Genomic DNA, 70,558 nt, shown 5'->3' on the forward strand with positions numbered 1-70,558 from the left:
GAGTCGAGGCTTCTTAACCGACCGAGCAAGGGAAGCTCGCCCCAAATTGGGAAGGGCCGTATCAGATCGCCCGGGTGCAACGACCAGGGGCCTATAAATTAAAGTCCCTAGAGGGGACCCTAATCCCGCGAAGCTGGAACTCCGAGAATCTACGAATGTACTACCAGTAAAACCCCTAGGGGTTCATGACAATCAGGACAATGGACTCAGCTTCCTTTTTGCAAATAATTCTCCCATCTTGATGGCTGTAACTCTCTTCTAACGTTGGGTCGTCTGTGATCCTCAGATTCTCCGGCCAAAATCGGGACGCCTCGAGGCTCGACCGTAGAGTCCCAAACTCCCTCGACCTCGAGAAGTATCGCAGGACGATGAAACATCGGCTTGGCGCAAGAATCCCTCGACTAAGGTCGGGATGCTCCGAGGGTCGACCGTAGAGAACCAGACTCCCTCGACCTCGGAAAGAAGCCGTAAGGGGTGGAAAGGGTGGCTCCACCCGGGGCGCCACAAAGTGGACCCCCGGGAGCGGTCGACGATCCCCGATCCCCGAAGCGAGCTTTCCCCCGACTAAGGTCGGGATGCCCCGAGGGTCGACCGTAGAGAATCAGACTCCCTCGACCTCGGGAAGCGCCGCAGGTCGGTAGGGCGTACCCAGACCCGCCGACCTGACGAAAGATCCCCCGACTAAGGTCGGGATGCCCCGAGGGTCGACCGTAGAGAACCAGACTCCCTCGACCTCGGGAAGAAGCCGCGAGGGGTGGAAAGGGTGGCTCCACCCGGGGCGCCACAAAGTGGACCCCCGGAAGCGGTCGACGATCCCCGATCCCCGAAGCGAGCTTTCCCCCGACTAAGGTCGGGATGCCCCGAGGGTCGACCGTAGAGAACCAGACTCCCTCGACCTCGGGAAGCGTCGCAGGTCGGTAGAGCGTACCCAGACCCACCGACCTGACGAAAGATCCCCCGACTAAGATCGGGATGCCCCGAGGGTCGACCGTAGAGAACCAGACTCCCTCGACCTCGGGAAGAAGCCGCGAGGGGTGGAAAGGGTGGCTCCACCCGGGGCGCCACAAAGTGGACCCCCGGGAGCGGTCGACGATCCCCGATCCCCGAAGCGAGCTATCCCCCGACTAAGGTCGGGATGCCCCGAGGGTCGACCGTAGAGAACCAGACTCCCTCGACCTCGGGAAGAAGCCGCGAGGGGTGGAAAGGGTGGCTCTACCCGGGGCGCCACAAAGTGGACCCCCGGGAGCGGTCGACGATCCCCGATCCTCGAAGCGAGCTTTCCCCCGACTAAGGTCGGGATGCCCCGAGGGTCGACCGTAGAGAACCAGACTCCCTCGACCTCGGGAAGCGTCGCAGGTCGGTAGAGCGTACCCTGACCCGCCGACCTGACGAAAGATCCCTCGACTAAGGTCGGGATGCCCCGAGGGTCAACTGTAGAGAACCAGACTCCCTCGACCTCGGGAGGCACCACAGGTGTGCAAAGCGTCCACGGACTCGCCGACCTGACACAAGATCCCTCGACCAAGGTTGGGGCGCCCCGAGGTCCGACCATAGGGTCTCAAGCTCCCTTGACCTCGCAAAGAGCTACAAATCAATAAAGCCTCCCCAAATCCTCTCAACCTCGGCGGGCGTCGTTGGGTCCGTGAGAAGCCCGAGCCCCCTTTAAGTCAAGAATGACTCCGGAGGTCGACGAGGAAGGGAGGCAACCTACTCCACCATGCAAAGCATAACTCTAAGAATGCAAGAGGTACACCTAACTAGACGCCCTCCTTGTCAAATTTTATCTACATACTGCTGAGCGGAATCTCATCCAACGTTGGAGTCTTATCTCGCCCCGAAGCCGGGCTTCTCCAATAGGTCGGCTTAAGACCGACCCCCTAACTACATTATGCATGCTCCGTTCGTCAAGTCTCCGTAATTTGTACAAAGGCTTCATAAATTAGGGCCCAACTCGGCTCTTCTACGTAAACTCCGACGTCCGACTGAGAAAGTGGTCCCGGCCACGAGTGTACCAGCCAAACACGGGTACCAAGGCAATCTTTGGAAATCCCAGCCTTGCTCACCGAAATCTCGGCAGAATCCGAGAACGATAACTACGAAAACCCTCGGCAATAACTTGTTTATTAGCTCGCGCTCCCTACGAGGGGTTCGGAGTTGAGTTCGTAAACCCAACTAAACTCCCCGAATAGCAGCACGCACAGACTTAGTCCGGTCTTACTTGAAGGGCTAAGGCCCGACCTCGATGCCTTGGGATTTTCCTAAAGGCTAAACGTGATGACTTCAACGACTCTCAGATCCGAGTTATAGGACTTAGAGAAATTTTCTAAAAAACCTAAGACTCGGAGCTCCCTTTGGTCGGAATGACTGGAATCCGAGAAGGCTAAGACGTAGCCCGGAAAAAGGGGCAACTTCGTTAAGCAGCCCGAAAATTAAAATACAAAGTTAGAGGTCGTCAAGGCGGTTAGCTAAGGCTCTAGCTTCATCCACGACAACAGAGGGAAAGATGAACACAGAATGACAAAAATATTTTTTCATTGACAAAGGGCCGGAGGGCCAATTACAAAATTGGAAGTCGGCCACTCAAGGACCGACCTCGGATACAATGAAAAAAGAGAAAGAAAAAATATACGCTAAGTCCTAAGCGGCGGGAGCAATATTCGGGGGGTCGTCCGGCACATTGATGATCTCGGGATCTTCAGCCGGCACAGGCTCGGGGTCGGGGGCAGGGGCCTCAGGTACCGCCTCCGGGACGGCGTCCGTCTCGGCCGCCGGAGCCGCCTCCATGGTGCCGACCGCCTCGGCCACCCCCGTCGAAGGCTCGGCGGGGTCTTGTTCGTATATTCCCGCCTCGGATGTCAAAATGGCGGGGAGGCCTTCCGCGTCGGACCCCCAGCCCAGGTCCTCCCTCGGACGGACTGTCGAGAGGTCGTACTGAGGGCAGTACCGGCGCATCTGCAGCCGGAAGTTCTCGAAGCCCCGGAGGAACCCGTCCACCGTCTCCTCCTCCAACATGTCGCGGAACTCTTGCGACTCCTTGAAGAGTTCCACGGCGTGATCAGCCCGCTCAAGTGCCCTCCGCTCTCGGGCCTCGAGTTGCTCGATTCGGAGGCGGGAAACCCCGTCCTCATACTTGAGGGCCGCGACCTCGGCCTGGACCTCCCCCAAGCGCGCCTCCGTACCGCGCATGGCCGACCTGGTCAGGGCGTGAGCAGCCCTTTCCTCTTCAAGCGCCCCCGCCATAGCAAGGCGCTCGGCCTCGGTGGTCGCCCTCCGAGCTTCGGCCTCGGCCAACGCCGCCTCCAGCTCGGCGACTCTCTTCTTGGCCGGCTCCAATTGTCGGCCGAGCCGCCAGGCCTCCTCTTGACAGCCTTGGGCGATAAACACCAAGGCGTCGAGCTCGTGGACATGCTGAAAAGAAAGAAACGAAGATATCATGAGTTGAAAAACACACAAGTTCGCTAGTAGCTTAAGGAAATTAAGAAGGAAGCTTACCCGGGCGGTGTTGCAGTAAGCACCGTTGACGACCTCCTCCAGCGGAATGTTCCGGAACTCAGCCCGGTCCGCTAGAAGCATCGCACGCCGCAACACGGAACGTGCGACCTCGGCATCATGAAAGGCCGAACTCCCCTCGGGAATAGAGAAGTCCGGCTCGACTGAATCTTCTCGGAAAGCCCGGGAAGAGCTCGGCACGATCGAGCCCGAGATCCCGGAGCCGCTCGCTTCGGGGCCTCGAGTAAGCCCGGGTTCTGGCCGCCGCGGCCGGGCCATGGATGACTCCCCCCGCTGGGCAAGGGGGGCAGGGCAAGGAGGGGCCGATGCACCCGCCTCAATGGCGACCCGCGCCCGCCTCGGGTCAGCTGTGGAGGCCCCCGCCTCGGGGCCACTCGTCCCGGCCGACGTAGAAGCGCCGTCCGTCCTCGCCCTCTTCCGAGGCTGGGGTATGGCTCCCCCGGCCTCGGCCTCTCGCCTTCTCAGGCGGAAAAAAAGTGATGTGTTGCTGGTCGGCATATGGGGAATATCTGAAATCAAAAAATTTCGTTAAGTGTTAGACCAGTGGCAGTAAAACCAAAGAACGAGAAAAGAAAGTAACGTAACCACCCTTACCCTCGAGGCGCGCCGAGCTCAGACCCACGCTCGCCAGGGCGTCCTCCCGCAGGAGCTCGGTCAGGTCGTTGCCCCTCCCGAGGGCTCGCAGAGTCCAGGGTCCTCAGCTCCCTCCTCGAGGGCTCAGAGAGCTTATTGAGGGCCTTCAACCGAGGGTTCCCCCACCTCGGGTCGAACCCCCAAGGCGCCTCGGACGCCAGGAAGAAAAATTTCCCCTTCCACTCATGAATCGAGGAAGGGGCACCCTGGAAGAGTGACATACTGCCCCGAAAGGCGAAGTATAGCCACCCTGCGTCCGCCGGGTTCTTCTTTAACAGAAAACACCGGCGAAAGAGGCCTACCGAGATCGGGACCCCGTGCCCGAGGCACAGGGACAAGAACCCGATTATGGTCCTCCACGAGTTCGGAGCCAACTGCGCCGGGACAAGCTGGTACTCGGCCAGCAGGTTGCTCACGAACTCGTGGGCGGAAAAACGCAGGCCAGCCCAAAGTGTCTCGCGGTAGACCGCGATCCGACCTGGGGGCGGCTGCGTCACCCTGTCCCCCGGCCCCGCAGTTTCAAGACGAAACCCGGGCTGGAAGAAGAACCGGGAGCGGATCAGCTCCAACTCCTCCCCCGACAGGCTCGACCCCACTTCCTCAGGACCCAAACCCATTCCCACAGAAGAACGAAATAAAAATTAAAAACAGCGAATGGAAGCTGGGGAGGAGAAGAAAAGAGGAACTCTAGCAATCACGGGGTAGGAACCTACTGGACATCGCCGGAAATCGCTCCGGGCACCAACGGCAAGGTTCGGTTGAGGGAGGAAACAAGGGAGAAAGACAACGAAAATAAGAAGCAGCCGAACAAGACCTTTAGGGCAACCTCGAGGGGTTTATATAGACCCCCCTGACGGCCCAGATCAACGGGGTCGGTTCCCATCCCCCGATCGGGTTGCGCCACGTGTCGACCTCGGAAGCCGAGGCACCGTATTCACTCCGGATTAATAAATCGGGTACGAAATCGAAGCGTTGTCCCATCGGATCTCGGGGCCTCATCATGGGTCCGCAAAATCAAATCGTCTTGAGGAACGAGCGGACGCCGCCCCCGTTCCCCTCATTTAATAAGATCTGGGACACGTGGAGCCCCGATGTGGCCTCCACCTCCCCGGAATTATGATCCAGTAACACGAAAGCGAAAGCGTCCGACCTTAGGTCATGCCGCGTGTCCGCTTTAGACCCCGCAACGGCACACTCATTGATGAGTAAGGGGTCTCGACTACGGGATCGAGACACCGCCTCGACGAGTTCGAGGACCCCCATCCTTAATCCGCCGCAAAGCAACCTCGGCAATTCAAGAGACGCCACCCCCGCTTCAAGAAGCGTAATGATACGAGCTTCATCATAAGCTCGCTGAATAAAGCAGCCTCGGGACGCCAAAGGGCGCAGGTTTCACCATGAAAACTCCGAGAAGCGTAAGGACGCGGACGAGATTCGCCCCCCCCCCCCCCAACTTTAATGATAGACTTTACTTCCCACGTCCGAGCCCACAAGCCGCTCGAACTCGGAAGTCGGAGGGTAGTGTTGGGGGGAACAAGATTTTTCCCCAAATGACGCAAATGTCCCTAAGGAGCCGCACGACCTCCGACCCTGGACGGCCGAAGTCGGCGTCTGACCTCGGGACGCCCGACCTCAAGACGACCGACCTCGAGACCTCCGATTTGAGAAAAGCCCCGATGTTCGAGGTCTACTCTTGTCAGCCACCTACTACGGCCGTGCACCTCTGAGGTCCGGCCGAAGACCATACCCTGACGCCCCTCTGGCATTTATTGCGCATGGTCGCTGTAACCCTCCGGCTCACTCAACAATTAATGCGGATCTCCGGCTCACTCAACAATTAATGCGGATCTCCGGCTTACTCCACAATTAATGCGGATCTCCGGCTTACTCCACAATAAATGCGGATCTCCGGCTTACTCCACAATTAATGTGCATGGCTCCTGTCACCTACGGACTCTCAGCTCTCCACGGCAAATTAGCCCAGCAGAGTCTAGTTGACTATGATAAGTCTCTGATCTCGGCCATATCTCCGATACCAATGCAATAATTCGCCTGGTAGCGTGCTAACTCGGGTTGTACGACGCCCTCACCGCCGACATCGGTGCAATGATTCGCCTGACCGTGCGCCGACCTGAACAACATGCCTAGCCGTACTACGGCCTCGCCCTGTTACATCGCAGGTAAACTGACCCCCGCCTATAAAAAGGAGCCTTGGCCTCTCAGGAGGGGATTGGAAGATTGATGCACTCTACAGACACTATTTATCTCCCCTTTTACACTATTCGCCCCCTCCCTGACTTGAGCGTCGGAGGGCCGGCGCCGGAAAACCCGGCCACCGGTTCGTGTGCAGGCACCCAGACGGAGGACGCCGCCAGCTGACGGATCGCCGCCTCGCCACGAGGACCAGCTGCTCCTTCTCCCCGATCACACCAGACAGAGGACGCCGCTCGCCGACAGACCGCCGCCCCGCCGTGAAGAACTCGCCGCTTCCTCTCCTCAACCGAAGATTGCCCCCGGATCCAATTTCCAGCAACAATAACCATGCTCACTGGAAGTAGAATTAGAAAGTATATTCCTAATACAATTATTGTGAGAAAAAAACTATTTATTTCAAATAAATTAGATAATTTTGAAATTTATATGCTTTACATTATTAAATGAGAAATACGCTTTTTCCTTAGACTAGACACCTTAATTATAGAATAACATTTCATGATACATGTGGCAAGGATTTCATTTTCCATATGCTTTTGTTTTGGTACATGACTTCCATAATTGAGTTCTAAATTAGGATTCTCTGGCCAATCTGATGGGAACAGACAATAATACAGCTCAAGCAAGTAACACTAGGCTTTATTGTAACATCATACTACTTTTCTACTGTTTACTAAAGAAACCTCTGCAATCGCCAACATAATCAGACCATTCCGTCTTCCTGAAACGATCAATCTGGATGTTTTCCACCTCCAGCTTCTTAAAGTTGCTTCTTTTTTTCTCACTAGTGTAAACAAGAACCGCCCCAGTCGTACTTCCCATCTACAAGCTCACCATCATATAGTGCGCTGGATTGAAGCAGAAAGGAATGCAGAACCTCTCCCTCACTGAGTTCACTGACACCCTGTGCACCGTGCTCTTATCATTGCTCCAGACCTTCCATCACCAATGTTCAATAATTTATCAGAGAAACAGTATAGATATCAACAAGTCATGTAAGTTGGAATATTGAAGTCTGATCACCTGCATCATGTTGCCGATGTTGATAATATAAGAGATGGAAATGCTTAATTCTTACCTACTCGCCATCAGACTCTCTTGATGTCAAGCTCACCAACATCATCTTGAGCAAGGATGTTGATTGCTCCGGAATCCTATGTGCAGAGAGACACCAAGGGCGGGGCCTGGGAGGGGCATGGAGGATAGTAGTTGAGGCAGAAGAAGCTTGAATTGATCTCTAAAGAACCTGTTCAACTAGGCCTGCAAGCCCAAAGAATGCAACAAGCTCCAATAGACCAAAAATTTAGCTCTCTCACAGCTTAGGCGTACTTCTCACAGGCCTCCCTATACAAAAGAGAAAGGCATGGAATGGTTTCAGAACCTTTATCTCAATGAAAGACACAAGAAGATGATTTTCCAGTCAAAGCCACACAAGTCTAAATTGAGAAGATGCCATTGAATAAATTGAGTAGATATCATGATGGTTGCAAATTTAACATCGCCCTATAAACTTGAAAAATTCTGCTACCACTGCTCAGTTGATTTTCCAGTCAAAGCCATACAAGTCTAAATTGAGAAGATGCCATTGAATAAATTGAGTAGATATCATGATGGTTGCAAATTTAACATCGCCCTATAAACTTGAAAAATTCTGCTACCACTGCTCAGTTGATTTTCCAGTCAAAGCCATACAAGTCTAAATTGAGAAGATGCCATTGAATAAATTGAGTAGATATCATGATGGTTGCAAATTTGATATCGCCCTATAAACTTGAAAAATTCTGCTACCACTGCTCAGTTCTCAGGTCTTAGGCCGGTGATTGGCTAAATTGTACCAGAACCTAGGTCTTAGGCCAGTGATTGGCTAAATTGTACCAGAACCTCAACTATCCCACCCCCCTCCACTTGGACTTCTTCTTCTTCTTCTTCTTCTTGTTGAAGGTCAACCACCTTCAAAATCAATCCCAACTCTTCATTAAGTGACAAGAGGTCGTACCATCTGAAACAAGATTTACTGGTGCTGTTTTGCTTCTCACTCTAAAGTTATTTTGGCCAATTTAATGGGAACCTATTCGAGTTGCTTCTTCATGCAAATAAATGTCATGGAGGTATCCAGCTAACTTCAAAAAGCCAATTGTAAACTCAATGATAGCACCCTTATGAATTATATTCTATTGATCTAGTTCTTAGAATTATAAATTCTTTTCTAGAGTACAGAGTGCAATTCTCCATCCCATCATTATCCAGTCTAAATTTTTAGAAATGAATTAATCAAACACAGAATCTTTGGTAGTTAAGCAAGAGAATTATGATATGATATATCCAATTTGTATCCATATCATTTAGAACAAAAATGGATATGCTTAATATCCAAATCTTATCCGTATCCATTTAGAATAAATATGGATACCAGTTTTATATCCGTTTAGAATATCACTATCTGTGTATATATATGTTGAAAAATATGGATACAAATTTTGGATATAGCAGTACATAATCCGTATCCGATCTGTTTCCAGCCCTACCCGCTAGATCTAGGTCTCACCACTTCCTCTTGCCTCCCACCAGATCTCGCTGCTGCCTAGCCTCACTTCCTACTAGGTCTCGCTGCCTCAGCAACCTTGGCTCCCCCAAGATCGTGTCCCCTCAACTCACCTCCCCATGATCATGTCCTCTCACCTCAGCTATCACAAGATTTTATCACATCAACTATGCTACCATACGATCTCGTCACATCACCTCAGCTTCAACTAGATCTGACTGTGATACATCAAATATCATCATACCTATCCAGACCACTCTGGTACATGCCAGATATGATTGCAAAGCTTCGTTCCCACCATGAGATCTACTCAAGCCCCTTCACTCTCCCTGGATCTGGCCATCAATCAAGCAGCCATATCCGCCACCTAAACAACCTTGCTCGAATTTTTTTCTTCTTATTTTAGTCGACCTAGACAGGCCAGATCTGGTTCAGCTAGACTTTTTAAATAGTTGAACTGTTTGAGTCATAGGATCAAACAGTTTTTACATATTTTCGGGTTTCATCAAAACCGACCAGCAAAAGCTGATAGGTGACAGATCAAACGGGCAGGTCAACCATTTTCTAAACACTGATATTTTGTCCACAAAAAGGAGGCACACGTGATGATGCCCTTATGCCAGAAATAGTATGCTTCAGCTCTCCCTTGAAATAGTTATGCTTGTAATAAGCAAGTTTGACCGGCGTTGCTTATTCCTTGCTTATGATTGTTTCTCAAAAGATGTTTGGCAGGCATAGCACTGATTCCAAGCCTTATGCCTGCTGATGTGCCGGAACCAAGTGCTGCCTATGACTTAGGTCCATGAATCTGTTAAAGAGTAGCATTGAGCAGATCATTTTAATCACTTTGGTCCTTAGTTAAATAAAATACATTAGAGATAGATGATACTCTATAGAGCAGGCGTCAAAAAGCTCACCTTATAGAACATATTCAGGAAATTCATGCATTGTTTCTTATATTATATAGAAACCTTTTACAAAAAAGCCAATGAGATCATATGTTTTTCAGCTGCCAGATGTATATATTTTATGAAATTCTATATGAAAGAATAAGTGAATACACAGCTCAAGTAAAATAAAGCATAATTAAATGATTGGAGTTGGCAAACCTATCACTGAGTTAATGCAGCAGATGATCAATGCATTCAGCTTCATAAGAATCTCACTTTATTTCCTTCATTTTTCTGTCAGTCTCCCATCTCTGACAGCTAAATCATCCATCCAACTAGCCCTTCTCAGACTCAGGATCCGAAGAACTTCAAATTCCATAATATTTGTATAGGTAAGGCCCCAGTCAAATCCTTGGATATGCCAGAAGACAAATACATTATGCGTGATATCTGCAGTATGGTTTCTATTGTTTGCAAAGCTCCTCAAATCTAGTGAAGCTGCATAAATTAGAGTAATTAAGCACAGGTATTACAGTAAGTTAACACTTTTGATGTAATCAGCCAATGAGAACTCTATCCAGCTTCAAATTTGCCAACAGAACCACATACAATATATGCAAGAGTCTATAATTAAGGTTTACTTATTCCCAAAACACGAGTCTAGGATATGTATAACTCAGTGTTTAGTTTGGCAAGCTTGGGCAAAGCAAATGTTTTATTGATTTATGCTGGTTTTCAATACTCGATGTGCAGCCAGTCAGGTGTCAGAGTCTAGATAGATGAACTTTTCTTTTTGATAAGAAGAATTACATTATAGCTGTTGTGAGAACATACAAGCAGACCTATCCATTGGGATTACATCAGCCAGGCCAATAGGCGCACCGTGATCCCAAACCCACAGCAAAAGCAGCAAAATAGTTGAGCAGATTAATTTTATTAAATATATAAATATTTTAGTTGAGAATATTCACTCTCTCCCTCCCTCTCTCTCTCTCACACACACACACAGTTATATGAACAAGACATATACAGCTGAAGTATAACATCGTTTTTTTTAATTTTAGAATTACCTTGTGGAGTGTCAACCTCCTGATTTAAACTAGGGATCTCTCCTAACAAAAGAGGGGTGCTAACCAGCAGAGATGAGTCCCACTGGCTACAAAATTAAGCAGAGATGAGCATGTACTCTGTATGTAGGGGAGAATACAGATACCACTTGGGAACAATGGTAGAACATCCTTCAATTGTATAGGACCAATAACATGTTGAAGGACTAAAGCATGAAATCATTAAGTGAGAGAATGCAATCCATGGTACGTCCAGCAGAAAAAACCCTGTCATCTAAGGGGACTGGACCAGATTTCAATCCCCAAAAGGGCGGGACTCTCAGAAATGCAAAAGGTCTAAATGACAGCTTGAAGCAAAAAATATAAATAAAATGATATAAAAGATTGAATGGTCTAAACATTTTTTATATATGGACCATCCTTCTTATAGAGGCTCTGTGTAAGGCATTTCAAAGTCAACAAAAAAAAAATTAAAACACTCAGTCTTCACTATTATCAAAGTAACTACCTGTTTGAATAGAGATTTATCCTCATTTAAGTTTAATGAGCAAGAAATATCACAAGTTATCTCCATCTACATTAACCTGGAACTGAAATTGTAAAAATTTGACTGAAAGAACAAAAAACTTGATTAAGCCTAAGAACATTATGAGAAAAATTTCACTAAAAATTTCCACATCAATTAAATGTAAATAGTAAGAACATCCTTATGAAGTAAAACATGGCAAGCATTTATTGCCCTTGTGGTAAACAGAGACATGTCAAACATTCAATTAATTATTGGATTTTATTTAGAAGTATAAATGCACATTCACTAAGCAGAAATCTGATAAGATGGTCCCTGTTATATGTTCTTTTTACTCCAAAAGCATGAACTTATCATGCAATCCATGCACTCTTATACAAGCACACGGAAAGACATGCGCACACTCATATCTGACATCCTAGATAGGCAGGAGAATCAGTAGCAATGAGTTAATGCAAATAAAATGAATGCAATCAAGGAAGAGAAAATTTACCTCATCCAGTTGACAAAATTTCACCACAATATGTTTGACCACAATTCATCTAGACATCAGTCTTGTAATGGATACCAGTTGCATTACTTAAAAAATATGTGGAGTAAATATGCTTGTGTTCTTATAAAAAATATAGGATGCTAGAGAGAAGTTGCCAGCTGTAAGTCAAAAATAAGCCACTTTGTAAATAACAACTGGGTGATATCTAGTGATCAAAAAGTTGCAAACTGAACTCATTTTTCACCTAAACATATTCCAGTCAATGACTGAAGAATAATAAACAACCTGAAGATTGATAGAAATCTTAATGGGCCAGAACCTGAGAGCCATTAGGCCTGACCTGCTTCTGGACAAGCTTGGATAATACGAACTCATAAACAGGAAGGATTTGGACCTGACTAATGCATCAGTCTCCTGTAAATTGACTCCAGCCACATCCCTTACCAATTAAAAAAACATTTCACATAGGCCCAAGGCATGCTTCATCTTCAGTTATTTCAATAATTTATGATTTCGTCCAGCTCTAACTTATTTCAGAAATTGTATTCACTCTCTCTCTCTCTCTCTCTCTCTCTCTCTCTCTTGCCTGCTACCAGCTCCCTATTTACATCACATCCATTCAAAAGAAAAGGAAGAAGATTTTTCAAATGCCACTCTGAAGCATGTTTCCACACCTTCTAATCATGCGAGCATACCACACATAACAAACATTACAATTGGGACATCTATAAATATGGAAAGTTACTCTGGAAAAAAAGTTAAGCATTACAAGAGAGAATTGGCAAACCTTCTAAGTAGGGGCTTTGGGTTGTATGGAAACAAATTCTTCTGATGAAGATCTTCCACCATTTTCTTTAGAGAAAGCAAACAATTTGCAGCATTTTCAAAAGTCTGCAGATTGATGCACTTAGCTTTGCTGCCAACTTTGTGTCTTCTTGCATGAGATCCCCTGGTCATCATAAATGATGAGGATGAAGGCCCTGACTTTGAATTACAGCCCTCCTTATACGTAGAGATCTTTCTTCTCTTGTGGAATGGCTGACTAATTTCATTTTTGCATACTGAAAATTCCACAAAAATATGCCAAGATGTGCAAATTTTACGCAATGACCTGAAAGGCCACATGTGAAGGATTCATCACAAACTTTTATTGCATTGGATAAAAAAGATAAGTGATGATATGCATAAAACTACATAACGGTGAAAGTATTACAAATATGTTGATGGAAATAAACTAGAGAATGGCAATAATTGTCATGGCATTTGGCTAGTTAAAAATCATTGTAGCATACCCCCGAAAAAACTTGCACGCTAAATATTGAATCAAGGTTCGCCGTCTCAGCACCGGACCCTGTATCAGTGCCACATTAGCACAATATCGGTACAGTACAGTATAGAATTTTTGGCATATCGAGTATCGGTATGCGACATGTACCAGACACCTATAACGAAGCGGTACCGTACGGTGCGCCTCGTACCGCCCGGTTCGGGCTGGTACGGCGTACCATGTGTTGAATCCATCAAGCGGTTAATGATACATTTGATGTAATCTAGAAAAACCTTAAAAGCTAAGTTATCATAAACTTTAGTGGTTTAAAAAAATTCTAATGGTTTGTTAACAGATATTATTACATGTTTATGCAAAGCAGCTGCAGGTACCATCCAAATTGTTTGTTTGATCAAACTATTAATGAAACATCTATTTGAGCTTGCATACAACTATTAGACTAATAAATGGGCTCCTTGTAGACTTATAAGTGAAGGATTAGAGTCATTAGACTAATAAATGAAGCCTATAATGGGAAAGATATTAAGACCCGGAAATCCTCCAGTCGGCTACAACTAATTGAAAAATGCTTTTCTAGTTCAGAAATCTGGCAAGTGCACCTAATGTAGCTCTTATTAGCAGCTTGCGGACACCTCCAAAAATTTTTCCATTTTAAAACTCTGCACAACATTCAGTAATTTGCCTCGCTCATCCTCTCACCCCCGCCCCCAAAAGCAGGATCTAGTCTGAACAATTCTTGGTGTGTCAAAAGCTTGCTTAAAAGCTATGCAAAGGTCCTAGTATGGGCTTCAGAGTTCAAATTCAACATGAATTATATTTGGTCAAATGTTATACAATATACACACTCTTACAGTCTTACTAGCAAACTGCACTTTCATTCAACATGTGATCTTTGCACTTGGACCATGACTTCTGCAAATCAATCTACATGAATGATTTACCAAAGGAGATGATATTACTTCTATGAGTCAACAACATATTTTTTCTTCTCCTATGTCCCATGCATCAAAGCTTCTAAAACAGTGTTTCCTTCCACTTATTAATCAATTAAAGTTTCGACCCTTGCTCAATAAACATCCTCCCATTTCTTCGACATATAGTACAAACACTACAAATTTGAGTGTGGAACCACTTAGATATCTAGTCAACTAAACAAGCACTGAGCCATCAAGTTACACCCATTAATCAACCAGATACTCCTAAGTGGCTAAAATGAACTTTTCAACACCATTAACACAGAGAAGGACCTTTAAACAGAAGTAAATATAAATTCAACCTAAACTTGCTAGAAGTTTATGGAATTAATAGCCTTCACAAAGTAATCTCAGAGTGTGATTGCTCCAGAAGGTAATGAATACTCAAACCAGGGCATGCCAAAGATCAATAAAACTATGCATTGTGATCAACGGATTTCTAGCACATGATTGAGAATCAGATCACTTGATTTTATAACCTAAGTTCACAACAAACTCTAAATACATTACTTTAACCTTTACTTCTCACGGTAATTTAGTGTGTTCTCTTTCAACAATAACCTCAGGATGCTATTGACAAAAATATAACTATTGAGGTATTGAATGAAAACAGCATGTAGTGTCTGATGAGAGATTCTGTATTTGTTATTAGAAAGACTGTGAAAGCATGTGGACTTTTGGGTTTTATTATTTCAATTCATCAACCTTCTTAAATAACAGCCATCAACATTTTCTATAACATTTATTGTTTCCATAAGCACCATAGAATGTTATAGTAACATAGCATGCTTATCTGAACAAAATTAGCACATTCCAATGGATGAGCTCCTAAGAAGTTCTTTTGGTGCTATGTGCATGTATCTCCCACATACAATAGGGAATGAAAGCATAAAAATAAGTACTAGGATATGTACCTCAAAAGATATTGCACACAATGAATTCCTGTGTCTTTTGATATAAGATAATCAACAAGAACCAAGTGATCATAGTGTAACTGCAAAAAAAAAAAGTAAAAATAACAATGCTTACCAAAGTTACACATTACTTTAACTGCTTTTACGAAAGAAAGAAAAGGTAAGAATAGAAGAGACAAGCTTTCTCAAGGTCAATTCCGCTTTGGACCTTTGGTTTACCATACATCAAAGCATAAAAGTAAAAAAAAAGGCCGAATATTGCTAATTTAAAACTTTAAGTACATATCTAGCAATCAAATCAGGTCTTGCTAAATTAAACATGACACAAGGAAGGTACAACATTTCAATGCTCTCAGCAAACTCCAGAAAATATTTGCACCAGCTAATGTGGGGCAAACATGAGAGCCTTCTCACATATGAAGCAACCCATGCGTGTAGATCAGAATAACATCTTTTGTGTTTACAGATGGGAAGCCTAAAACAAGAACTATAAATATCTGAAAAATAAAGAAGTCAGAGAAAACGAGCAATATGCTTTTATAAAACAAAATAGCCCACTGTGCATCATGCAGCTGTTTTTATCAATGCCCAGAAAAAATGTTCCAACTACATTATATTTTTTGTCCATTGCAATACCAATATTAACAATGTGGGACTTCTCCTAAAACAATATTTCAAAGTTCCACCTATTTTAGAGACCTGCGTAACTTTATAAAAAGAGACACCATGAATTGTGTGCAAGCCTCCAAATATCCCACAACAATGTCAAACCAGTGTTCTATTACCTAGCTTTCAAAGCCTTCCTATGCCCAACTGATTTCTTTTAGACACTAAAGATATAACACTGAACCACCACAGCACCAAAGGCATAATAACAAATTTAGAGTAAAGAGTTCTAGAAGATCTGCAATATCTAGATCAAGATAATAATATAAAAGCATAAAATCAGAAATTAAATCACAGGTGGTGATAAATCATGAACATAATGACTAAACAGAATTGATACTGCATATAGAAACACTATTTGACTGACCAATAAAAGGAACAGATGGAAAATGTGAATGGGGTTAAAAATGCTTGAAATATGAAAAAGAATGTCTCTTTTCATCTCCTCAAACGATGTTTCCTTTCCATTGCTCTGTCTGCAAAATTTTTAAGAGAAAAGCACATCAACAAAACTTCCTATAATCCTAGACTCCTAGTAATCTTTGAATATTAGGTGTATAGCCATAATATTGCTTACATTTGCAAGTTAACGAATGGAGCATCCATCAGCTGCAAAAGCATATCAAATAACACATCATCCTGCAGTTTAGAGTTTCAAAAGAATATCAGAAGATGAATGTGATCATATAACTACTAGTAAACATTGCATGAGCACATGCTTAAAACTTAAAAGGAAAAAAAAATCAGCAGTATATGAGCCTTCAGTTTAACTTGAATGATCAGCTTGATGAGTTCTTATCTTATTAGATTCCGATATGCCATTCAACGTCTAAGCAGCATAGGAATATAAGACAATAGGAAAACAACATGTTGGAGAGGGGAAGAGCATTTAGAAATATAGAAAATAATTACAACATCTTTATATTTTACGACTTACCTCATTATCAAATAAAGAACCCAGAACACCAAGTCAGACTAGATTATATGCACACACAACACAGCACTGTGATTTTGCTTCAGAAGAAATGACAACATTTTAAATAGTCCATTGACCATACCCCCATAATAAGCTTTCCATGGACTAGCTAGCCAACTGGTTAGTATGCTTCCTGAAAGATGTCATGTGATAAGTCCACCTAACTAACAAGTCGACTTGATTTTCCTATAGCAGTAAGCGTCGCTTTGGAGACAATTGTGGAAGAGTTTCTGCTGACAAAAAAGCTTAAAACACACTACATTATGAGATGAGTGAAAGATTCTTTTGGCATGTGGCTTTGCTTCTAAGATAAAACCAATCATGTGACTTGGATTTTCATTAATAGGAGAATCTTCTGATCAATTAGATGCCACTCAAAGGTATGAGATTAAGACGGATGGAAAGTCTAATGCAATATACAAAAGAAGCTTCCAATTATTATTGAGTTAGCCTCGCATACTGCATTAAGGAGGTATTTGTGAACAACTGACAAATTACACCAATGAACCGCTCACAGCAACAAGCAGAATGCCTTTTGGTAAGAATGAATAGCACAAACCCTCATGAGGAGGAGCCATGTCGACTAATTAAAAAATCAAGAAGGCAATAAATGCAGAAGAAACCCCAGAATTGAGGAACCACTAGAAAAATGCAAGTACTGAGCAGTCTGAATTCTAATCAAAGTCAAGCAACAAAGGCAGGAGGGAAATCGAGAAGGTCCAGACCAACTCAAGAGAAGCCTGAAATCTAAAATAGAATGGATTATCGGCAAATAAACTGTAGTAATGCAATAACCAGCACTTAATGCTAACAAAAATCTATATTAGAAAAGCCAAAATAAATAAATAGTAACAGCATGTCCAAATATGGAGCAGTAGAAGAAAAATGATGGTTGGAAACAAAGAGAAAAGTTTGCATTAAGAGCTGAGACCAACGAATGTATTGAAGAAAATCATATGAAATTAGAGAAAAACCAAGGCACACCTAAAGAAGGTATTAAGAGAGCCCAAGCTCAATGGCGGTGTCCTGGTGTAAAAATAAAGGGCATGGATCAGGTCATGTCACTAAGCGACAAAAAAACAATACCCAATATTAAAAGGAAGAACCAAGAAGGGTGAAGGGGCCCAGAAGGACCTTTGTTGGAAAGGCATTTGCCCTCATTGTTGCCAAAATATAACGAATAGGCTTGAAACTTTTCATGGACTACTATAAGAGCTCTAATAAATCAATAAGATCTGGCAAAACTTTCTATAATCAACCAACAGGTTTTAGTTAGTTTCCTGAAGTTGTCCAGCAAGTGCCAACAAGAGGAATGTTGTGACGAAGTTTTCTTTGAAATAATCAAAATTAGTTATGGCTTTCTGATATACTGTCAGGGGTCAATAATCAACATTTTTAAAGAGTTTAATGAAGAATATCAGCATTTTCATAGTCATTAACAGATATGTTGGAATTTTCACCACAGTTAAGAAGATGAATGTAGAAATCCATTTCAAGGTTTATCATATTCGCTAGTGAGAGAAAGTCCACTAAACATTAAAAAGGAAGTCAGACTAAAACAGAAAGTTAATGAGTGCATTAATATATATTCTTTTTAATCCATTGTTTTATGAACGATGTAGTATGGATTTATGCCATGATTATTTCTCACCCTTAATTTTAGATGTTTCAGTTGCAATGACAAAATGAATGACACAAAATATGCACTACACTGAGGAGAATCTGAACTTAGAGCTTTAAACAGGGAGGAGCTAGAACTTGAAATTATCAGACAGTTAGTTGCTCAGTATGTCATAAGATATAAACCAAGAAGGCAAAAGCTCATGACATGATACTTTAGAAATTAATAACTGCAAAGTGTGTGATTTACCAAATGTAGAAAACCTGCAAAGCTGTATGCAAGCGTTAAAGGACACTAGAAAGCATGATAAATCATAGCATCAAAACACCTGAGCAGAAAAACATACACATGCTGATTGTTAATCACACAGACTTTGTAATGATATTGATGCCATGAGAGATAGGTAAAATGTGCAAAGAGGAATGAAGACTCTGCACAGAAAGCATGTGAAAGAGAAATAGATCTTTTGCATACTTCACTTAAGCAAGGACTTACAGAAATGCATACCTCCTCCATATAAAGTTGCAGAAAGGATAAAGCAAATCTGCTGCATGATTTTGAGTAATTCTCATAATCCACAAACTTCCCTATGGAAGCACACCTCTCGAGCCAGTTTGAAAGCTCTGATAAACCCATATTGCAGCAATTTTCACTGCAGAGATGCAACTTGTAAGAGCAAAGAGAAGTTTCTTTTGCACATGAACATTTGTCACCACTTTCATTGCTAATGCGGCCCAATGTGAAACAACATTTGAAAAACAGGAGAATTGCCCGTCTCCTCAAGTGTCCGATGCTTGAATTATGCACCTTGTCTGCATAAGCAATACTAGACAAAAATGGAGATCCTTCCAGACAATTTTCAAGAACAATATCAAATCCTGAGATAGGTTCATAAATAAGATCTTCAAAATAGTTCCTAAGTAACTTTAGCCACAAAACAAGATCAGACCTTTGCCACCTCGCATAAAAGATAAGCCTAGTCATTAGCATCTGCAGAAAACACATTCAATACAATCTGGTCAATTATATTAAGTCTCACAAATAGAAGGACACCCTACTAAATGTGAAATTTGCTTGGCTATTATAAAATGCAAGGGAGTCATCATCTTCAGCTAAAAACAATTTGCAGATGACTGCTCAAAGAAACTACAGCACTTACTAAATATGAGCATTAAAAGAGCACAAACTAACGGATTACCAGCAGTTTGTGTCTCAAATATTGAGAAAGGCGCTTGTCATTACATTCTTGGTGCTCAGATAAACAAGGAAAGAGTTGGAGGACAAGGTTACTGAATTTGGAACATAATGCAAGCTCTCCAGAGGAATCATCGCTGACATCTATTGAATCTTCTCTCTCCACTAGGGAGCAGAACATCTGAAGGATAACCCCTGAAAGAATGTAACTTGACCCTGACAAACCATTTTTCCTGTCATGTACTTCATCCATGCCAAAGCTCATCTGGCTTAAAGCCAAACTGCTGTCGACATGGATTTCACTGAATAAATCCCAAGGTATCTTTAGAAGAGATGAAACAGCAACATGCTTGAACACTCCTTCCAGGTCACAATTTTCATGCTTCAAGAATTTCAGTATGGTGCGTAGAATTCCAAAAAGATTTGTGGCCACCATATGCCAGTTTCCATTGACGATTTTTGATTGTATAAGTGCAGTGAAGGATGTGATGTCAAGACTTGAATCTACAGTTCTAGACATCTCATTTTTCATAGGAGAGTTTTGATAAATCAGGCTTTCATTTGTGCATATAACAGATCCAATAGGTGAAGTTAAGAATGTGCAACTGCTAACACTTAACATCGCCACTTCGAGGGTGATCCATAACAAGTGAATAAACTTAACCCATTCGCTCCCCTACCAAAAGGAAAAATAGAAAAAAAGAGATCAAATTAGCAAAAATACAAATCTCCAATGCATAAAGAAGAACTCCATATGACCTGAAGACCATACAAATTTAGTTAAAAAATTGGATACAGCAACAAGAATGTTCCCAGTCAAGTGTTGAACAAATGTGCTGTCAACACCTAGAAAAGTCACCTGTAAAAATGAAAAGGGTAACCCACTAAATTATTTCAAACAAGATAGAGAAGGGGAAAAAAAGAAGAAGAAGCCCTAGGTATCGCACAAACTAACCATTGTGGAAATAGTATTAGCTAAACAATCATTATCACACCCAAAATGTTGATCCAAGTGCATAAAACAATGGTGATAATTGAGAGAATTCGCCAGAGCTCCCTACAATGTCAAAAGAGGTGAGGGAAAAAATGAGATTTCATAAAAAAAAACTCATCCACATCTAAGATTTTGAGTGTTTACTTTACATTTGGACACAACAGACCAAAGTTGGATTATTCTGCTTACGATTAGCTAGAGATGTGAATATTTGATATGGCTCGGAATGTCAAAGAACACTTCAATGCAAGTCAAGGTATTTTAGCTCTCAACGATTTCAAACGTAAAGAATTAATGTTCCAGATCAAAAAGGAATTGAGATTGTTGCAGACAAGTGATTGAAGTTCTCAAACAAAAGTTCTAAAGAAAAGGGGGAGTTTGGGTTCTATCACTCGATAAGGATATCAAGACACACAAAAGGAGAACACATGGCACTTCAGGAGCATGTGTAGGGTTCACTTTCATTTTAGTAGAAGAGTTCCTCTTGTTTTTTGAATTTATCTAAAGTGCATTCACTATGATACTAATTTTTTTTAGCATAATCTGCAAGACATGTTCCAGCTCTAGTAGTTCATCATGGAAAGAGCAAAGACGATTCTCAAATATTTTCAAGTTTTTGAAGTAAAATTTATTCTTCTAAGAATTCTTGATAATTTTTCACAATCTAATATATTGTAAAACCAGTCGTTCTAACCTTTTCCAAACCCCTTAAAAAGACTAAACTTCTTTCCTTTCAGCACGAACCTAGCTACCTTTTTCCCTCGAAGCCTTTCTTCATACCCTAGCCAAAAGATATATGTCCATCAACCTGATGTCACTCGAAAAAACATGATCAACAACCTAGAAAAACTTGGTTCGCAAACCTAACCCTAATTCTTCAATCCGTCAGAATCTATCATCACACGAGCTACAGTACCAATGCCGTGCTTCCACATTCCCATAAATTGAAGAGTTAGAAAGAATCTAAAGCTCACCTGCTCAGATTCATTGCTGAATTGTTTTCCCCATCGCTGAATTTCCTTAAAAATCTGAAACGATTTCCAAAAAAGAAGGGTAAAAAAACAGCGTATAATCGTAAATTTAAGAGAGTAAAAAAGAAAAGCTAAACCGATAGCCCAAGAGGAGACTTCGTAGCCAATACTCGAGAAAGAGAGAGGAGTAGATCCTTCTCGGATTCTTTGGTCAGTGGGAAGGGCTTCGATTCCTGCGCCAAGGAGAGAGAGGAGTCAAGAAGAGATGATACGAATGAATGATTAGAAGGAGATGGAGGAAGGGCACCGACGATGAAGGAGACGAGGGAACCGGTTATAAGGTCGCAAAGCCCAGAAATCACCGCCATCACTCGCCGCGCCCGGCTTTTTCAACTCCTCCTCGGACCCTGCCGCCGGTTGCTTTAATTCTTGCTGTGGTACTGTGCCTCGCGCGCAATTTTAGTTATCCTATCCCTATGGTTTCAGTTGTACGCGCAGCGATTATGATCACACTGCGAGCTTGGTAGCAGTTGGGGTTGACGGATACGTTGTACGTGCTGAGCTACGTGCTGCATGGGTAAAAGTCACCAGTGCCAGATGTATCGGAGACAGAGAGCCTGCTCTAGCCCCCTTCTCTACGATATCCGCAAGCTTTTAGATAAGAATGCTCTTCTGAGAACATCATACATATACAAGAAGTGTGAACAGTACTGCTAATTAGGTAGCCTTCTTCATAGCTCATCATTTAGAAATTTTATTTGGATGGATCATGGATCGATTCCTGCTTCTGTTTTTTTTTTATTATTCAATTGGCTGCATTCATATTCGTGGGATGTGAGCTGCAGTTTTGCCAAAATAAAATAAAATAAAATAAAACAATCGCGACCGCTGATGACATTTAGATGTCGTGTCAACCATTGCAGTTAGTATGGATTAAATGACGTGGGATTGGATCCTGCCCGATTAACCCCATCTTGTTTCTTAAAAAAGAAAAAAGTGATACTTAGATTGGATAGGGGCATAGTGGGCCCAGATGGCGTTTAGAGACGGGCCAAGCACTTGGGGGAAAAAAATCAAGTTTAGGGGATTGATGTTGGAACGAGCACCACCGAGAGATCAAGCTAAAATTCGTCTCTGAAACCCATATGGAGAAAGATGTTTGTTTGGAGCAACGCTACATCAAGCAGCTAGCACAGTACAAGCTTTGAGCAAAATGTGCAGCTAGCATAGCATGGACTTTGAGCCAAACATAGGTAGCTAGCATGGTATATGAGCTGAGATAAAAAAGGGCTAGGCTTTGGCTTCAACATGTCACTCCTATTCTTAAATTCTTAATATCTAAGGCTCATTTGGTTCGCGGGAAGCATTTTTCCTTCTAAGAATATGATTTCTGGAAAACAAATTTCTAGGAAGAGAATGCCTAGGAAAATATTTTTGGTATGTTTGGTTGATCATGGAAAAATGACAAATTTTCAAAGTGCTTATGTTTGGTTGGCCACCCACTTTCCTGAAAAAATTATGCATAATTTCTATTATGCCCTTAATAAAAATTAGATCTTTAATGCTTCTTTGATGTTGAAGGGTCTTTTGAGGAAAAAATAAAAATGCAGTGATTTCTGCCTCATGGAAAAGTTACATGGAAAAGACTTTCCAATAAGATGTGGAAATCATATTCCCATGGGCATACAACTTTCTCATATCTCTTCTTTGAAAACTCTAACCAAATAAGAGGCATCTCATTACTTTTTCGTTGATCACACTTTTCTTCCTTCTTTTTCCGCGAACCAAACGAGCCCCTAATGTTCTTGTATATGTAATAAAATTATTGTTCTGTAGGAGCCCTGAGCTTTTAGAAAGCCATTCGATGAAAGGTTTAGCAAAACAATGGTTAAGAAATATAGCGTGCGCCTGAAATAAATAACATATTATTTATCTAACAATGCTGACACCGTATCAAATGCAGAGTCTCAAAATTAGCATCTAAAACGAAGAGCAACGGACATACTAAATAATGCATAATGAATGTTTTTTGGATGCTAATATTGCCTTTCCAATATTCATTCAGTAGATTTGAGCACATAATTCAAAAAAACCATCCCTTTCGGGCATTCTGACGCATAATTTCTGCGATCACACTAATATGCAAACAAAAGTGCTTTTTGCCGCATTCAATCCTCCTAGACACCATGCAATATTTCTTAGGCGGCCACCGAAGTCCACCTAAAAGTTGCGGCAGCCAAACAGAGAACGCCGGATATTCAACCAAAGCATTGCAAATCGACTTCGCATAATTATTTCGCTACCCATATCAAAGCGGCTTCAGAGGCTACGGCAAGGACACGTATCCGACAGAGTACTTGTCTAAGACCGTGAGACTCCAGAGGTCTGCACGGGCTTTCTGCTCCTCCTCAACTTGGCCCCGGGGTGGGGGGGTGCCTTATCCGTTGGCTTTGTTTCAACATCGTTTAAGCCATTTCAGAAAAAAAAAAGTGGAAAGAGTGCACAAAACCTAGAGAGAAACGAGTGATGCTGGAAGTAGAATATTCTGAATATTAACATGTCAGGTCACCAACAGAATTCCATCCTGCAAAGTGAAATTTCAGGATTAAAAAGAATGCACTGCTCCTTCATTGGCCGTAGCTAACACAAGATGTGTTCCCAAGTGACAGAGATGCATGCATAAGCAAGAATCTGCCAATGAGGCAGGCAGGCAAAACAAAAATAAAGTTACGACTGTATGTTACCAGGAACTGTCCAAGAATAAACAATAAAACGAAAAAAAATAAAAGGAAAGCTGGAGGCAGGACTCATGAAAAAATCCACCATTTCAGTCAGATCGTGTTCTTCGAGCAGATGGGGATGTGTCAAGAAACTCCCAGCACAGTTTGCATTGAATTTGGTTCATAAGTAGTGTCTGATATTTTTGATGGAGGCCAGTATCGTAGCACCGATCTTCCAAAAATATTTTTGACAGGAAGAGGGCCCCTGGAAACAACAACAGATAACAAAATATTAGCATTGGCGGTACATGCCTTGTTGTTTTAAACTTTAGAATCAGTACTTTCGGCATTTCCAACATGGAGAAATTAACAGCTTCTATTTTGGGCTTCAGGACTTACCAGTTATGAGAGTCGAAGCTGTTATTGCGATTATCTCCCAGTACGAAGACACAACCTTCAGGTACAAGCTACATAAGCAATGGCAACCAGTTAGGCATACAAATCAACAGCAACGTTTTTAAAGAACAAGAAAAAGAAAAACCCTTAACAAATTCTGGAACAAAGATCTCTATTTTAGGTTATTGCGTGTGCAATTCAACTCAAGAATCCACTTAGGGCTAAACTGGATTCTCGAGCATTTAGACTAGGAGATTTACATGACAAAATCTGTAGAATATATCCAATGCAACACTAACATCCATTGGTTCTCTATACATCCAAAAACTTGAGTACAGTAAAGATGTCATACCACTGGGTCCATTTCGTAGTCAAGAGGCTCTAGTATGAACTCTTCATCTTGGACAATACCATTAACCAATAATTTACCATCGTACACCTATCATGAATAAAGATACATATATGATTAGCATATCATTTAATTGTGGCAAGAAACATATGCAAATGAAAAGAAGGAGCTGTACCAATGTAGAAACTTACTTCGACATAATCCCCAGCCTTAGCTACAACCCTTTTGATGAAGACATCACCTGAATTGTATCCAATTTCCTGCACAAAACAAATTTCTAGTGAATATGGCTACTAAGTATAGTATGCATAACTAACTGCATCAATGGAATAATTATATTATACCTGAAGAATTGTAGGAGCCTTGAAGATGACAATGTCTGTTACTTCTGGCTCTCTGAATAGATAAGAGACCTGCAGACATAACAAATCAACATAAAGAGATTTTCCAAAACAAAATTGACCACCAATAAACAGCATCAACACAACTATAAGAGGTTGGATTGTGTGCATAATATCCACATAAGTAAAACATGCGAATAGCTTGCACAATTTAGTAACTTTTCTAATTTTTAGTCAGCTGATTGAAGGGATACCTCAATCATTTTTAAAAGTTTTTTATGAGACGTTAGTACAGACTTAACATGTTCATGATAAACAAATTTAACAAACAAACAAATGAGGTGTTTGATTTGCTTTATCATACACAGTCCCATAGAATTCAGTCGTTAATTCCTAATTGTAATATTTAACAACACACTATAAAATCAAAATTGTGAAATCAAACTTGTAGCCTGCTGGTTGAATCAGCAAAAGATTGAAAAAGTCCGTTACCTTCTCTGCTAGAATCCGGTCTCCAACATCAAACGTCGGATACATAGACCTAGAAGGGATCGATCTCGGCTCCGCCAAGAACGACCCATAGAGCAGCGGAACAGTCACCGCTGCAAAAACAGTCTTACAATCATCCGAGCAGGAACTCATCCACCGCGAGAGCCACCCATTCCTCTCGCCCGAATTCATTTTAACGGGCTTGCTGCCCAGACCTTTGGCAGTCACCATGGAGCTCGAGCTCTCCTTAGCCCTACTCCCCTCACCAGAAAGCATCCCACCCCTGTTATTGCGAGGAACCATCTCTGTCTCGCTGGGGACCGTACCTCCCTTATCCACCGGGGCACTGCTTGCCGACCCCGGGAAGAATTCATTGCACGGAAACCACTTCGTTTGCTGCAAGAACGGGAGAAACGACGAGGGATTGAACACCATCGCCTTGGAAGACGAGATCCCCAAAGCTCCGATGCCGGGCACCGACGGCCCGGAGCCGGAAACCACGACAGAGAGCAACCCAACAGTCAGATTCGACCCGATCCGATCCTTCACCAAGGGATCCTTGGAGAAGGACGAAGAGGAGAAGAACCTGGAAGCCGGGGCCTTGGACCAACTGGAAGCACCAGATCGACCGGGGCTAGGATCGGGGGCGGGGGGATGATCATTGTCGGAGCGGCGGCGGCCGGCGAAGAAGGCGAGCGGGCCGGCGACGTCTTGGAAGAGGCGGCAATTGCCGCAGCGGAGGCCGGCGTTGGCCGCGAGGGTCTGGGCCAGGTAGCCGGAGTAGGAGACGGTGACGCGAATCGCCATAGCTGCGATCTTGGAGAAGCGGAGAAAGATCGGATACACGGGGGCTGGAGGAGTACGCGGAGGGGTCGTGTGGAGCTTCGAGATCACAGAGAATAAGCCATTTCCGCGGAAGAGATCGCTGAATCGAGATCTTGAAAGAGGAATCGAAGGGGTTTCGAGGGAATTAGGATTCGGAGATCGCGGAGATGGAGGCGATCAGGGATGGTGCTTTGCCGATCTCTTCTTCTCTCGGAGGAGAGAGAGAGAGATGGCGGAGGGGTGATGGATTCAACTGCTCAAGGAACAAGGAAGGGAAACAGGGAGGAAAATGGCGAGAGCCATGGGGTTTTAGTACTGGGAGAGGGATGGAGGTGGAGTGGAATGCCACTGACTTTGGAGATATTTACTAAATTGTCTGGAGGTCCCAAAGAGATGCAGTACCCTTCGAAATTAGGGTCTTTCCTTCTGATAGGATCACGGTATTTTCTGTTTCTAAACATTAAATATGTATTAGATACTCGATAGAACTTCTTTAGGATCCTAGTATTTGAAAAGAGTACTGTAACTTCAAAATTAGCAATCAAAGATAGCATATTGCTATGCCCGAAGAAGAAAGCAAATTGCTATCAGATAAAAAGTGGGTGCCAACTGCATTTATTTTGAAGAAGACTCGACTGTGATGATCGAGTTGATTCGAGTGCATAGCGATGCTGGCGGGCAGTCGATGCTTCTTTCGGATCATCCATATCTATCAAAAGGTGAACAATGGTGCTGATAAGGTCGCTTTCTTTGCGGTTAATCATTCGGGATGATTCTTTTGGTAGAACTAAGCATATGTTCCTTTTTCTCTTCGCCAGCTTCTTTTTTCTAATTTTGTTAGCTGCACCCATGTACGTTTTGTGTGAGACGTCGTTGTACCAAAAAAATTATCGTTATTTAAAGTTACAAAAAATATTAATTAAAAATATATTTATATATATAATATATAATATATAATATATTTAATTGATGAGGTAAATAGTAATCATCTTCAACATAGAATAATATTTTTGTTGGAATTTTTTTTGATAAATATGAATTGAAGTTTATTCTTGCTATCATGATCTTTATTTAATAATTAAAAATTTTCATTACAAATTCTGAATTCTCTGTTCTTGCATCCAAATAACTACAGCGTAGGCAAGCTTCATTTTATTTGCTTTTCATTTAAAAAAAATGGCAGGCTCTAGAAATATATAATTTTATAATTCAAATTGTAAATATTTATAGAGGTAACAAGATAACAAAAAAATTATTTTTCTTCATGAATTATCAAAAGATTTTTTATATTTATCCTCCCTGAAGTATATATGTATTTCAAATATTTGAGACCAACCTAGACATATGTGGCAGTGATAAATAATTGAAAATTTAAGGGTACCAATTTTTATTAAAAATCGAAAGAAAGAAAGAAAGAAAGAAAGAAAGGTGCACATCGGAGTGGAGGCGATGGTTCTCAGATGGCCAGGGATGCTTCGGTAATAAGTGACAAGGAAGAGGGCATTTGTTTTTCAAGTTTAACCCTCCAATAGTTTATACTTCTCAGTGGCAAAATATTAGGTTGACTGTTGACCGAACTAGGAAGGTTCCTTGGCATTTCCTCTTTGAATCCGGACATGGTGGGAGGCTAAATGCAGGCCATAGCTGATCTAAGTGCAGAAATCATACATATAGTATTCTTCAATTAGCTGAAAACCTAAAAAAAATATTTACCATCATCTCTTATGAATCCCTTGGTAAGAAAATTTATAAATTTTTAAATTGATGTGAAAGTAGATATATAAAATATTTTTTATATTTATTAATCATCGGACTTAAAACTATATTGAAATATCTAATTTTGACCATACTTTTTTTTTTATAATTGAATTTTAATTAATATTCATTCACTTTGCAAAGGAGCGGGCAACTCGGTGCAAATTTCATACAGTGAGAAAATTTGTCTAAATATCTGAATTTTGCTCATGAGGCTTCGCTCAAAATAAAAAGATGAGATTTATTAAAAACTCTATCAAGAAGCGAATAATGCTGCCAATTAAGTCATCTATTTTGCGGCTCATTATTTTTAGAGAAATTTTTTGGAAGAATCAAGCTTTTGTATGAAAAAAAACCTCTCCCATCACGCCGAGAACGGGAAACCCGTAGAAACCAAGAGAGTGATGTAATCCATTGACTAAAAAATGGACATGATGAACGTGGGACATACAAAGTGATGTAAGCACATGCGTAATAGGAGCTTTGATTATATAGTCAAATAAGATCAAAAGCAACATCAAGGGAGATTTTGACCAATAAAAGAGCATGTCACCATAAAATTCAAAGTTCTCTTTAATCAATCGCAGCCGAACATATAATGACGAGGTAAACATAGGTTATATTTATGATGAGGCTTTCAACCCATCATGGGTCAATGGAATGCTTAAGTAGAAAGGAAACTATTAAATGGATGGCGATCGTCTTCTAGTTTTAATATAATGCCTGTTGTCGAATCTTTCTCAACATTTTATCCCACCAACAAAGAAAGATAATCAACTCAATTTCCCGAGTGCGAGGGCTCTCACCATCTTGAGTTGGTCAAAATCCTTACCTACTTGATTACCGCTATATACGTATATTTATATATTTAAAGAGGAGTTGTCATGTTAGGTGAGAAACTAGCATTACTCTTACCAATTTTATGTTTATGAGAAAAATGAAGGGAAAAGAAAAACATAGGTTCCCTTTTATCAAATGGTTGTACATATGGAAGCCTCTTAACAAGATTCTCTCTCTCTCTCTCTATCAACTATCAAAGGTAGAGCAACAATTGTTCAAAGTGCAGGAAAACAAAATTAAGCTGGTGTTAGATCTACAAATGTTTAGCAGAGGTATAGGGTATCAGTGCCATTTCATTTGAGCAAGATTGCCGGAAACCTTTCGAAAACCAGTATGTTGATTGGTCTCCTTATAGAAGGAGAAAGCAGCACGTTGTGAATCTTCAGTAAAGCTGATCATGGATCGAGCTTGGATATAAAAAATATTAAATTTTTATATAGGCCTAGCCTGAAGCTTTATTAAAAATAAATACAATTTAGGCTCGAGATCCGGCCCATGATTAGCTCTAATCTTCAGTAACAATGAGCAGCAACACTGGCATCGCACAGGCTCAAAAAATTTAGGCACTGATCTAATATACCTGCAGAAGTGGGACAAGCTGATACCAGGCTTAGTAAATTAGATATGACTTTCATAAACATAATTACTCACAATAGAAAGCAGTGCAATGCTGTCAATATAACAAACAATAATTGTTAGCTTAGTTGGTAGACTGTAGACACTTCTCTCTATAATCGAGAGATCTCATATTAAAGAAAAGCCTTGTAGAACTTTATTTTTGATGTTAATTTCAAATATTACTTGGAATTGTTTTATGATGGTAAAATTGCAACAAAAGTCTTCCAAGATAAGGGGCAAGAAGATATATATAGAACCTATTTCAAAGCAAATTGTAATAAAATTAATCTAAATTACTCTATCCTTATTATGAGAAGGCCTAAATTACTCCTTAAAACTCTCTTGAGAATATTGTCGAAAGAAAAGATTATTTCAAGAACATTGATGGGTAGTGGAAGAGAGCTCATAGATGCCTAATTGAATGAGGGGACATCCAGTCCTCTCTTCCCCATCTACATTCTATTGTCCTTCTATGAGCAAACATTGATTTATTTCCCTATGATATTTTTTAGAAGGTCATGAGGCATTTTTTTTCCGATAATAAATATGATGGGTGTACCACTACTAGCGTTAGAACCCCATACTTTTCACTTTGCAAGCTCCTAGAAGGGAGGCAACAACTGGATCCAAGTTCCAAGTGATATGGCTCTATGATGCTAAGTGCCATATCAGAAGCTCATCCAAGCCTAATTAAATTTTAAAATGGACCAAACAGCAGTGTTTTTGTATTTTTTTTTTTTCTCGACAAATTAGTGAAATATCATACGGAGTAATGAATATTGACATTGAAGATAGCATATGCATTAAATTTTGGCTATCCCTTGCTTTTATTCTGCACTCTCTTTTTTCATCATACATATTTTTCCCATCTAGTTCCTTTTTCTTCTTGGGTTTTTGGAAACAAAGACAGAAAACAAAAGCAATACCAAGCATGACCTAAATATTCAACAAGAAAATTCTACATGTGTTAGATGATTGCATAAGGAGCATAGCAGTTCAGGGTTCTAAATAGCAAAAAAATTATTTCAGTTGCAAAGCAAGGTCGATACATAATGGGCTTCTAAATTTATGTTAACATTACGATCACCCTCAAATGCACCATTTAATAGCCATGCATTGTACACCATCATCACACATCTCAAAGTCTTCCTATATTTTGTCTTATGACATGCAATACATAAATGAAAAATCACATTAAATACCTCCTGAAGAAAAAGTTACCAACCAGCTAATCCAGCAACTACCGGTGTATCATCATTTATTTCGAGTTTATTTTTCAAAGAAATGGTGAGACCCACCCGTATTCTTAGGGATGCACCATTCAAAACTTTTAATTTTTAAACTGCTAGATTTTAAAATCATCTTTTTATCAAGACAATTTTATGTTTTTCCAAACTGTTGGAATTATGCTTCAGTCAGGATTAGATTAATTATATTCACCAGACCTTAATCATATTTATCGCAAAATCAATGTATATCCAAAACCTTCAGTTTTTAAAACTACAAGATTTTAAAGTCATCTTTTTATCAAGACAATTTTATGTTTTTCCAGTCTGCTGGAGTTCTGCTTCCATCAGGTTTAGATTAACTAGGTTCCATTGAGCAATCATATTTGGCACAAAATCAAAGCATCTAGTTAGAATCATATTTGAGCACACAAAAAGAATTCCATACATAACAGTATGTAAAATACAAATCCACGTATTCAAGTTTATTACTCAATACTCTTAAACCACATTCAAGAAGTCTTCTTGACCTCATCAAAATAATCTGCAACACTGATTTAACGTTAATTCAACAGTATTTTTTACTTCTTTCCCTATTCCTGTCTACAGCAACACCAGGGGACTGGGAAAAAATCTACTTATAAGACTTGGCATTTTCTCCTTTACCGTATGCTAAAACGCTTCTTACAAACAGAGTACATAACTACAATAAAACAATCATGAAGGGCTTCATTCTTATGAAGAACATTCCAGGTATTTGTCGTACATGGAGATATGCAAGCTCAATACTTCGTACATGTTACGGATTCTCATCTTACATGACACAATAATGGTCCCACAAACATATGATTTTCATTAAAATCAAAGGCCCATAAATTTAGATAAGATAGTGGCTTGATGCCATAATTCAAAATTATTATTCGTGATTACATAACAAGATGCATCAATAGTGTTAGATGCATCTACCTGTACATGTAACATCAATAAACAGCTTCCAAACTACATGGCCTTCTAATGAATTTTACCATTCAAGAAAGTCACTGCAATTGTTCACAGAAAAATTATGCTCCCAACCAAATCCATCGGTTGCGACTGCTAGGCTGCCCAACTTGCAACAGATGGTACTTTTAAAAGCAAATGCAAGCAAAACCTGCTTTAAAATCACAAAATGGCTCAAACCTGAATCGGGTCCAACGGGAATGAATTCACTCCATTTCCGTTAACCAAATGGCCTTGGTAGAAAATCTGCAGATTCCTTGAGATCTCACATCTGCTAACTACAAGTACTAAAAAGTACTTATGTTGTTTTTTATGACAAGTATTGGAGGAATTGATATTATTTTATGACACCTGCAGCAGATAAATACATTGTTATCATGCAACCTCATTCCCGGGGGAAAAAAAGTTTACGTGGCACTGACATAAGGTTACTTACAAGTTTGATGCTGAAAAAAAAAATTAAAGAAAAACATGCCCAGAACCTATCAAGAATAATTAGTGCACATCTACTTCGTACAATAATCATCTCGATGTGGTGCATAAACTGCTAAGGCCCAAAAAATTCTGTAACAAGGTTTTAAGATCAGACACCCTCCTGGATTAATCAGCGCCGGGCTGTACGAGACTTAGGCCTAGATGACTTCTGCGATCAAGAAAATTAGAAAAAGTAAGATGAAAAAGAAAAGGTAAGAGAATAACTGTATCTGCGTCATGCTAGTAACTGCCAGAGTGTCAAAAACTTAAATGAAAATCAAGGAGTTAATAAACAGCTTTACACTCACAGATGCAGCACCAAAGCTCGCACCCGAACCAGCTGGGGCGCCTGAAAGTAGATAACAAACCCAATTTAAGCCAGGAAAAAAAATATTAAAAGAGACCCATGTTAAAAGAAAAAAAGTCTTTACAAATGGCAGGCAGTTTGCATCATTAAAAAGTACTTGATATCATAGATGTCAACCATGGTCGAATGATAACATAGCATTGCTAAGTTCACTGTCAATGCTTTGGCCTGGAGTTTTGCATTTTGGCACAATCCAACATAAGAAAAAAATACTGAACGTAAATAAATACTAACACTCATTAAGCTATGTATTACAATGTCAAAAAGAGTAGAAATTATAACCCCCACCCCCCCACCACATGCACGCAGCTTCCCTTCTCCTCCTTTTTTTTGCATAACAATGATGTTTACCACTGGGCTGTATAATAAATAACAAAATCATAATCAATTTAGTGCATGCACATGCATGCTCAATCACTATAAGTATATTGGAATAATGAATTGATAGCAATCAATTCAGTGCATGTGCATGTATTCTTGATAACTTTAAACAGGTCAACCTTACATTGGTGCACGCATTACAACCGATGCAAGATTAACGCGACTCATGCCACGTTAAGGAAAAATATCCAAAAAAGTGGTTCAGCAGCAGCTGGTCGTCCCTCTAATGAAAAAAGAGGCCTTTTGTAGAAGCCAAATTTTTCCTTAACGTGGTAAACATCTTTGACTGGGCAAACTCGGGTTCAACCTCAAACTGCAAGGCCACCAGCTTTTGTCATAATTAGCTAGGACAGATTTCAGCCTGGCTTCCTAGGCCATTAACACCTCTGATACATGTGTTAATCCAATTTTAAACTAGTTTCATCAGAATATGAAAAAAATCTAATAAGTACTTCCATATACCTGTGCCATATGATGGTGGGCCGAACAGTGAAACCGCAGCAGGAGTTGATGCGAAAGATGGGGTACTAGTTCCAAACCCTGAGGGAGTCTGAGCAGACCCAAATAAAGGTGTAGAGGAGGCAGTCCCAAATGGAGTTGATTGAGGTGTAAATCCAGAGGAGCCAAACAGGGTAGATGATGGAACAGATGCTGTTGGAGTTGAAAAGAGAAAAGAAGATGAAGCAGAGGTAGAAGGAGCAGGCAACGCGCTATAAGTAGAAAATCCACCACTGGAAGATACAGCAGTAGTCCCTGAAGACAACTGTGGTGCACTCGATAAGGAAACTGCTGAGCTGGCAAATATACCAGCAGCTTGGGTCGCTGGTTGTGCAGAATTTGCAGCTAAATGCAATGTTGGATGAACTCTTCTGGCAGCAGCTTCTTGTTTAGCTGCTTCCCTTCTGTTGGCCTCAATAAATGGATCGTTACCATCACCCCGACGCCGCTGGTCAGCAAGATAAGCCATCTTCATAGACTCAATATATTGATGGAGGCTCTCAACCTGTAACAATAAAAATAATTAATAGCTACATTCTCTTTCTAAAGCGTAAGCAAGATAAGCATTTGTAGCAAAATCCATTTAGACTGCTCAAACTAGTCTCCTGGTTTTAGAAACTGAAATTTGATGGAATATTAAAGCCAATAATACAAGACCATTAGGAGCCATAACATAAGTGCCTTCAGGTTATGATAGTCCGCTCATGCAATTCAGCAGTTACACAGGAATTTCCGCAAGGGAGTGAGAGAGAATTAAAGCCAAAATAAGAGATTCAAATTGATACCATAAAACTGCAGCAAATATACACATGATAATTCACACATGTGCATGATCATGGAGATTTTTGTGGGAGATGACATGCATCTAGGATGTTAGGGTCTGTGTGTCCTTTTTGAGTGCAAGAAAACAGGGAGGGAACAAGAAAGACATACAGCATCTTACCTTGGCAGCAACATGGATGAAGTAATCATGCACATTTGACATGACTGTTGGAAGAGCTTCTAAAGAGCTTGAAGTGGCTTTGTCAGTATCCATCAGGAGCAGCTGCTCTAGTTCTTCAATCCACTGGCAGCACTCAGTGAGATACTTCTCAAATCTGGCAGCAGTATGGTGCATGAATAGAGAAGGTCTTTTTGGAATCCCACTGTAGAAATCAAAACTTGGTGATATGGAGCTGGTCATCAGTTGACTAGTTTGGCCAGAAGTTACGGCCACACCAACAGTCTGACTTGTTGGACCAACGCCTGAAGCAGCAGGGACATTTTGACGAAGAAACCTTGGCCTAAGCATCATATATGAACGGACAGCAAATTCTGTATGCCACATCATATCATTCACGTTCTTCATCAGTTCTTGCACTGAGACCTTCTCTCTTTCAATTGCAGTAGTGATACCTCCAAGTTCCTATGCAGCAACAAAAGATTCCATAATCATCATTAAGGTAAAACCTAAAACTGAAATGGTGTACGAATGGCAGGTCAAATTTTTACAAGCATATAACTTACTGTGATGATGAGTTGGTAAAACTGCACATAGGGGTAATTTTACTACTTTTGAAAAATACAGTTACTCTCAAGTAGGTCTCAAGTAGGAACAATAGTTATGAAAAAGCGAACAAGTAAAGAAAGCCTAAACATCATCTGCAAAGAGAAGTTGTTTTATCTAACAACAACATAGTTTTATAAGCTTTGTCGCATTCTATGAAGGCTCTTGTCAAAGAATATCAATTAACATAAAATTTATTAACATTACCAGATCACATGATATCAATCTACATATATCAATGCTTAAAACTTGGTCAGTATCATTTTTTGTCAAGACTAGCAAGTTTCAATTTTGGCATTTTTATGGTTTTGACGGAATCAGCTTCAGATCTAAGTTTTGTTAAAATGGATCAGGAAAAGATAAAGATTAGGGGGGGAAAAAAAGAAAAGAAAGCAAGCCAAGAAAACATACATCATGCAGTTTTGAAGTATATCGCATTTTTTGAAATCATTTTTGTATGGTTTAGTATTTCACGACGGAAAAGTCTGAAATATAAAAAATAATTATTTTAGATACCAAAAAATGTTAAATAATTAAGTTATCAATGCTTAAAACTTGGTCAGTATCATTTTTTGTCAAGACTAGCAAGTTTCAATTTTGGCATTTTTATGGTTTTGACGGAATCAGCTTCAGATCTAAGTTTTGTTAGAATGGATCAGGAAAAGATAAAGATTAGGGGGGGGGGGGGGGGGGGGGAGAAAAGAAAGCAAGCCAAGAAAACATACATCATGCAGTTTTGAAGTATATCGCATTTTTTGAAATCATTTTTATATGGTTTAGTATTTCACGACGGAAAAATCTGAAATATAAAAAATAATTATTTTAGATACCAAAAAATGTTAAATAATTAAGTTATACATAAATTTATCCTCTAATATGATATTTAATCATTTCAAAGCTACTTCTCTGATATATAATAAAACTATTTTTATATCTATACAAACAAAATATGCATTTGTAAAACTACAAACAAAGATGCAACTTGATCAAATGATGACGACCAGCCACAAATCATAATCATTTTCATTTGAAAATACAATAATAATTAGATATGACTCATCGCATTGTTCAGACTTGAGCTAAGATCTCATAAACCTGCGGTCCAATCTTGGAAATCCACTCTTGAGGCTAGATAGGGCCACAGGGAGTTGATTTTTCTTCTTTTCCCTCCCTTAACTTACTTTCAAGTTTCTTGCAAGGTTACCTCCAACTGCTTCCAATATTCTCAAGCATTATAAAAATTCTATGTTTGATCTTAAGAAAATACTTCTTAGAGACTACATTTATCACTTATCAGTCGACATAGTAGCATTCCCAAGTCTGAAATAAAAGTGATCCTAGGTAATTAATTACCCAAGTGACGCAGGACAGAACAAGCTCTGATACCAAATCGATGCAAGATAGAAGAAGAAGGAGAGAGAAGATGAGGACGAAGAAGAGGAGGGAAGAGAAGAGAAGAATGAGGAGACGGCAGAGAGAGAGAGGGCAACTCAATATCCTGTATTCTCAAATCTCAGTAATGCAAACAATATTCTCAATTAACATAGTAACGGATTTATGTAGGCAACCCAAAACCTTAATAAGTGTCCGTATAAAAATAAAACATTGAAGTCCATATAAAATTCTAGTTCTAGACTCCACAAATTTCTAGTTCCATAGTCCATATGACAATAAAATTTCCTAATTCCCAAATAAAATTTTCTAATTTCTATATTTGCACCTAATAAAAGTGCACCTAGATTTATTATTGAACGGTCCTCTGTCACCAAGTCTAAAATAAAAATGATTTGATCCCATGCCTAAGCTTTGAATAATTTAAACTATCTACAGAAATCAAAGTTATTCTTAGGGGTGGCAATAGGTAGGGTAGGCTGTCATAGTTATTTATAGTTATTTGATGCCTAAACCAACTTAGTTTTGGACTTTATATTGTATGGTAACCTTGTTCCCTCAGGTTTTCTACCATTTGTGCTATAATTATCTCTTTTTGGCTTTGAGATAATGGATCAGTGACCCAGTAGCTCATATTCACCCGTCATTTAAGTAATATATAGAATATAACCTCCATCCATGACCCGACGAGCTATGGGGCTTGACCTAAACCCAACCCAACCTATTGGTGACTCGAGGTTGGTTGACCCATACCCAACCGCGAACCCAACGAATCAGGTCATAAATTGCCGCACCTAATTTTTCTCGTCATTTTGTATTTTAGAATATTCAAGGAAGGAGCCAAAATTTCATGGGAGGGGGCAAGTGTTAATATTTTGTTACATTTAGTTCATTATAAATCACTAAAAGTATAAAAAAATAAATTAAAAAGTCAAAATAACAAAAATGTAGATATTAAATATTTTGAGAAATGAAATAAATTAAATCATATTTCAAATCATTCAGTATATAATTAATCACATTACAAAGAAGCATAAAATTATAACCATAAATAAGACAATGAAGTTCAAAAGCAATCTAAATTCTAAACAATAAATAAGCCATTGATTAGTCTGATCTTAGAACAATATGAATTTTTGATCAACAGAACAATACATGAATGGTAATATGATAAGAAAACAACATTAACATTAAATATCCGAAAAAAAATCTACATCTATGTATAAGAATTACATAATTTTCAAAAATTATTACTAGAAAAGAAAGAAAAGAAAACGCTTAGAAGAGATGCATCCAGGAATGAATGTAGACTCGCACAAACTCTCATGAAGTGAACTTCGACAACAAGCTAAGTGTGAAGCTTTGGATGCCAATAGCTAACTAACAAAGGAGAATCCTGGATGACAAAGAAAAGCATTGATAGAGAGGGAAGGTAACAAAGTTAAAAGTTATGTCTGTTGTCAAGTTTGGATAGAGGAAGATGTTTATAATTGTAAGAATCTAAGCACTTAATTGCTTTCTTTTGAAACAAAAGAAAGTCTACCGATTTCGATATGGAATATCTTTTTTTAAAGAATGAAGTCTGGGTGTTGATCATATTTTGTAGATTAATTTAACCTTGTGTTTAGGCTCAAATCAGAGCCACTGGAGCCATGTCCCGATTTGGCCATGAGATTGTGCGTTTAGGAAATAGCAGGGTTTTGCCAAGTGGGAGCATATCTGATAATGGGAGGTGAACAGTAAGAGTTGTGCTCTAAAACAACTGAAATTATCCACTTGTTGAGATTTGGAGAGAGAACATATCTAAGGTACCTGGTAGTTGGTAGATAAGGCGAGAAATTAGGAGTTTTGGATGCGCCCTCGATAATATTATTAACTTTCATAACTAAACTGTAGTAAAGTGAGCTTTCTCTTCATCAACTTATATCTTTTCTAAAACTTGGGAGGATATATTTCCACTTGGTTATTAGATATACATAAACTTGCCTCATAATTAATCGACAAGATTGGAAAGTTTGAAAGAACAAGTACTTCATGTAATAACAATTCTATGAGGGATAATTGTTTTTTCTAATAAAGAGATTATAAAAATAAATGGATATATTCAGTGTCTAATATCTAAAGCTTCGTCACTAGTAAGATGGCTAAATAACATATTGTTGGATGATTGTATTACAAGACTTATGAGAGACATAGCTATGGTCACAACTAATCGTGTCTAGCTGAGTTAACATCAATATTTTGAAAGAATACATATGGTAGAAACATAGCTAGGGGGTTGTCTAGCACCTAGGACTAACCAAGCACCCAAAGGTCAAGACGTCCACAAAATTTAGTAGTAAACTAAATTAGAATATATATGTCGAAATCTAGAAAATGGTATAATCCAAAATTTGAAACATAAATATCGAATAGGTTATAAACCAATCGGAAAAATGAACTTTGAAATATCTAGTGCTAATACATAAATCAATCTCTTCCTCCATACTCAAAAATAATGAAAACTAAGGTCTGCAATCTCAGTATCAGACCATACTAGTACCATGTTGGTACAATGTCAATATGCTTGGTACGGAATCGATTCGACATACCAACACAAGGTACATCCCTTATATTAAGTATCGGTTCGTGCTGGAAGGTACAAACATCCAATGCGGGATGGCACAAACCAATACTATGAACCTTGATAGCAACGATTGTGCCTAGGCAACTGTCATTCAAAATATTGAACTCCATACATGAACCCTTACCTAATGTTACTTGGACACCTCATTTTTAACTTATATGAAAGTGTCGATACTTTAGGACACTTGAACACGGCAAGACACAACATGGCATTGGCTGGGCACTCCACTTTGAAGTGTCATGCAGATGTCAACAAAAGGCATCGGACACTAGACACCTTTTTTGGAATGGTGATGCAGGGGAAGTGTTGGACACTTTCAATGAAGTCCCTTTAAATTTTTTTAAGCACTCTAAGTGAAGTGTCTTAAGTGTCTTCATACACTTCATGCAAAATGCTTAATATAAAGTTATCAAGATTGTAGACACTATAAGTGAAAATCATTATGTTTTCAAAATAAATATATCATAATTAGTTATCAACCTAAAAATCTCGACACATCTAAAATGAACTTGGCAAATAAAGTAAAACAACTTGTAGACTCATGGACATTCCATTAATTTATTTTTTAAATAGCATCTATAATTCTAAGTTTCTACTTGTTTGAATAAGCATCAAAAGACGCAAGCACACTACACATAATATATATACCATGTTCTCGTGCCTAGATTTTTGGAGGCTGCGATGTCTGACACTTAAGGATACTTAAACACGTAGCACCTGTGCTAGGTGTTTGACATGAGGAACAAAAAGTGTTCCAATGTATGGTCAACATACCAAAAGTGACGGTCAAACAGCCTCATTAAACCGTTTAAAACAAGAATCTAATTGTTTCTTTCCATTGCCCACCAACAAAGGGTACCTTCCATGGGAGATTGTTGAACAATCTCATTAACTTATCGACCACAATGTTACTGATAGTATTCATGGAACACTAAACTATATGGCTTAGACTTCTTTACTTTCTAGAGGTCTAAATTTGTCAGAATTATGAAAATGGAAAAAGGGGCATATATGCATATCATTACCTTATCGATTTCCAACTATCTTCGACCATGCAATAGTATAGTCTACCTCCTTATTTAAAGTAAATCCAAATATAGATGATTGTAGATGCTCTTCATTTGAAAAACTTGTTTGAGACATGCACAAGCATAGGCTCAAACAAGCATGTGCTCAAAACATGTATGGGATTATTTTATTAAATAAAGAATTAATTTGTTAGTGATTGTACATATTTTACTCTAAATAATTTGATTTAGGTAGTATATCTATATCTTACTTTTTGTCATCAAATGCCTCAGAGGACAGATCAATAGATTATGATGTCTAAGCCAGTTTCTAAAAGCAACTCCCCTTTTTGTTCCTATTTACAACTTTGAGACAACAATAAAATTAAATGTTCCCTCCAAATCTCATTTCCCACTTAGCTGTGCTTTTCACTCCGTGCTTTTAAGTCTATACAAATGGACAAGGTAATTACCGTAACAACAATTGAATGATGTACCTTGTCTTCTACCACTATTTGGAAAGCAAAGGAGATTCATCAAAAAAACTCCCTTTCTTTTTAACATCACGATTTGCTAATAATGTCATCATCAGATCATGCAAACAATAAGATGATATATGATCTCATTATATCCAGAAGTTGAAATATCCACAAAAACCACAATAAAATAGGTGAAGAGAGATGTTAATAATATATACAAAAGCTCAAACCTTCACAAAATTGCAAACCATGATAAACCAGGTGAACGGATAATAGCAAAACCTGAAGAATACGACTAGCGTCAAACTCAAAACTGTCGCTTGACACTGATGAATCATAAAGTCGGCTACATTGTTCCAATCTCTGGCTCTCATACTTGTACTCCAGAATCCGCTCCCTGCATGCCAATTTTCACTCACTTAAAAATGACCTTTTATTTACCATAGAAAGAAGAGACAGCAAAAATGAAAAACAACTTAGCAAAGAATTCACATTGAAACAAGATTAACAAAAGGCCGTTTTTAAAACAAAGTCTAAAAACACAAACAGTAAGACAAGTAAATGCTAAAGGCAGTCCTTGCCCTCCTCCCCTTAACAGTAGAAGACACCGAATACAAGGCATAAGAAGAAAAGAATCAAGAACCCGCATTGCAAGAAAAGGAGAAAAAAACCCTGGCTCTGAAACAAGTATGCAAACCCTAGCAAAAATTAAGCCAAGAAACCAAAGACGATTTTCTCTGCTTCCCCATAAATCAACAAAGTGGAAAAGAAAGGAAAAAGGGAAAGTAATCTAGAAGGCATAAAACTGCCTCAACGACCCATACCTCGAGTATCCCTTTGTTAAAAGACGGTAAGAACGAAAGGGCCGTTAGAAAAGAAGCCTCCTTTAAACAGAATTCACGAACCGTCGTGCAAAAGAAAGTAAATTAAAGCAAGAAAACACAAATAAGAAGCCAAAGAACCCATACTCGATCCGTAGCAGAAGCTTCTGCGAATCAGGATGCAAATCCTCCCACTTGGTATTATACCCCGCGGGTGACCGATCCACTGTGAAGAGCAACAACTGCTGTGACGGCATCGACGCAGCTTGCTGCTGCTGGAACTGGACGTTCTGCTGCTGCTGCGGCTGCTGCCCAAACGAAGGGAACGGCGAGAATTGCTGCTGCTGCTGCTGGAGTTGTGGGGTTTGGAAGATCGACGGATGCTGCTGCTGTTGGGGTTGGGGGGTCTGGAAGATCGACGGATGCTGCTGCTGTTGGGGTTGGGGGGTCTGGAAGATCGACGGTTGCTGCTGCTGTTGGGGCTGAGAGGGAGTAGAGAAGGAGAAGGCCATTTGTTGGGGCGTCTGGAAGATCGACGGCTGCTGCTGCTGTTGTTGGGGTTGGGGGGGTTTGGACGAGAAAGGGGTGTTGTGAGGCTCTTTTTCCAGCCGACTGCTTCCTCTTCTCGGATAACCTCCGGGTGTTGACGTCCGGCGAGATATGTGTGACCGACAACGCGAGGTTTTACTCCCTTTTTCGGGTCAGCTCCTCCGCCGACTGATGGGAAAACCTCGGGCGTCGGCGGCCGGGGGGCGAAGGGGAGGCCGGAATGACGATGGCCGGCGAATAAATTCCGCCCGGCGGGAGGTCCCGGAGCGACAAGGCGGTGGCAGAAGGGGGGAGGCGTCGATGGAGAGGGGATGGTAGCCACGGATCACTACGAATCGGCCCTTTCGAAAGGGGAACTCCGCCATCGTTTAAACCCTAGGATTTCGAAATCGAATCGCGGCCCCGCAGACGGACTAATATACCCCTATAGATTTAGGGAAATCATTCATATATCGTTTTATTGGTTGTTGATTCTTGGAATAATTTTGTGTTATTTAGTCTTTTCGGTGTGGTTCGCAAATGGACGGCGAGGATCGCGGGGAGAGATTGGAGTGGTTTAGGAACGCCTTGAATTGTTTAAATTTTGACGTGCGGTTCAAAAGGGCGACGAACCCACCAAGTGGTTAACGAGTCCAGCCTGGCGCAAAAAGGTGAGCCTCTGGGTCCGGGGAGACCAGATATCAGGTGGGTGCGCTCGGCCTTCTTGTTGTCATCAATGAGCCGTGCACTTCTTCAATGATCATTGCAACAAGGCAGCACAACTATAAAAAGGGATCCTAGCTATTAGATTTGCAATGTGTTATTGAATGCACGATTTTTGGTGCAGGATTTCAATAAATTTAAGTGTCACAAAAGTTGCATGATTATCTTCAAGTCATGATAAGCCACAGCCTGAGATTAGATTATGAGGGGGAGCTAGAGTTTGCATCTCGGTGAGCAAAACATGGGAGCTTTCAGAAGTGATTAGATTCTAGAGAAGTGGGTGGGACTTACATTGATGGTGTAAGAGCTATGATAGAAGTAGAGCTGAAAATATCAAATTTTATATAGATTCAGCATGAAGTCTGACTAAAAATGAATATAATATAGATATGATGTCCGGCCCATGATCAACGCTACACAAAAGGTAGAGAAAAATTCTATGCTTAAAAAGTAATTTGCAAGTCCCTTTTATGTCTAGACATTGGCTCCGTCTCTAATTATTAGATGGAGCAGATCCAATGGACCAGTCCAATAGTCACATGCCACGTTACCCTTTGTATATAAACGATTCAAAATCAAATGAGGGGTGTCTTGGTGCATTCCCAAATAAAGAAAGGTGCATTTTAGGTCCCTTACAATAGAATAATTTAACTATTTGACCCAAGCAAATGTAAATAATAGTTACAAAAATCTATTGACAAGTCCTCCATTAAGTGCCAAGAGTTGCTTGTGATGTTTTCTAAAACAAATAGCCATGAAATCTTATTTTTTATAAACAAGTTTTAAAAATACCCTAGAAGAGTTGTTTTCATGAAGCTCGTTTTTAAATTTTTATAATCAATAGTTCTAAAAGCAAGTTATATGAAAGGCATGCAAACAAATGCATCAATAAAACTCATTCATTGTAGGTTTTATATAAATTATCCTATCCTAACCATTCTATTACAAGCCTAATTAGAGTCCTCCCTTAGAGGTTTAAAATAGTGGATGTATCATTATTATTATTTTTTTGTTTTGGTTTGGTAAAATAGACAACTTGGATGGTAGGAGAATAAATAGCGGGAATAAACACAAATGTAGGTTTCGGAAAGCAAAACATCTCTTGAACCATGCGAACTAGAACAAAAATTTCAAATCGAGCTAGCAATATTACTAGCACCATATGTTGCGTCCTAATCTTTTTTTTTTTTTGGTAGAAATGCAGCATCCTAATCTGAGAGATTCTTTGTCATTATTGATAGAATTATAATCAGAAGTCAATTATTCGAGTTCTTCTAATACCCTAGTAGGTTTCCATCACTCAAACTTTGAAAATCCATCCATCACCAAAGGTGATAGCCAATATAACAATAGAGAAAAATTGAATGCTACTTTTATGGTCGTTTGGATCCCTCATTGAGATGTTGAAGGAAAATGACCAGAAGAGTAGGAACTGCTAGAGAAGAACATGTATTAGCAAGTTACTATATTTGACGAACAACGAAGCATTCTAGAAGGACATGGCTCACAATCTCCTCCAAATCTTGACATACATCGCAATGAATAGGGAAATATACACATTTTGAATACGGTAAACCCCGACATGGTAAGCAGCTCTAAGCCACATTCCACTAGAAAACAAATACCTTAGGATGAGCGAAATTTAGAAGTCTTTGCCTTGGTATTACCCAAAGACCCTCAACTAAGTCTATTAGAGCAATGGCCTTCTGCAATGGCTAAAGATAAAATTCAATAAGCCATATTGACAATGAAGACTTGATAGATAAGATTAGTGTTTCTGCATTTAGTACCCTCAAACAAGTCTACCACCCAAAGATTATTGAGAGATTTTGTATTGACAGTGTCTAGAGGATGGTTTAAAGGGATAATAGAGATCCAAGGATCATTTAGCATATCAATGAAACTTCCATACTCAATGACCCAATTAAGTCCATTCAACACCATTTCCCTTCATATTAAAGAACAACGACATGGAACGGCATTGAAAGACACATTCTACTAAGAACCATATTTAGCCTGCACTAAAGAGCACCAGAGATTGTCCAGTTCCAAAATGAATTCTGTTGCTTGTTTGGTTCACAATTTCTTCCAAGTAATGAAGGAATGCCCAATCCCCTACAGTTCATGGGCCTCATTTTATAGCCTCTCCTCTGGAGTCCTTTCATGATGTGAACTCCTCTAAAACTCAGGAGCATATATATCTACAGGGCAATTTCCATTGGCCAGGCTGCGTGCACGGTACGTGCCGTATAATTCTAGTTACTTTAGTTCATATATATGTTATGGACAATCTCCGAGCTTGCTTTGAGGGGTGCTTAAGTTCTCAGAAATCAGCACCATCAGGTTCAACTTTCCACATAGGAGGGTTAACACGATCCATTCTGTTTTGAGGGGTGATTTTGAATCACTCAAAGTTAATCAAATGACCGTATATGTATTATAGTTTGTAGACTATTATCTTGTTGAGTACATCTTAAGTTTCCATGTTTTAGAAGGTCGAGCATATATAGGTTTTAGAAAGTCGAGCATATATCGGTTCTAGAAGGTAGATTTAGGATATCAATTCAAATCCACATCGGCTTAGGATGCCAATTGTATATTGGCCTAACCTAATTATCGTAGAAATACTAGTTCAAGTCTAAATCGATTTGCTCTATTATATATATCCCTTGTAATCCTAAGAAAAGAGAGTAATTGAGCACCCTAGAAGTCGGATATATTGGAGGTTAGAGTTTATGAGATAATCTTGTATCTTGTAATCTTTATTTTTTTAATATATTGTGAAACTGCTGCATCAGATCAACAGACCATACCATATAAATATTGTATGTTGTTATTTTTCTCTTATTTTTTTTTTTCCCTGTCTCGCTTTTCTCCTTACATAACAGGTTGGAGAAACAAACCAACACATGTAGATCCCTCTGCAGTTTATTTAACATAAGACAAAGATAACTATTAAAGCCTTCACAAATACAAGCATACCTTCACCCTTGTAAAAAGCTGATTAAGGTTCGATAATACGATAATACATCATGGATGCCTAATTATGTAACTTTACTCAATATTTATCTCCTGTTCCATATGATTCAAGATATAAGATCGATACAGGAGAACCATTTTAAGAATCAATGGTTGGATATAAGAAAAACTGAATAGGCTGCATGCAAGAAAACAAACGACGCAAACATGAAGAGTGCATTGGTTACATTCGGTGCTTTGGCTTTGTCGTTTCTCTAGCGCATGGCGTAGTTCAGTGAAAAGTAAAAGCCAAGATGAGGATCTTGACATGAACTCGCCATGATAGATTCAGCTCCCACTTTCTTCAGTCATCAGGTTTCCTACTATGAACCAAATCATTCACCCTCTATGGCTAAAACATTATTATTTTTCACTTTCCAGGAAAAAGGCTAACTTATAAGAATATGATTACGAAAAAGAACAGAGAGGAAGCGGGCTTCTGCGTTGCAGTACACCTGAGGCACCGAGGAGACACAAACGTGGGCCATCATCCAAAAGCAAACACAGCAAAACTGGAAAGACCCCCCAATACCCGAAAATTTACTATGATACCACTCTACCGCAGCTCACCACCAGCAACACCGCTCCCCTCGGCGGGCGCCGAGGCAATGGCGAGATCCGGCCACACCGCAGCCGGCGCCGGAGCAGCGAAGCAGTCCATTCCACCGCTCCCCAACCGCCACGTGTCCCCGGCACCGACGACCCCCTCCTCGTCCAGCAGCACTGTGGGCCACAGCAGCGTGGTCCCCAGCCCGAAACCCAGCTCCTCGATGGATGGCGACGCCGCCGGCCCGGACCCGATTCCGAGACCGAGTCCGAGCTCGAACCCGGTCCGGCCATCGAAAAACGGCTCGCCGAGCGCCAAGAACCCGGCGGAGACCGGGCCGGAGAGGAGCGAGCCGAAGGCGGAGGGGGGCGAGGTGGAGGCAGGGAGGTCCAGCGAGGGGGCTGGTGGGGCCAGGGTGGGGAGGGGACGGAGGGAGCTGGCGACGGCGGAGGTGGCGGCCGAGGGGGAGGGGCGGAGGCGCTTGCGGGAGGAACCGCCGATGGGGACGTTGCGCAGGGAGCCACCGAGTGTCCAGTACCGGCGGCAGGAGCGGCAGAAGTGGCGGGGCTGGGAGGTGTTATAGTTGTTGTAATAGCAGAACTTGGTGTCCCGGGAGTCGCACCGGGGGCACCGCTCCCTCCCTCGTTCGGCCGCCGCCTCCTCCGCTGGTCCCTCCGCCGGCCGCCGGCGTACTTCTCCCATTTCTGACGGCATTCTGCTTGTTTCTTTTGAGGTGTTCTCTGGAAATGGTGTGAGGAGGTGAGTTGTAGGCTTGAGGTTCAAGGGGTTTAGATTTATATAGGGAGCGAGTCTCTTCTTGGTTGCCCCCCGGGGGGGAATGCGGTGGGGGAGAGAGATTCGACGTCGTTGTCGTGGGACGTACGGAGGATGAAAAAGGCTGAGTTGATGAGGAGAGCTTTGCAGGGAATTCTTCCAGGGTTATCAGGTGGTGAAGCGTTTCTTATGGCTTCAAAGTTTTGGCCCTAATCAGGGGGACCTTCTATTCTTACTCTCTCTTTTGTGTGGGTTTAAATATTTTTGAACTTAGAGATTGAAGAGGACACAATCACGAGAGTGACATGCTGTATTCAAATTTTTGAATTTCACAAAGGTGGATTAAGTTTGGCCAACTTTTTTTATTTTTCTAAAACAAAAAAAAATCAATGCACTGTTTCATGCAACAATAGCAATGGAACATGACTATTTGGATTATATGTAAAGTAATTGAATATTTAGGTAAAACAATTTAGATAAGCTTCCCATAGAAATGAGAAAGAAAAATATTGGTTTACTCCTTTCTTCTTGTAACATACTAGACTATGGCACGTACCATGCACATGATCATGCATACGTTCATGAATTTTAAGAGTTCGAAACAGCAAAGAGCCAATAAACTTACGAACGCCAGTTAATTTTGAGAGTTTAAATTGCAAAAGAACTCTGCATAGAGCTGATAAGGTTGAGACCTCGACAGTGTGATGTGCGTATGCGCATGAGAGAATCTATTCTAGCCATGATACTCTTAAAAAAGTCTTGCTTAAAAAAATAATCAGATGCTTCCCCTTGTGATCTAGAGCCGGACACACTACCACTGCAATACGGACCTGATTAAGTGCTCGAATCTTCAGTAAATCAATTCTCTGTACAAGAAGCTCCAGATATTTTGAATGTTTGAACAGGCAATGATTATTTAATACATTAAGGCACATGTCACTAAAGGTCCGAAACACATTAAAACTAGTAACTTGTAAGATGCTGTAAATATTTAATACCATTCCTTACAAATAACTAACCTTACATGAGAGCCGGAAATTCTTTCAAATGACCCATAAACCCGACGTACAGCTACAAGGCGAGCAATCATCCTTGTGGGCGAGCTCAAATCAGCAGTCGAGGTGGGGCCCAGAATCTATGTCATGTGGGATCTAGTGTACGCAATCTTGTCTCGGTGTAGCCCCACGACAGGACCCATGGACCCACCTCAGCTCCAAATCGTTGGCTGAGACGCAAGCACGGCTGAATGGCTGCTCCAAGATGCGGCAGCAACCGCTGCCGCTCTTTTGGCGGCTAGCATTTGGGATTTCTGACACCATAGATTGGGAGAAGCTCCGTATTGGATACGGAGATAGATGGTCGGATGCGGACGAAAGACATAGCTCTGCTTCGATACAGGGTATGCAGCCTCATACATAAATCTGGGCAACCAGAAGGGTACCAACACCGCGCAGCCAAGACCATTGACCGGAGTATCGGACGAAGGCTGGTGGGTCCGGGTAAGTTGTTTGGCCTCGGACAGCGGCCAGCCTTGACTGCTGACGTGTCAGACATGGTCAGCAGACAGGATGGCTTCCCTGAGTCTTGTCGATCTCTATTTCTGTCGGCCCGCGTCCTGGTTTCTTTTCTTGGTGGGCCATCGTGACCTTTGCCGAGCAACCAGGTACTGGGGAGCTTGAACTTATCATCCATCTCTACGGTTCAAATTAACAACGGTAACTATAACGGTTTTGGAGAGTTGAATACATCTCCGATCTATCTTACATGCGTACGCACAAGAGAAAGGTTTCAATAATGATACATCTCTAAATAAAAATTTTGTTTAGAACCTGGCTTTCCTTGCTGCAAAAAGAAAGAAAGAAAGAAAAAATCTCCATGCAATTCATATGGGTAATGCTACATGCTTATAGATTGTCCATGAAAAACCTCATATTGCCATATCAGTATTGTTACAACTCAGGACCTCACCTAAAATGACTTGCACGGATCCTCATATACTCGTCCCATTTAAATCCTGACGTTTTCGTCAGGCTAAGAATTCACATAGATTCAAATCCAATTACAAACACCATAATCAGCCCGTGGTCAGCCCAAATTGATCTATGCTGTAGTATCTCCTAGTCCATATAGGTTATAGGATGGATCCGCTCTGATATCATTTATCACAATCTAAGACTTCATCCAAAATAGCTAGAGTGAAGATATTATTTGGATTTTTTGATTCTTTATAGGTACCCAATATCTGCTCAACGAATATTTGATGTAGAACTAAATACACGTCCGTCCATATGGATCCTCACAAATATTCAGCCTTACTTGTGGATATGAGTGTGCCATGAGCAGTACCACAATGAAATGGAAGTCTTATGTGTTCAACTCCTGTTCCTTAATTCAGTTAAGGCCAGCACTCAACGTTTCTGCAGCATGTCAAATGAGACGAGGAAACAGGAGAAAAATGCATAAGTAACACTGTTGCTGGAAATTGGACCCGGGGGCCGCCACGAAGCCAGGGGAAGGAGGGGCTCCGCCGCAGGGACAGTGGATGACCGTGCGCCAGCTGGTGGCGTCCTCCTGGAGGGGTGCAAGTCCGCCGTAGGAGTGGTGGTCGATGGCGTGCCGGCGGGTGGCGTCCTCCTGGGGGGCGTAAGTCCTGCAAGAAAACCGGTGGCCGGGCTCCCCGGCGCCGGCCCTCCGATGCTTAAGTCAGAGGGGGCAAATATGTGGAGAGAGCAGGGAAGAGAGTATGTGGAGAAGACAGAGAGAATATTTGGATAAGATCAAGAGGATCAGTTTCCTCAATTGTCTGTGTTGTTTACTTCTCTCCACCCGGTCTAGGAGGGTTCTCTCCAGCTTCGGGTTTTTCCTCCTGTTTTGGTCCTGTTTTTCGTTCCCTCCCTTTTCCCCTCCAGGTTTCCTTTTATAGGAGGATTTTTGTTATCTGGGAGGTGACAGGAGGTTTGTCCTGTTTTGTAATAATTGGGCGCGATTTGGCCCATTAATGACGTGGTGGAAAATAAGGCCGAATCAGACCGGAACCAGGGAGTTGTCACGGTCGATCGGACCTGTTGGGGTGGTTGAACCGCCGGCCGTGGTAGGCCTGGGGTCCGTGGATGGTAAGTGCATTTATTACCGAGTGAACCGGCGGTCAGGAAGAGCCATACGCTTTGATGGTTCAGTGATCCGGAGATCGCCTTGAGCCGTGTTCATTAAATGACTGAGTGCATCGGAGACTCGAGGGGGTCTCATGCATTAATGGCAGGTCGTGCCGAATACCTGCGGAGATCTTATGCCTTGATGGCTTGGAGATAGCGGCAGGTTGTAGTGGAGTTGTCAGGTCCCTCAGGCTTAGAGGGTTAGGCGGAAGTTGAACATTTGGTCCAAGGCAATCGGCTCGGCAAGGGTGCCGAGCCGAGCTGGTCGCCCAATGGGGCGCCCTGTGGCGGGGTTGCTTCATAGTACTTCTGCTCGGCGCCCTTTGGGCGAGCGTCTTTACTTGCGCTCTTTGGTTGGTTTCTTGGTCGGCGCTCTTTAGGCAAGCGCTTTCTCTGGTCGGCGTTTTCTAGCCGGGCACCCTGCTGATCGGCACTCTTCGGTCGAGCGCCTTTCTGGCCGAGCATCCCTACTTGGTCATTTTGGTTGGGCGCCTCTTCTTGGCGCTCTCTCTGGTCGGTGCTCTCTAGCCGAGCACCCTGCTGGTCGGCACTCTTCGGTCGAGCGCCTTTCCGGTTGGCACTCTTTGGCTGAGCGCCTTTCTGGCCGGCGCCCGTTGGCCGAGCGCCTCCTGTTGGGAAAATACTGTCCCAGAAAATTTTAAATCTATAATACTCTACTTCAATAAATAATAGGCAGAAATAGGCTTATAGAAAATAAATAGAGAAAGTGGAAAAATGGAACCCGAGATACTGAGGCGTGGTATGTTGGTCACTTTCCTTGAAGTAGATTTCGCCGCCTTACAGTGCACTAGGCTTGGATGGCGTTCTACTCCTGAGATACAACAGCCTCTCGCACTGTTCCTTCTGCCTCAATGATTTGCACGGATCAAAGAAGCTTTCGAACCCAGAATCAGTATGCAGCAAGCCCGTTGATTGAAAGAAAAATAGCAAACAGGGAGAATAGTAGTTTTCTGCTTTCAAATTATATATATCACCTGTCTAATCCGAAGAGGTCTATTTATAGACTTCTTCGGGACAGACGCGACCCAAAACCGATCCAACGGTCAAAACCGGTAAGAAAGTTTGAAAAAACACTGGGAGTATGGCCAGCGGATGCGAGGTCGGTTGCGAAGAGGTGCTATCGAGGAAGCGACGTGGCTCCTCGTGCTAAGGGTGCGAAGCACGACTCATGCGCCTCTTGGCTCATCGCACCTGTTGTCCGACCTCGGCTCCTCTGGGCTCATTGCACCTGTGGTCCGACCTCAACCTCGGCACCTCGGACGAGCACAGGCACAAGGAACCTCGGACGAGCAGGGCCTCAGTCTCTTGGACGACCTCAGCTCTGGGTCGCACAGGTGCAAGGAACCTCGGACGAGTAGGGCCGACGAGCAGAGGCACGAGCGCAAGGAAACTCGGACGAGCAGGGCACATGCGCAAAGAACCTCTGGTCGCACAGGCACAAGGAACCTTGGACGAGCAGGGCCTGTGAGGCGCAAGTAACCTCGGACGAGCAGGGCCGAGCGAGCACAGGCTCGAGCGCAAAGACCGTCGGGTCGGACGAGCACAGGCACAGAACCGAGCCTTCACGTAAATAAATCCTCCATATGAGAGATTTAAAAAAGGAGGGAACAGAGATTCGAACCACCTACCTCAAGCACCTCAAGCGGGCACACCAACCATCCACACCACACTCCCTCTTTAACATATATACATAATATATATGTTTTAAGTATGAAAACTTTTAATCATTATTTAATAAAAATCTAACATTCCCCCACCTGATTAAAATGTTTTCAAAAACTATATAAAATAAAAAATAGTCAAACTGGGCTTGTTTATGTCACGACTTCAATAAAGGTAGCTTGCGGCTTTGAACCTTTACCTAGTGAAAGTATATTTTCATCTGAAAGGTATAGTGGTAGCTAAAAAGCTTTGAACCAAATCCTTTGATTCAGATTTCTATATACTTCACCCATGACAAATGCAAATACTGGGTTCATTATAGGTGGTGCTTTTTCTGGCCTTATGCACCAATATCTCAGTTTCATGAGTGCTCTAGGGGTTAAACCCTTATCCCCATAGACTGCGGCCACACAGTCACACTCACATAGGTGAGTCCTCTAAGGGTGCTCGCAGCACAGCACCTTGCCATAGTCTCGGACTCATTCAGAGTTTTAAACTCTTCCGTATACCTCTGCTGTATTTAGCACTCACATCACTGGGAGAGACCAAATGACATAAAGTCATTTTATTATAGTGCTAACTAATCATTAAACAACTTGTTTTTCCCGTTGAACCTTTCGTCTTGGGATCTCCAGTCAGAAAAGGTTGGGTTGCCATTGTCAATGATTCCTTATGGGTTTCAGTCCCATCCCCTTTGATGTTTCTATGACTTTGCTTCTAGCCAGTCCTTTAGTTAAAGGATCTGCTAGGTTATCTTTAGATCCAACAAATTCCAAAGTTATAATACCATTTTTAATTAGGTATCTAATAGTCTTATGTCTCACACTAATGTGTCTTCTGTTTCTCTTGTTAGACTCAGTATTTCTACAAGTATTAATTGCAGCTTCATTATCACATAACAAAGAGATAGCAGGTATAGGCTTTTCCATAATAGGTATTTCAGACATAAGATTCTTAAACCATTCTGCTTCTTGACTTGCAGAATCTAAGGCTACAATCTCAGCCTCCATAGTGGATCTTGTGATCACAGTTTGTTTGGATGATCTCCAAGCAACAGCTGCACCACCCAACATGAATATGTATCCACTAGTTCCTTTTCGATTCACTGAATCAGTGATCCAACTAGCATCACTGTATCCTTCAAGTACAGTGGGAAATCTTGAGTAATGTAAACCATAATATATTGTACCTCTCAAGTATCTAAGTACTCTATCCAGTGCTTCCCAGTGACTAAGACTAGGGCAACTATTAAACCTACTGAGCTTTCCTATAGCATAAGAAATGTCAGGTCTACTTGTATTTGCAACATACATCAGTGTCCCAATAATTTGAGCATATTTCTCTTGGGCCACTGGATCACCTTTATTGCACTTCAAGTTCAAACCATGCTCATAAGGTGTACTCACTGGTTTACAGTTGTACTTATCAAATTTCTTCAATATTTTCTCAATATATTGTGATTGATCAAAAATTATACCATCAGGTATTCTGGTAATCCTGTTACCAAGAATTATCTCTGCCTGACCTAAATCTTTCATATCAAAATTATTAGACAAGAAAGTTTTGATATCAGTCACCATATTCATATCAGTACCAAAAATTAAAATATCATCAACATATAAACACAAGATAATACATGAATCATTTTCTAACTTTGAATATAAGCACTTATCTGATTCATTTGCTTTAAAGCCATAAGAAACAATTATTTTATCAAATTTCCTATGCCATTGCTTAGGAGCTTGTTTTAAACCATAGAGAGATTTGACTAACCTACAAACTTTTCTTTCCTGTCCTTGAGCCACAAATCCCTCTGGCTGATCCATATAGATCTCTTCCTCTAAATCACCATGAAGGAAGGCAGTCTTGACATCCATTTAATGAATTATCAAATTATGGATTGAAGCCAGTGCAATTAAAGTACGAATTGTGGTTATCCTAGTTACAGGAGAATATGTATCAAAGTAGTCAATACCCTCTTTCTGAGAAAAGCCCTTAGCAACTAATCTTGCTTTATATTTTTCAATAGAACCATCAGGTCTTAATTTCTTCTTAAATATCCATTTACAACCTATAGCCTTACTACCAGGTGGTAAGTCAGTTAAAAACCATGTTTTATTAGTCATAAGTGAATTCATTTCACTATTAATAGCTTCCTTCCAAAACATAGAATCTAATGAGTTCATAGCATCTTTATAAGTTTTAGGATCATCTTCAACCATAAAAGTATAGAAATCAGATCCAAAATCTTTCTTTTTCCTAATTCTTTTCCCTTTACCAAGTTCATTAATATCATTAAGTTCATTTTCATTTTTATTATTAGGAATAATTAGAGAATTAGATGGCGAACTACAAGATGCATCATTAGATCTATTTATTACATGCTTTTCTATTTTATCCTTAAATGGAAAAATGTCTTCAAAGAAAGAAGCATCTTTAGATTCAATTATAGTATTCTTTTCTATGCCATTAATATCAGAACTAATAACTAAGAACCTATAAGTAACACTATTAAGAGAATAACCAAGAAACACAGCATCAAAAGTATTAGGTCCTAATTTTCTTTTCTTGATTAAAGGAATATTAACCTTAGCCAAACAACCCCAAACTTTTACAAAGTTTAGGTTAGGTTTTCTTCCTTTCCAAAGTTCATAAGGAGATTTATTAGAACCTTTAAATAGAACCCTATTAAGCAGAAAACATGCAGTAAGCATTGCTTCCCCCCACCAAACCTCAGGTAAACCTGAGTTGGCAAGCAAAGATCTTACCATATCTTGCAGAGTCCTATTTTTCCTTTCAGCCACTCCATTAGACTGAGGTGAATAGGGAGGTGTAACTTCATGTAGAATTCCATTAACTCTACAGAATTCATTCAAGTCATTAGAGGTGTATTCTCCTCCTCTGTCTGACCTGAGAATCTTTATTCTCTTGTCAAGTTGATTTTCTACTAAAGATTTATAAGTCTTAAACATCTCAAATGCTTCATCTTTAGATTTCATTAAATAAACTTGACAATACTTAGAATAATCATCTATGAAGGTAATGTAATACCTTCTACCCCCTTTAGTCAAAGTTCCATTTAGATCGCATACATCTGAATGTATTAATTCTAATAAAGTTGAATTTCTATTTACTATTTTAAATGGTTTTCTAGGTTGTTTAGATTGAACACAAATTTGGCACCTTTCCTTTTCATTTAATGAAACATTAGGTAATAAACCAGAGCTAATCATTCTTTTAATAGTATTATTATTCACATGTCCTAATCTAGCATGCCAAAGAGATGAAGAACATATTGAAAGCACAATTTTATTATTATTATTAGAAAAAAAATCTAAAGATACATTATTTATTACATACAAGCCATCACACTCATAACCTTTGCCTACAAATGTTCCATTCTTTGTTATAATCACTTTCTTAGATTGAAATAACAAAGAATAACCACTTCTATTTAGAAGAGATCCACTGATCAGATTCCTCCTTCCATCGGGCACATGGTACACATTAAATAGTGTAAGCACATTCCCAGACGTAAGCCTTAGAAGTACTTTTCCAGTTCCAAGCACTCGTGCCGAGGTGGAGTTCCCCATAGTTACTGTTAGGCCGCTCCGGACCTGATAAGTAGTAAAAAGGGTATGATCAGTACACATATGAACATTCGCACCTGTATCCACTAACCAATCGGTAGAGCAAATTGCCAAATTTAATTCTGGACTTAAAGTTACATACCGATCATCAGTACTAGTAGGACCAGTACTGGATAGCACCATGTTGGTTTGTGGATTTGCAGGTTGAGAAGGCGCATGTTCATAGTTCTGATACTTCTTCTTCTTCATCCGGCATACTCGAGCCATATGACCGAGTTTCCCACAATTGTAGCAAATCGGCTTCCGATCATTCTTATTGATATGGTGTTTTGGCTTCATAGGTTTTCTTTTGTTTCTAGGTCCACCCTTTTCAAATTTGGAGTTCTTGAACTTATGGGTCTTATTTTGGCTTTCTACAAAGTTCACCTTGGTTAGAAGCTCAGGATTCATGAGTTGCTCATTATCTTTCTCAAGGTGTTGTTCTTGGATCCTAATGGCAGACAATAGAGTTTTCATTTTCATATCCTCGGTTTTATGTTTCAGGGATAACCCAAAGTCTTTCCAAGAAGGTGGGAGCTTGTCAATGGTACAAGCAACTTGAAGGCTCTCAGTTATTCCCATTCCCCTTAAGCCTAACTCATGATAAATCACTGTTAACTCATGGGCTTGGTCAACTACGGGCTTGGTGTCAACCATCTTATAAGACAGGAATTGACTAGCAGCATACTTGTCCATTCCGGCATCTTGGATACCATATTTCTTATTGTTACGGGGGAAATAAGCCGCCATGCCCCACGTGACCGGCACGCGCGCCCAGGAAGACTACGGCTGCCCTTTGATCCAGCAATCCGACCCCGAGTCGGACATCCTCGGCTCCGCAGCCCGACCCCGAGTCGGCTGCCCTTTGATCCAGCAATCCGACCCCGAGTCGGACATCCTCGGCTCCGCAGCCCGACCCCGAGTCGGCTGCCCCTTGATCCAGCGCTCCGACCCCGAGTCGGAGATCTCCTGATAACGACAGGCTATTCCCCAGAGGCACGCCGCGGCCTCCTGCTCCACTACTCCCTGCAACGGCTGTATCCGATGCTGCTCCACGATCTCCTGCATCAGCCGTACAAAGCGGAGCCCCACTATGCCCTGACGTGGCCGTACCCGGTGCTGCTCCACGACGCCCTGTAACGGCCATGTCAGTGGCCACACCATCGTGCCCCACGATAACGAACCCCCCTGAGAGACCCCCCAGCCAGGTATATATGCGGCTGGGGGGAGAAAGGGGGGAGGTGAGCAATATCTCCCAGAGCACTCTCTTACTTGCGATTATCACCTCTCCTCCTCCTCCAATCTCCTCTGACTTGACCGTCGGAGGGCCATCACCACCCTGGTGGTGGTGCAAGGCTTGTTTGCAGGTTTCTTGGCGGAAGGTGGAGCGCAACCAACACCAACCAAGACAACTCAGACGGAACCCCGTTCACACCGCAGTGCCAATCGTTCTCGGTTTGGACCACCAGCAACAGTTGGCGCTAGAGGAAGGGACCGAATCTTAGAACGATCGTAATGGCACGGCGAGGTGGTCGTGGAGCTTCCAATGCTTCCGGTCGCGGAGCCTCTCGCGCCTCCGGCCGAGAGGCTGCTGCGTCCCCAACGCACTCTCAGCAGCACTCCACCGCCCCTTCTCCCATTCAGACGGTCGAAGCTGCTCAGTTCGACCAGCTAGCCCAGCAGGTTCGCACCCTCGCGGAGGCAGTGCAGAATCTGCAGGGTGTGATCTCTCGGGTGCCGCAACGGGCTCAGGAGCCGCTGCCCCCCGAGCACTCGCCTCTTCCTCACAACCCGCGCTCCTTCCTCTCCCATGGAGAGGAGCGCCGGCGCGAGGAGGATTCTCGAGTGCGGTCCATTCTGCCAGGACCTTCTCATCGGAGCTGTGCGGGGTACGAGAGGCGGACCCGGGCGCGTTCTCAGACACCCCAGTCCTCGAGGGGCCCGCACTCCAGTCGGTCCCCCTCGCGCCGCTCCTTGTCCCCCACCCACCGGTCGCGCTCCCTGGACCGGCGGGTGGACGATCTCCACAGACAACTCCAGGTCCTGAAGGGCCACTCCAAAGATCCCTTCGCTGACTTGGAGATCTCCTCCCAGCCGGCGCTTGCCTCGAGGATCCTGCGGACCCCGAACCCGCCGGGGTTCAAAATGCCGGCGATCGAACCCTACGACGGGGCGGCGGACCCGCGGGACCACGTGGAGAGTTTCAGGACTCTTATGCTCCTCCATGGAGCATCGGATCCGCTCCTCTGCAAGGCCTTCCCGGCGACCCTCCGTGGCCCGGCAAGGGCATGGTTCGCCGGCCTGGAGGCTAACTCCATCCAGTCCTTCGACCAGTTCACCCGCTTCTTCATCAGCCATTTCGCCGTCAGTAGCAGGCGGCGACTGGTCTCCGACTCCCTCTTTGATGTCCGGCAAAACGAGGGAGAAAGCCTGCGGGATTATCTCACTCGCTTCAACAAGGCTACACTGGAGGTCCGGAACCTGAGCCAGGAAGTGGCTCTCTCAGCCCTGAAGCGTGGCTTCCGGAAGGGCAGACTCACCTTCTCCCTGGACAAACGCCTGCCGCGGAGCTTCCCGGAGCTGTTATCTCGGGCAAACCAGTATGCAGACGCCGAGGAGGCAGCCTCCCACCGGAACAAGGAGGCCGCCGAGGCCCCTCTAAAGCCCGGGAAGAAAAGGCGAAAAGAGGCGCCCCAGAGGAGGAGCCCGACGCCTCAACGCCGGCGCAGAAGCCCGTCACCAGCAAGGAACCACGGCGCCACACGCCCTCGTTCTCCGCACCGACGCTTCAACCGGTACACCCCACTCCTGGCCCCCCGGGCCCAGATCCTCATGGAGGTCAAGGGGCGGGAGGACCTCCCGGTCCCGAGGCAGATGAAGAAGATCCCTGGGAGGAGGCCTTCTCGGGCGTACTGTGAGTACCACCGAGACCACGGCCACGATACCGAAGACTGCTTCCAGCTTCGGGACGAGATCGAGGCTCTCATTCGCCGAGGGCGTCTCGGTCGATATGTAAACGACCGACGTCCCCCGGCAGACCCGCGTCCGGCCGACCCGGCCCCTCAGGAGCCTCGGGAGCAGAATCGACCCGTTGCGGGAGTGATCCACACCATCACTGGGGGCTGCTCTCGGCCCGTGAGGAACGCAGGGGGCTCGGCGGAAGCATCAGGAGTGGCCGTCGCGAAGAGGCAGCGGGTCGGAAATGTAATCACTTTTTGTGATGAAGATGTAAAGGGGGTTCAGACTCCCCACGATGACGCCATGGTGATCTCTCTCACTATGGCGAACTATGATGTAAGGCGTGTTCTTGTGGATAGTGGAAGCTTAGCTGATATTTTGTATTACGAGGCCTTCCAAAAGATGAGCTTGTCCCGACAATTGTTGCACAAAACATCCACCCCCCTCATAGGATTCACTGGAGACGCTATCTCGGCCGAAGGTGTCATTGAGCTGCCTGTGACTGCGGGCGTTGCACCCGCAGAAGCCACGGTGCGACTCGGGTTCTTGGTCGTCCGTGTCCCCTCGGCCTACAACGCTATCCTCGGACGACCCGGACTGAACGCCCTTCGCGCGGTGGTTTCTACCTACCATTTGCTCATGCGGTTCCCCACGGCGGCCGGGATTGGAGAGGTCCGAGGTGACCAACCAACCGCACGGCAGTGTTTCCTAGCAACTCTCAAAGGGAAGAAGCCCATAGAGGCCCTAAGCGTCGAGTCCCTTGACGCCAGAGACGAAGTGGCCTTGCGGCACGGGGAGCCGGCCGAGGGCGTAATCGAAGTTCCCCTCGAAGAAGGCCGCCCGGACCGCACGGTCCGGGTCGGTGCCAACCTCGACTTGGAAGCTCGGCTCCGATTAGTGGAATTCCTCCGAGCCAATGCTGATGTGTTTGCCTGGTCGGCGGCCGATGTACCTGGGATCGACCCGGAGGTCATTTCTCACGCCCTCAACGTCGACCCGACCCACCGACCAGTAAAGCAAAAGAAGAGACACTGTGCCCCGGATCGGATCCGGGTGGTCGACCAGGAGGTAGACAAACTCTTGGAGGCAGGTTTCATAAGGGAAGTGAGCTATCCCGAGTGGCTGGCAAACGTCGTACTTGTCCGGAAGGCGAGCGGGAAGTGGAGGATGTGCGTCGACTACACCGACCTGAACAAGGCGTGCCCCAAGGATAGCTTTCCGCTCCCGCGAATAGACCAACTGGTCGACGCGACTTCCGGATATCAGCTGCTGTCTTTCATGGACGCCTTCTCCGGCTACAACCAAATAATGATGGCTCCACAGGACGAGGAGAAAACGGCCTTCATAACAGACAGGGGGCTGTACTGTTACAAGGTAATGCCCTTCGGTCTGAAGAACGCTGGCGCTACTTACCAGCGCCTCGTCAATAAAATCTTCAAGGAGCAGATCGGCCGGAACATGGAGGTGTACGTGGACGATATGCTGGTAAAGAGCCGCCATGCGGATCAGCACATTGCGGATCTGGAGGAGACCTTCGCCACCTTGCGGAAGTTTCGTATGAAGCTAAACCCTGCGAAGTGCGCCTTTGGTGCTTCGGCCGGGAGGTTCCTCGGCTTCATTGTCAACCAGCGGGGGATCGAGGCCAACCCGGACAAAATCAAGGCCATCCAAGATATGTCCCCTCCGACCAAAGTGAAGGAGGTTCAGGAGCTCGCTGGGAGGGTCGCCGCGCTCGGACGATTTGTGGCAAAATCGGCCGAACGCTGCCAACCGTTCTTCAAGGTGTTGAAGCGCCCGAAAGACTTCCTCTGGACGGCTGAATGTCAAGTGGCGTTCGACCAGCTCAAGGAGTACATGGCGTCTCCTCCCCTGCTATCCAAGCCGCAAGAGGGGGAGATGCTCTACCTTTACCTGGCGGTCTCCCCAACCGCAGTCAGCGCAGTACTGGTTCGGGAAGAGGCAAAACTTCAGAAGCCCGTGTACTACACCAGCCGAGTCCTCCGGGATGCCGAGACGCGGTACACGAAGGCTGAAAAGATCGCCTTCGCGCTGCTGACTGCGACCAGAAGGCTTCGCCCCTATTTCCAGGCTCATTCTGTCACCCTTTTGACCGATCAACCACTGCGGCAGATCCTCAGCAATCCTGAGAATGCGGGACGGCTGGTGAAGTGGGCAGTAGAACTTGGTGAGTTCGACATCCGCTACCAGCCCCGGCCCGCCATCAAGGCCCAGGTGCTCGCGGACTTTCTCGCTGAGTGCACTGTGCAGGAGGCGGAACCTAGGCCGCCGGAAACACCCAGCCTCGATCTCCCGATCTGGACGCTCCACATTGACGGGTCGTCGAACCCTGAAGGTGGAGGGGCTGGGCTGGTCCTTACCAATCCCGATGGAGTGATAGCCGAGTATGCCTTGAGGTTCGGATTTCCAGTGACCAACAATGAGGCGGAGTACGAGGCCCTAGTCACGGGACTCAAACTCGCCAAGGAGCTCGGCATCCGGCGTCTGAAGGTCTTCACCGACTCCCAGCTGGTGGTCGGGCAGGTTCGAGGGGAGTTCGAGGCACGGAGCCCGACCATGCAGAGCTACGTCCGGAAGGTGCAAGCACTCATTCCCGACCTCGGCAGTATTGACATTCAGCAGGTCCCAAGGAGCGAAAATGCTAGGGCCGACAGGTTGTCCCGCTTGGTGGGCGCTGAGGCATACAACTTGTCAAGGGCGATATACCTGGAGACCCTAGATGCCCCGAGCATCGGCGAGGCTGAAGCGGTAATGGCAATTGATCCGGAACCATCTTGGATGGACCCGCTTGTAGCTTACCTCGCCGAAGGGATCCTCCCCGAAGATGAAGATCAAGCTCGGCGACTTGTTATGAAGTCCGCCCACTACGTACTCTACGAAGGGAGGCTGTATCGGACCTCGTTCACCGCCCCCCTCTTAAGGTGCCTCCGCCCTTCGGAAGCTGCTTACGCCCTCAGCGAAGTCCACGAAGGCATCTGCGGATCGCACCTGGGGGCTAGGTCCCTGGCACATAAGATCATGAGGCAAGGCTACTATTGGCCGACCTTATTGGAAGACTCAAAGGATCACGTACGGAAATGCGACGCCTGCCAGCGCCACGCCAACATCCAGAGAGTCCCCTCTGTTCCCTTGGCGCCAATCACCGCCCCCTGGCCCTTTGCACAGTGGGGAATGGATATCCTCGGACCATTCCCCATCGCTTCGGCTCAGCGGAAATTTTTGATTGTCGCCATCGACTACTTCACCAAGTGGGTGGAGGCAGAGCCACTGGCCACCATCACGGAGGCGCAAGTCCGGAAGTTCGTAAAGAAGAACATCATTGTCCGATTTGGGGTACCTCGGGTCCTCATCTCGGATAACGGTCGACAGTTTGATAACAAGCATTTCCGAGACTTCTGCGAGGAGTTCGGGATCGAACATCGGTTCACGTCCGTGTCGCATCCCCAAACCAACGGCGAGACCGAGGTCACAAATCGGACAATCCTCCAAGGTATCAAAGCGCGGATCGGACGGACGGGGCAAGCTTGGGTCGAGGAACTCGAGAATGTCCTTTGGGCGTATCGGACCACGCATCGGACTCCTACCAGAGAGACGCCTTTCAGCCTAACCTATGGCACGGAAGCCGTTGTCCCCGTAGAGCTCGGACTTCCCTCACCTCGGGTAGCCGCACACCGACCCGAGGCCAACTCGGAGCAACTCCGAGGGAACCTGGATCTCTTGGAAGAAGCAAGGGAAATGGCGCAGGTTCGGATGGCAATGTATCAGCGGAGGGTGGCCCGATATTACAACTCCAAAGTCCGACCGAAGCTTTTCAGAATTGGAGATCTGGTGCTGAGGCGAGCTAAGGCATCTCAACCTACGGAAGGTGGGAAGCTAGCGCCGAATTGGGAAGGCCCGTATAAAGTTCGTTGGGTAAACCGACCTGGCTCCTACCAGTTGGAAGCCCTAGATGGCCGAGAAATTCCAAGGGGCTGGAATTCCGCTAACCTGCGGATATATTACCAGTAGAACAACAAGGCCAGAAAGACAATTTGAAAAGGTGCAACACTTTTCATTTCAATAATTTCTGGTTACAATGGCGTGTTCGTGTGATTACAAGGAATTCCCAGAGGGGAATTAGGGAGTAAAGAAAGCAAAGAAGAGGTGGAGAATCCGTGGAGCTGAGGACCGAGGATCCCAAACCCTCAACCCAAAGCAGCTGCAATCCCACCGGAAGTGGGTGCTTCTAACCGGAGGCGCCATCCAGCACCTCACCAAAAAGACGAGGAGCCGCCGCAGAAGAAGCTCCCGCTGCCCCCAGGGGAACGCCGCCTCCAAAGGATATTCCCATCCTCCCCAGTGGTAGGAAAGAGAAGGAATTCGAGGGGGAAGAGCATATGGAGGCGCGGTCCCGGACTGAGCGTCTGGTGCAGAGCTCAATCGGGAGGCTGAACTTCAAGGAGGGGAGATGTGATCCCGGATGAAACGCCTAGAGCGGAGTTCCGCCGGGAAGACCCTCCTTGTTGATCCCAGATGAAACGGCTAGTTGGCTGAAGTCGCAAGGGGAGCGCCTCCCCTTTTCTTCAACAGGAGTCTCTCAGTCATATGCCAAGGAGGAGGTCCGCGATCCATGGCAACCTGAACAGCTCCGGCTTGGCAAACTCCATCGTACCTGCACCTGTATTTATAGCCAAACTGCGGCCCCCTGGTCGTTCCGATGCGGGTGGCTCCAATAAATGCAGGCGCATTGAAACCGGAGCCGTTCCGGCTCCCGAGGCGTATCTCCCCGCGATTTCCTAAGCGTCATTCTCCTTAAACCGCATTCTTTGCGCAGGACAATCCGGGTGTCATGTACCCCTAGGTCCACATATCTCCGCTCGCGCCCAGGCCGTATCCTCCTCGAAGAACCCGCGTATCGCGGCCGCTCAACTAACACTCCTCGCAAGCAGCAGCTGGCGATCCGATTTCCCAGGTAACGCATTAATTAGCGTTTAATGCCCTTCTCGTGTTCCCCCAGGCAACGCTTAGAGAAAAGGAGAAACATGACCGCGGCTGGCCACGGAGAAACCCCGTCGGGCAGCGAGCGACAAGCGCACGACCAGCGAGCGGAATTTCCCGAGGCTCGGCCCTCGGATGCCTGGCTAGCCCGATGATCATCCCGGGAGCAGACTAGCCGGAAGCCCCGACCGGTCGCCTCGGCTTGCGCCAGCCTTGGCCGACCAACGAGTGGAATGTCCCGAGGCTCGGCCCTCGGATGCCTGGCTAGCCCGATGATCATCCCGGGAGCAGACTAGCCGGAAGCCCCGACCGGTCGCCTCGGCTTGCGCCAGCCTTGGCCGACCAACGAGTGGAATTTCCCGAGGCTCGGCCCTCGGATGCCTGGCTAGCCCGATGATCATCCCGGGAGCAGACTAGCCGGAAGCCCCGACCGGTCGCCTCGGCTTGCGCCAGCCTTGGCCGACCAACGAGTGGAATGTCCCGAGGCTCGGCCCTCGGATGCCTGGCTAGCCCGATGATCATCCCGGGAGCAGACTAGCCGGAAGCCCCGACCGGTCGCCTCGGCTTGCGCCAGCCTTGGCCGACCAACGAGCGGAATGTCCCGAGGCTTGACAACCCTCGGATGCCAGGCTAACCCGACGATCATCCCGGGAGCAGACTAGCCTGAAGCCCCGACCGGTCGCCTCGGCTTGCGCCAGCCTTGGCCGACCAACGAGCGGAATTTCCTGAGGCTTGACGGCCCTCGGATGCCAGGCTAACCCGACGATCATCCCGGGAGCAGACTAGCCTGAAGCCCCGACCGGTCGCCTCGGCTCGCGCCAGCCTTGGCCGACCAACGAGCGGAATGTCCCGAGGCTTGACAACCCTCGGATGCCAGGCTAACCCGACGATCATCCCGGGAGCAGACTAGCCTGAAGCCCCGACCGGTCGCCTCAGCTTGCGCCAGCCTTGGCCGACCAACGAGCGGAATTTCCTGAGGCTTGACGGCCCTCGGATGCCAGGCTAACCCGACGATCATCCCGGGAGCAGACTAGCCTGAAGCCCCGACCGGTCGCCTCGGCTCGCGCCAGCCTTGGCCGACCAACGAGCGAAATGTCCCGAGGCTTGACAACCCTCGGATGCCAGGCTAACCCGACGATCATCCCGGGAGCAGACTAGCCTGAAGCCCCGACCGGTCGCCTCGGCTTGCGCCAGCCTTGGCCGACCAACGAGCGGAATTTCCTGAGGCTTGACGGCCCTCGGATGCCAGGCTAACCCGACGATCATCCCGGGAGCAGACTAGCCTGAAGCCCCGACCGGTCGCCTCGGCTCGCGCCAGCCTTGGCCGACCAACGAGTGGAAGGTCCCGAGGCTCGGCCCTCGGATGCCAGGCTAACCCGATGACCATCCCGGGAGCAGACTAGCCTGAAGCCCCGACCAGTTGCCTCGGCATGCGCCAGCCTTGGTCGACCAACGAGTGGAATTTTCTGAGGCCTAACCCTCGGATGCCCGGCATAGCGCCGGAAGAATTTCCTGAGGCCCAACCCTCGGATGCCTGGCTTAGCGCCGGAAGAGTTTCCTGAGGCCTAACCCTCGGATGCCTGGCTTAGCGCCGGAAGAATTTCCTGAGGCCCAACCCTCGGATGCCTGGCTTAGCGCCGGAAGAATTTCCTGAGGCCCAACCCTCGGATGCCTGGCTTAGCGCCGGAAGAGTTTCCTGAGGCCTAACCCTCGGATGCCTGGCTTAGCGCCGGAAGAATTTCCTGAGGCCTAACCCTCGGATGCCTGGCTTAGCGCCGGAAGAGTTTCCTGAGGCCTAACCCTCGGATGCCTGGCTTAGCGCCGGAAGAGTTTCCTGAGGCCTAACCCTCGGATGCCTGGCTTAGCGCCGGAAGAATTTTCTGAGGCCTAACCCTCGGATGCCTGGCTTAGCGCCGGAAGAATTTCCTGAGGCCCAACCCTCGGATGCCTGGCTTAGCGCCGGAAGAGTTTCCTGAGGCCTAACCCTCGGATGCCTGGCCTAGCGCCGGAAGAATTTCGGGAGCCAGGAATCAGCAAGACGCTACCGAGAGTTAAAAGAAAAAGAAGGACGCCTGGCTGCCGAAGGGTCGCTCGCGCCCCAAAGGCGAATCGACACCATTAAGGAAGGATGTCCGCCGAAATCCTCAGACTGCCAGGTCGGCAATAACCGCCATACGCCATAAAAAGGGCGGGGAGCTCGAAGCGCGCGCGCCTCTCCGAGGAACGGCGGCAATCCCGAAACATCACTCCCTTCACCTGTTCCCCTTCTGGTTCCAGGCTCGGAAGTGGGGGCTACTGTTACGGGGGAAATAAGCCGCCATGCCCCACGTGACCGGCACGCGCGCCCAGGAAGACTACGGCTGCCCTTTGATCCAGCAATCCGACCCCGAGTCGGACATCCTCGGCTCCGCAGCCCGACCCCGAGTCGGCTGCCCTTTGATCCAGCAATCCGACCCCGAGTCGGACATCCTCGGCTCCGCAGCCCGACCCCGAGTCGGCTGCCCCTTGATCCAGCGCTCCGACCCCGAGTCGGAGATCTCCTGATAACGACAGGCTATTCCCCAGAGGCACGCCGCGGCCTCCTGCTCCACTACTCCCTGCAACGGCTGTATCCGATGCTGCTCCACGATCTCCTGCATCAGCCGTACAAAGCGGAGCCCCACTATGCCCTGACGTGGCCGTACCCGGTGCTGCTCCACGACGCCCTGTAACGGCCATGTCAGTGGCCACACCATCGTGCCCCACGATAACGAACCCCCCTGAGAGACCCCCCAGCCAGGTATATATGCGGCTGGGGGGAGAAAGGGGGGAGGTGAGCAATATCTCCCAGAGCACTCTCTTACTTGCGATTATCACCTCTCCTCCTCCTCCAATCTCCTCTGACTTGACCGTCGGAGGGCCATCACCACCCTGGTGGTGGTGCAAGGCTTGTTTGCAGGTTTCTTGGCGGAAGGTGGAGCGCAACCAACACCAACCAAGACAACTCAGACGGAACCCCGTTCACACCGCAGTGCCAATCGTTCTCGGTTTGGACCACCAGCAACACTTATTAAGATCATCCCAAATCTCCTTGGAGGTTTTAAAAGTGCAGTAGACATCAAAAAGGGGATCAGTAAGATAGGACAGAATCCTTCCCCTACACAGGTAGTCTTTCTTCTTAAATTCCTCCAAGTTACAAGTTCTAGCTGGTTCATTCTCTTCCTCATTTGGAGGAGAGTCAAAGATTATGGAAAATAACCCAAGTGTGGTTAAGAAGATTTCCATCTTCTGTCTCCAACGCTTAAAGTTATTTCCATTAAATTTTTCAGGAGGAACCGGGTCACTTGCATTGGCCATTGGGGTAACTCTAAGTACTAGCCTATTATATGTAGGATATCTACTTCAAGAATGTTGGGAAAATACTGTCCCAGAAAATTTTAAATCTATAATACTCTACTTCAACAAATAATAGGCAGAAATAGGCTTATAAAAAATAAATAGAGAAAGTGGAAAAATGGAACCCGAGATGCTGAGGCGTGGTATGTTGGTCACTTTCCTTGAAGTAGATTTCGCCGCCTTACAGTGCACTAGGCTTGGATGGCGTTCTACTCCTGAGATACAACAGCCTCTCGCACTGTTCCTTCTGCCTCAATGATTTGCACGGATCAAAGAAGCTTTCGAACCCAGAATCAGTATGCAGCAAGCCCGTTGATTGAAAGAAAAATAGCAAACAGGGAGAATAGTAGTTTTCTGCTTTCAAATTATATATATCACCTGTCTAATCCGAAGAGGTCTATTTATAGACTTCTTCGGGACAGACGCGACCCAAAACCGATCCAACGGTCAAAACCGGTAAGAAAGTTTGAAAAAACACTGGGAGTATGGCCAGCGGATGCGAGGTCGGTTGCGAAGAGGTGCTATCGAGGAAGCGACGTGGCTCCTCGTGCTAAGGGTGCGAAGCACGACTCATGCGCCTCTTGGCTCATCGCACCTGTTGTCCGACCTCGGCTCCTCTGGGCTCATTGCACCTGTGGTCCGACCTCAACCTCGGCACCTCGGACGAGCACAGGCACAAGGAACCTCGGACGAGCAGGGCCTCAGTCTCTTGGACGACCTCAGCTCTGGGTCGCACAGGTGCAAGGAACCTCGGACGAGCAGGGCCGACGAGCAGAGGCACGAGCGCAAGGAAACTCGGACGAGCAGGGCACATGCGCAAAGAACCTCTGGTCGCACAGGCACAAGGAACCTTGGACGAGCAGGGCCTGTGAGGCGCAAGTAACCTCGGACGAGCAGGGCCGAGCGAGCACAGGCTCGAGCGCAAAGACCGTCGGGTCGGACGAGCACAGGCACAGAACCGAGCCTTCACGTAAATAAATCCTCCATATGAGAGATTTAAAAAAGGAGGGAACAGAGATTCGAACCACCTACCTCAAGCACCTCAAGCGGGCACACCAACCATCCACACCACACTCCCTCTTTAACATATATACATAATATATATGTTTTAAGTATGAAAACTTTTAATCATTATTTAATAAAAATCTAACACCTCCGTGACGGTATGACTTGGGGTTTTTCCCCAACAAACACAAATATCACAAGGAGGAAAAGAAAGGTCAGTTCACATGTAACACTTCTATTGCACCTCTCACTGGTTGCCTGTAAAATGTGAAGTGCTCCATCTACAATGCCACGGTTGGATGCTTGTAATATTGGCAAGCGCTCCATCTAATATTGGTAGGAGGTGCAGCACGGTGTTAATTGGCATGATCTTGTAGCGTTCTGACGAAATATTCTTATTACAATATTGGCAAGCGCTCCATCTACAATGCCACGCTTGGATGCTTGCAAGTCCGTTGTACTCCTTCCATTGTTCTTGCTTTCCGGTGATGGGAACTCCGCAGCAATAATTGAGTTTGTTGGGGACCGGGGCGATGCCGACCGGCCGATAGGCGCTGGGTACGGCGCGGTGAGCGACGGACAGGCGCCGCTGTTCCCCGATCACGGGTTTCTCGGTCCGGCCGCTGCCGTACCAGGTTTGTGTTGCTTTTCCCGAGGTGCTGCTCTCACCGGAACCGGACGGCTAGGGGTGCTTCGCCGCCGCGCCTGAGGCCTGCCGTCCGCAGCTAAACGCTTCCGGCCGGTCTCGGGAGGAAGAAGCTGTGTACCAGCTCAGCTCAGCGGCGCATTAAGTTAATTATCATATCATGTATCCGACCACCTCAGCGTAAAAGTTTTTTAGAAAAAAAGAAAGCACTGCTCACCTGAAGGAGAGAGAAATTTCACAGGGAAACAAAGAGGGAAATTTATAAAACAAAGAAGGATCCCCTTCTCGCCCACCATCTTTCCCTTTCTAAGCCTAGCCTTTTTTCAGTCTGCTGAGGAAAAGGTGGGAGTCATGGAGGTGCGGCTCGATTTTTCTGCCCACTGATGAGGCCCCGCATAGCTGCAGAGGGCTAGCCGGCTAGGTTCGTGGCACCAGGTTGTTTTAGATGAAGGGCCAGGAAAGAGAGGCACGGATGGTGATCAGGCGAGAGATCTAGAACGAGAGGATTGTATTTATTTTCTCTCCATGCGGAGCTCCTCTAGCTCCTCCGAATCAGGACGGGGGAGTTGCTTAAGGAAGATATCGTTCGCTCGGGAGAGGAGAGCGGAGCGAGAGGAGCGGTGCTCGAGAGGAGGAGGATACTCTGAAGAGGATGGAAGGATGTGGGCGGCACTAGCTCTCCATCGTTCGCTCAAGAGATCAGGGCGCGGGTGGTGCTTACTCTCCGCTGTTTGCTCGGGAGGGGGAGGCGGCTGGGGCTCCGTTCGCTTGGAAGAGGGAGCTCTTTTTTTTTCCTTTTTTTTCCTTACACAGAGGCGCACCGGACGTAGGTGTAATTGCTGCTCATAAACGAAAGCTTTGGCCTGACGTACCAACTTAGCGGTACACCGGGCCAATCATATGAACCCAAAAATTATGGTGGAGAAAGATCTTGAGGGTATATTTAGTCATTTGAGTGAAATTTTTATTTTTATTTATTTATTTATTTTCCTTAGAAAAAAAAGCAAGAAGTACAAGTCATAGATTATTCAGTAGCAACAAATTATGTCATGTACCTTGTAAAAGAAACAAAATTTTCTTGCCATTTGCCGGTAATAAATCATGAAGCCTTTCTAAATATAGATTCTGATACGATCTACATTAATGTTATGGCCTTAGTGACTTAATACTTATAAGACTGTAAGACTAAGAAAAATATAGCTAGAGAGTTGACTCAGATAAATGCATCAAAAATGAAAATCTAAATATTTGATGAAAGACGAGATTAGAAAAAAGATTGAGAGTTATTTTGATAAACTTTGTAATAAAAATCACATTAATGATTTAGAATGCTTTATTAGTATCATTAAGGATAGAAATATTAAGTATAACATGTAGAATTAGAGAATATGGGGTAAAAGAGGCTACAAAAAAGATGAAAATAAGAAAAACTATTGAACATGAAAAAATCCCTATTCAGGTTTGCAAGTGTCTAGATCTGTGGGATATACTAACACGAAGGAGTGATTTGATATATATAGAGCGAAAAGGAGTAGATGTAAATGGAAAATTGTAGGAAATAAAGTAATAAGAAAGAACTTGATATCGCTCCATTTCTTAGAAAGTATGAGCATAAACAGAGTCAACAGGAGGAAAAGGATTGACCACAACTAGTTTCGGGTTAATGTTTAGATGGGTTGAGTTGATCATATAAAATGGTTCACTTTATTTAGCTATAAGTGAACTAAAAAATTACTAAATTAGGGAAATTATTATATGGATTTATGACAAAGATATAATCATTATATCTAGAAAATGTGCAAATATTAATTTTTTAGAGCCATAAAAGCTTATTAGAGCCATAATGCTAATCTAGCAATTTAATATCAACCAATTTTTTATGTACAATAATAAATCTTATGAG

The 70,558-nt window shown here is 44.0% G+C and overlaps 4 protein-coding genes across 21 annotated transcripts; all 4 read right to left on the reverse strand.

Annotated features, from left to right (window-relative positions):
* Positions 1 to 6,851: 6,851 nt before the first annotated feature.
* Positions 6,852 to 21,965, reverse strand: LOC103723905 (golgin). 15 transcript variants are annotated; one of them, XM_088704011.2, is made up of 15 exons: positions 21,785 to 21,943; positions 21,644 to 21,706; positions 21,477 to 21,530; positions 20,464 to 20,565; positions 20,281 to 20,367; positions 19,513 to 20,184; positions 19,264 to 19,304; positions 18,810 to 18,966; positions 16,295 to 16,356; positions 16,085 to 16,193; positions 15,052 to 15,131; positions 12,663 to 12,986; positions 10,009 to 10,287; positions 7,436 to 7,701; positions 6,852 to 7,293 (listed from the first exon to the last, which is right to left on the reverse strand). In XM_088704011.2, the coding sequence occupies exons 1-13, from the start codon at positions 21,839 to 21,841 to the stop codon at positions 10,254 to 10,256; spliced, it is 1,842 nt and encodes a 613-aa protein (XP_088560137.2). In that variant the 5' UTR covers positions 21,842 to 21,943; the 3' UTR covers positions 6,852 to 7,293; positions 7,436 to 7,701; positions 10,009 to 10,253. The 15 variants fall into 15 exon arrangements, with proteins under 15 accessions (XP_088560137.2, XP_026656081.4, XP_017702317.4 ...); XM_026800280.4 differs by having other exon boundaries at positions 10,066 to 10,287; positions 18,810 to 19,304; XM_017846828.5 differs by having other exon boundaries at positions 18,810 to 19,304.
* A 2,032-nt stretch (positions 21,966 to 23,997) lies between these two features.
* Positions 23,998 to 26,874, reverse strand: LOC103723906 (putative thylakoidal processing peptidase 2, chloroplastic). Its single transcript, XM_008814999.6, has 7 exons — positions 25,772 to 26,874; positions 25,283 to 25,351; positions 25,130 to 25,198; positions 24,942 to 25,028; positions 24,593 to 24,660; positions 24,297 to 24,458; positions 23,998 to 24,057 (listed from the first exon to the last, which is right to left on the reverse strand). Exons 1-6 carry the CDS (start codon positions 26,573 to 26,575, stop codon positions 24,338 to 24,340), a joined length of 1,218 nt encoding a protein of 405 aa, XP_008813221.4. The 5' UTR covers positions 26,576 to 26,874; the 3' UTR covers positions 23,998 to 24,057; positions 24,297 to 24,337.
* Positions 26,875 to 32,353: 5,479 nt separating this feature from the next.
* Positions 32,354 to 42,556, reverse strand: LOC103723909 (hydroxyproline-rich glycoprotein family protein). 4 transcript variants are annotated; one of them, XR_015968626.2, is made up of 8 exons: positions 41,770 to 42,514; positions 41,084 to 41,198; positions 34,695 to 35,156; positions 34,061 to 34,256; positions 33,716 to 33,904; positions 32,814 to 32,854; positions 32,468 to 32,674; positions 32,354 to 32,382 (listed from the first exon to the last, which is right to left on the reverse strand). XR_015968626.2 is itself a non-coding variant. In XM_039115736.3 (7 exons), exons 1-7 carry the CDS (start codon positions 42,132 to 42,134, stop codon positions 32,636 to 32,638), a joined length of 1,407 nt encoding a protein of 468 aa, XP_038971664.3. In that variant the 5' UTR covers positions 42,135 to 42,517; the 3' UTR covers positions 32,354 to 32,635. The 4 variants fall into 4 exon arrangements, 2 of the variants coding, with proteins under 2 accessions (XP_038971664.3, XP_038971663.3); XR_005506898.3 differs by having other exon boundaries at positions 33,716 to 34,256; XM_039115736.3 differs by having other exon boundaries at positions 32,354 to 32,674; positions 41,770 to 42,517.
* Positions 42,557 to 45,825: 3,269 nt separating this feature from the next.
* LOC103723910 (uncharacterized) lies at positions 45,826 to 47,299 on the reverse strand. The gene has a single exon (XM_008815001.6). It carries the CDS (start codon positions 47,150 to 47,152, stop codon positions 46,448 to 46,450), a length of 705 nt encoding a protein of 234 aa, XP_008813223.2. The 5' UTR covers positions 47,153 to 47,299; the 3' UTR covers positions 45,826 to 46,447.
* Between the last annotated feature and the right edge of the window lie 23,259 nt (positions 47,300 to 70,558).

Source organism: Phoenix dactylifera, chromosome 9 (genome assembly GCF_051530095.1).
Source record: "Phoenix dactylifera cultivar Ajwa chromosome 9, Ajwa_hap1_PhDact_Kaust_v1.1, whole genome shotgun sequence".
Taxonomy (NCBI): Eukaryota; Viridiplantae; Streptophyta; class Magnoliopsida; order Arecales; family Arecaceae; genus Phoenix; species Phoenix dactylifera.

Bases quoted from the DNA above. Each gene is read 5' to 3' on its own strand.
- LOC103723905 (XM_026800280.4), bottom strand. From the start codon at position 21,841: ATGGCGGTGATTTCTGGGCTTTGCGACCTTATAACCGGTTCCCTCGTC. The intron at 21,707-21,784 runs GTCGGTGCCCTT...TCCTTGGCGCAG, and splicing joins GTTCCCTCGTCTCCTTCATC to GAATCGAAGCCCTTCCCACT. The intron at 16,194-16,294 runs GTAAGCAATATT...AAAATTTTGCAG, and splicing joins CCATTCGTTAACTTGCAAAT to ACAGAGCAATGGAAAGGAAA.
- LOC103723906 (XM_008814999.6), bottom strand. From the start codon at position 26,575: ATGGCGATTCGCGTCACCGTCTCCTACTCCGGCTACCTGGCCCAGACC. The intron at 25,199-25,282 runs GTATAATATAAT...TGTTTTGTGCAG, and splicing joins AGGCTCCTACAATTCTTCAG to GAAATTGGATACAATTCAGG. The intron at 24,661-24,941 runs GTATGACATCTT...TTGCTTATGTAG, and splicing joins ACTACGAAATGGACCCAGTG to CTTGTACCTGAAGGTTGTGT.
- LOC103723909 (XM_039115735.3), bottom strand. From the start codon at position 42,134: ATGGCCTTCTCCTTCTCTACTCCCTCTCAGCCCCAACAGCAGCAGCAA. The intron at 41,199-41,769 runs GTATGGGTTCTT...ATTGGCATGCAG, and splicing joins AAGCTTCTGCTACGGATCGA to GGAGCGGATTCTGGAGTACA. The intron at 32,675-32,813 runs GTGAGTGTAAAG...TCTTGATCGCAG, and splicing joins CGAGCTTTGGTGCTGCATCT to AAGTCATCTAGGCCTAAGTC.
- LOC103723910 (XM_008815001.6), bottom strand. From the start codon at position 47,152: ATGCCGTCAGAAATGGGAGAAGTACGCCGGCGGCCGGCGGAGGGACCA.